General features: G+C 40.8%; 1 protein-coding gene across 1 annotated transcript; it reads left to right on the top strand.

The window, feature by feature from the left end:
• The first annotated feature begins 37,500 nt into the window (after nucleotides 1-37,500).
• Nucleotides 37,501-63,736, top strand: dap (death-associated protein). The gene is made up of 4 exons (XM_061921996.1): nucleotides 37,501-37,693; nucleotides 44,657-44,759; nucleotides 53,966-54,008; nucleotides 62,437-63,736. Exons 1-4 carry the CDS (start codon nucleotides 37,639-37,641, stop codon nucleotides 62,554-62,556), a joined length of 321 nt encoding a protein of 106 aa, XP_061777980.1. The 5' UTR covers nucleotides 37,501-37,638; the 3' UTR covers nucleotides 62,557-63,736.
• The last annotated feature ends 8,353 nt before the right edge of the window (nucleotides 63,737-72,089 follow it).

The raw sequence follows: 72,089 nt of genomic DNA, 5'->3' as shown, positions 1-72,089 counted from the left end.
ACCAGGTGTGTGTAGAAAACGAGGAGCAGGTGAAATCAATGTGTAACCATGGTAACAGACTAAACAGAAAGTAAGTGGGTCAGAAAGAGAACGAAACAAAGATGGAAAAATAAACATGTGAAGATCCGTGTCACGGATCGCAACAGTATGGCTCTCTCAGCCAAAAAGGTTCCCGACCCCTGGTTTACAGTGACAAGCAGTGATGGGCCAAATGCTACTGAAGCCGCACAATGAGTGATACTGTGTGTGTGTGTGTGTGTGTGTGTGTGGGTGTGTGTGTGTGTGTGTGTGTGTGTGTGTGTGTGTGTGTGTGTGTGTGTGTGTGTGTGTGTGTGCGTGCGTGCGTGCGTGCGTGCGTGCGTGCGTGCGTGCGTCACTTTAAGAAAGCACCACGTGACTGATACAGCTGCTATGTCGTTTAACTGTGAAGCACCTAACTCAGTTGATCGGAATGCGCTTTTCCCTTTGATTTTAGTCTCCATCCTCGATCCAAATGGAACGAGGAAAAGGGAAAAATTACAAAGTGTGGGATCATTGTAATTTTATTGCGCCAAATGAGATGAAAGTTATTTTCCTATTGAGGTTTTGGGTCATTGACCAGAAATGCACACTTCTTATTCCTTTCTGCACCGATATTCAATTCCATCCATCCATCCGTCAGGCAGAAGGCGGCGTACACCCTGGACAAGTCGCCACCTTATCACAGGGCCAACACAGATAGACAGACAACATTCACACTCACATTCACACACTAGGGACCATTTAGTGTTGCCAATCAACCTATACCCAGGTGCATGTCTTTAGATCAGTGGTTCTTAACCTGGGTTCGGTGAGTCGGCCTCCGGGGTTCGGCGGAGCCTCCGCCGTGGAGGTGAAGACACACCCGACTCATCGTGTAAATAAAAACTTCTCCCTATCGGTTATTACGGATACCCCCAAACAATGTCTTTTCCCTGAGATTATTTTCAATATAACTTGTTATATTATTATAATCAAATGGCAGTAGTCATTTCCCTGAGATTATTTTCTAATATAAGTATTTTGACCCACTTACTATGACAATAATGAAAAAATATTTTTTTTCATAATTTGTACCCCTTTCAGATATGTCTTTTCGTTCCCACTAAAACATTCACATGTTGCACAATGAGATGTAAACATGGGATCATGTGTACATTCCTGTAACTTTCTGTTTGTGAAATATAACTTTATTAGTATTGATTTAATATAATAACATAATGTCATGATTAATATTTATATACATTTTTTTTTCCATTAAAGAAGGGGTTCGGTGAATGTCACTAAAGAATGGTTCAGTGAATGCGCATATGAAACTGGTAGGGTTCGGTACCTCCAACAAGGTTAAGAACCACTACTTTAGATATTCAATTATTTGCTCACTATTTTGTTGAAACAGTAATACAGGGTCAATACAGCTGGCGAGTGTGCCAAACACTCACTGTGATGTCACTTACCAATCACTACTAACAGGTAACAGATGAATTACTAATTCAAATAGGCCCCAGCGCCCCCCGCGACCCCGAAAGGGAATAAGCACTAGAAAATGGATGGATGGATGGATGTTACGCCTTGACCGACAGTGAAATGCGACAAGTTATTATTCTAGTCAGAGCCGCCCCTCCCTATCACACAATGGCCCCACCATCCGTACGGGCCCCTGTTTTGCGTGAATAAGCGCATTTATAGGGCTCGTATAAGAAATTACATTGCAAAAGTATGTGTAGTCCCTCCTGCTCAGTCACTGATATGAATATTATGGCAAAATTTCCCAGGATATTCTCATCCTCGCCCGTGGCAGGTTGTGGAAAACCGTCGGAATGGGTTTGAATCCCGCTTGGAGATGTATCGAGAATATTTGCAATTTCATGTTTCAGTTATGTTAAATTTGTTATTTTACACACATAAAATAATAATCGTTGAACAGTGCATTTCACAGGAATTAGTTTCAGTAGAAAACATGCATCTATATAAATCCAAGTTTAATTAAAAAAGTACAAAAGTAATTATATAAAGAATGAAATGAAAGGGGGGTTAATAAAAATCTGTGTAGGGCCTGATGCCCCGTTTATACTAAGTCGGATAAGGTTATCAGAGTAAATCCCACCTAACCTTATCCGTGTCCACACACAACAATGCCACCGTTTAAGCCCCCCAGCCCCTCCGTCCGCCAGCGCAACGCGACCTAGTACACGTGCGCGGAAAATGCGCACGTCATAGTCACCTCCAATGTTGCTTTTTGTGCAAGTTCTTAAATTTTACTTATGTGAACAATATCCAGTGTTGTGGAATTTCAACGAACTGGAATCCAGTGTGCTGTGGGGCCCTATTGTAGTGAATCACACCTGAGCCATCATAAATTAATCAAATCTTTAATAAACACGTGAAAGTACACAAACAACATTTTACAACAATCAATCTCGGGATCTAGATATCTGGTCAGGACACTCCTCACTCTTTTGCCTTCACCTTCATTGTCCATTCCTTTTTGGTGACTTTATATAATCTGGACCTAGACGTTGAGTCCACGACATACATGGCGGACAATAACTGATACAGTCTCCTTTGCCAGTCCAAAAGCATTCGCTGTTTTCCCTCGAAGGCCCTGGTAATACAAAGTATGCGCTACCTTTTTTATTACATCCACAGGAGCCCACATTCTCGTTGTCTCTCCTTCGACAAATGGACAAAGTTTTTCCGCTAAGTAGAATCACAGCTGACCAGGACATTGGAAAGTTCTCTTGCCGTCTGAGAAGTGTTGTATCCAAAATAGCTGCAATCGCTTTCTCGTAAGGTATTCATGTGTGATTTCCACAAGCGTCTGTACATGTAGAAGAAGGAGAAACACGGGCATGTCTGGATGACTCGCCTCCATATTTCCAGTGGTTAGCTCCGAGTTATAAAACAGCTTTATTATGAAGCTGGCTGTGGCGCATTTTTTCTGACGTCACTTCCTGTGTGGGGCGCAGTCTTTCTGGCGTCACGTCCTCTCCGAACTCAGTTTGTAAACGATGAATGAGTCCATACAAAGCTAAGTGCCGGAGATTCAAGAAATACACGGCGCACTTACCCGCGTAAAAAATTATCCAAGGAGGGGAACCTTAAAGGATGGTTTAGTGTGGCTGAAACGGGGCTTAGGCTATATAATTATTCGTTTAAGGCATGGATGTCAAACTCTGGCCCGCGGGCCAAATTTGGCCCGCCCTGTATTTAAATGTGGCCCTTGAGGCAATATCAAATTAACATTACCCACCGGTATTATACAGCGGCATTCACCGCTAAAACTCATACTTGCCAACCCTCCCGATTTTCCCGGGAGACTCCTGAAGTTCAGTGCCCCTCCCGAAAATCTCCCGGGGCAACCATTAGCCCGAATTTCTCCCGATTTCCATCCGGACAACAACATTGGGGGCGTGCCTTAAAGGCACTGCCTTTAGCGTCCTCTACAACCTGTCGTCACGTCCGCTTTTCCTCCTTATTAACAGCGTGCCGGCCAAGTCACATAATATATGCGGCTTTAACACACACACACACACACACACACACACACACACACACACACACACACACAAGTGAATGCAAGGCATACTTGGTCAACAGCCATACAGGTCACACTGAGGGTGGCCGTATAAACAACTTTAACACCGTTACAAATATGTGCCACACTGTGAACCCACACCAAACAAGAATGACAAACACATTTCGGGAGAACATCCGCACCGTGACCACAACAAACAGAATAAATACCCAGAATCCCTTGCAGCACTAACTCTTCCGGGATGCTACAATATACACCCCTGCTACCACCGAACCAGCCTACCTCATTATTTTATTTTCAAATTTATCAGCCTGTGGAAAAAGTTAATGCTGATATTCACCTCAGAAGGCTGCAAATAGAAAAGAGGCATTACATGTTTTTATTAACATTTTATTTCATATACCATTGATGTTTTTTCGTTTGTTTTTTAAAAGTTGATTTTGCACTATTAAGTTATATAAGCGTTGTTTGTTCCATATTCAGTGTTAAAGCAAATCATTGTAGCAAACTGAGCAATAATTAAAGTTTAATTAATGCACTTTCTCAAGGCTTGAATGTTTGATTCATTCATTGTTATTTATTTTCAATATTATTATCCCTGGAAAAAGTTAATTTTGATATTTACCTCAGAAGGCTCCAAAAAGAAAAGAGGCATTCAAGTTTTATTTGATATGCCATTGATTTGTATTTCTTATTAGAAACTCAATTTTGCATGTCACTATAGTTATATAAGCCTTGCTTGTTCAATTTTCAATGCAAAACTTGTTTGGGTCCCAATAAAAAAGGTTAATTTGTTCAACCTTGGCCCGCGGCTTTGTTCAGTTTTAAATTTTGGCCCACTCTCTATTTGAGTTTGACACCCCTGGTTTAAGGGGTTATCTGGCTTAGTGTAGACATGGCCCGAGTTTAGCAATCCAACCCTCTTCTTTGTCCCTTAACGGTGCTCCAACTCTGTATTGCACACATTTCCCACCAATCCCATTCACGGACATGGGATGATAGAAAAATACAAACGCCCCAACGAGGGGAGATGACCCGTGCTGTCTTGTAGGTGGGTTAGGGCGAGCATATCAAGCGCTCCTTTTCTCCTGCTCGTGCTGTCGACACGGTGTCCATCGTGTGGGACTACTTCACTGTTTAAGAGGAAGACATGTTGTGTGCTATTTGCAACAAATGTTCTGCAACATTAAATGAGGAAGGGGTAGTAAAAAAATTGCGCTTCAACACATGAAACCTTATCAACAACCTAAAAATGTCAGCATCTCTACGACAGCGTTTCAAATACGCCTGTGCTGTCATAAAGTACAGTTAAATCTAAATTTTTAATACATTTTGGATATAAATAAATGACTGTTTATGGTCTTGAGAAGATAGTTATTTGTATTGGTCTTGGATTAAAGAAAACTAATATTGTGCATCCTTATGAAAAAGTATTAATAATTACTTTCCCTGGTTTGCATTATCCATCCATCCATTTTTTACCGCTCGTGCCTTTTGGGGTTGCGGGGGGCGCTGGAGCCTATCTCAGCTGCATTCAGGTGGAAGGTGGGGTACACCCTGGACAAGTCACCACCACAAGTAGACAGACAGCATTCACTCTCACATTCACAAACTACGGCCTTAAAGAAACAGTAATTTCATTACTTTTTAGCATCACTTTTTTTAAAGTAAAAATGTGCCTAATGCTGCATACTGTATGGGTGATGAAGCCAGCTGGCAATGACCAAACAATAAGAGACAAGAGATAAGATAAGAGATAGAAAAATAAAAACGCCCCAGTGAGGGGAGATGACCCGTGCTGTCTTGAACGCACCATAATGACTCTTGAACGCATCATAATTATCCCCTCAATTCCCCCCAAAAACGGATTAACTGGCTGGAATATGAAGACAATATAACATACATCCATAAACGTGGATGCATTGGCAAAAGTGCAATATGTTTATCTGTACAGTAATCTATTTATCTATATCTGCACCTTATTGCTCTTTTATCCTGCTCTACCATGAGCTAATGCAACGAGATTTAGTTCTTATCTGTACTGTAAAGTTCACATTTGAATGACAGTAAAAAGGAAGTCTGGTCGAAGTCTATTGGCATGTTGCTAATGCTGCAGTCTTATACTTCAGTCTTCTCTGGAATAAAATCAATCTCCATACTTTCCTTATTCAACACAGCAGATCCTCCATTGTTATCGCTTCGTAGCTTATTGTGTGCCAACTGGTGCAATTTTTCTGCATTGTCCACTTGGCTGCAATGATCAAATTTTCTTGCTCCATTGTTGTTTGTAGCACTTTCACTTTTCTGATATCTAATTTGGTGAGGTTTTTCCGCACTTTCTCGTGCTAGTGCACCCTCAAAATGAAGCCAACCAAAATTGTGCAGCGAAGAAGCATGAATTAACTTTTGAATGCAAGCCAATTTAATGCTCAGTTTAGCAATAGTCTTTCCTGAACAGTTGCGCTAACATAACAACAAGCATCAAACTTGTGTCACTATAGATGTGGCGTGTAAGCAATAAATCCGCAATGCACAACACAAAAGCACGCAGGCATGACAAAAGTACACAATGTCAATTTACATTGCCTTAGCGCAGGTTCCTGATGGCTGCCGTCTTCCTTCCCCGGCTGATAAGCAGCAGTGTTAACAGCTTGATACCATCATGTGTTCTGTTCAACCAGGGCTTGACTGACAGGCTTTGTGGGAACATGTAGTATGACCGTGCTTTGAATATCAGCTGTGTTCGCGCTTCATCTGATAATAACCTCACTTCTGATGCCGCACATTTAATGGATTTGCACAGCATGGCAGTTAGGCCTGTCTAAACACGATGGGGGGGCTTAATATTTCACTGTGACTGCGGACGGAGCAACGTTGCTAATAACTAGGAGATTTGTAGCAATGAAAGATGTGAGTCTATTGTTATGGAAACAGACATGCGGCACAATATAATACAATACATAGTGCACAGTATTGCCCTCAAGCGAAGTCAATGGAAGTACACTATATGGACAAATTCAATGGGATACTAACCCATCACAAGCAGGGGCTTTAAAAAAAATATATCAATAATTATATTTTCGTATAAACTTAGGACAGTGCTTCTTAACCTGGCTTCGATCAAACCCTAGGGGTTCGGTGAGTCGACCTCAGGGGTTCAGCGGAGATCAAAACACACCCGACTCATCTTGTAAACACAAACTTCTCCCTATCGGCGTATTATGATTACGGCAACAGCTGACTGATTTGCAGGTGTGTAACTTGTTGTTAGTTCATGCACTGTTGGTTTTGTTGTTTGAACAAGGTGATGTTCATGCACGGTTAATTTTGTGTAAAAAACATGGTAACACTTTAGTATAGGGAACATATTCACCATTAATTTGTTGCTTATTAACATGCAAATTAATAACATATTGGCTCTTAACTAGTCATTATTAAGTACTTTTTAATGCCTTATTCAGCATGGCCTTTTTTATAACCGTAACCCTCTAACCCTGACCCTAACCCTAACCAAATAACTCTAAATTAAGTCTTTATTAGTTAGAATATGTTCCCCTAGTGTCCCCTAGTGACTCACAGTCAACATTCCCGGTCCAAATTACAGCTTCAGGCGGCTTTACACTTTCCATGACTTTAAGTAGTTCACTCATGGTAACATCTTATGTGTGACTCTCAAACCGTCTTTAATGCCATCAGGTAGGACATCAGCTAATGACCGACACCTGGTGGTTTGTGTTTTGAAATTTATGTACTAAACCTGCTCAGTGGCCTAGTGGTTAGAGTGTCCACCCTGAGACTGGAAGGTTGTGAGTTCTAAACCCCTGTCAAGTCATACCAAAGACTATAAGATGGGACCCATTACCTCCCTGCTTGTCACTCAGCATCAAGGGTTGGAATTGGGGGTTAAATCACCAAAAATGATTCCTGAACGTGGCCACCGCTGCTGCTTACTGCTCTCCTCACCTCCAAGGGGGTGAACATGGGGATGGGTCAAATGCGGATGGTAATTTCACCACACCTAATGTGTGTGTGTGTGTGTGTGTGTGTGTGTGTGTGTGTGTGTGTGTGTGTGTGTGTGTGTGTGTGTGTGTGTGTGTGTGTGTGTGTTTGTGTGTGTGTTTTATTATAACACTGCCAAAATTCTAAGTCGTTCTTGTGAAATTGTGACCTTTTTCTTGTGAAATTCCAACTCATTTTTCATGACAAGCTTTTTTACCTTTGCGTGGTTTTTATATATTATTATTGTTGTAAATACAAACCTTCTTATATCTCGAAAGGGTGGTCCTAAAGAGGGAGGCATTATTCGGAGGTCTCAAGAAGGTAACAAATACAAGAGAGAGAGAGTGCGTGTGTGTGTGTGTGTGTGTGTGTGTGTGTGTGTGTGTGTGTGTGTGTGTGTGTGTGTGTGTGTGTTTGTGTGTGTGTGTGTGTGTGTGTGTGTGTGTGTGTGTGTGTGTGTGTGTGTGTGTGTGACTATCTTTGGAACTTTAACTTTAACTAATTTAACCAAAAAAGGATTTGCAACCAAAAAAAATAACTTTGTAACCAAAAAAAATGTGTTACCAAATTAATTTAAATTTATTACCCCCCAATTTGTTTGCAACCAAATAAAGGAAAAACAAGATTTGCAACCCAAAAATATTTGCAGCCAAAAATATGAAAGAAAAAAAAAAACATTTGCGACCAAAAATATAATTTGTAAACCAAAAAAATAATTCTAACAAAAAACATTTTTAAAAACCTTTTAAACATTTTAAACAAAATTTAAAACTGTGTGGATCCGTTGTGGTGAAGAAGGAGCAGAGCCAGAAGGCAAAGCTCTCAAGTTACCGGTCGATCTACATTCCCATCCTCACTGGTCATGAGCTTTGGGTTATGACCGAAAGGACAAGATCACGGGTACAAGCGCCCGAAATGAGTTTCCTCCGCCTGGTGGCGGGGCTCTCCCTTAGAGAAAGGGTGAGAAGCTCTGCCATCCGGGAGGAGCTCCAAGTAAGGCCACTGCTCCTCCACATCAAGAGGAGCCAGATGAGGTGGTCGGGATGCCACCCGAACGCCTACCTAGGGAGGTGTTTAGGGCACGCCCAACCGGTAGGAGGCCACGGGTAAGACCCAGGACACGTTGGGAAGACTATGTCTCCCGGCTGGCCTGGGAACGCCTCGGGATCCCCCGGGAAGAGCTGGTCGAAGTGGCTGGGGAGAGGAAAGTCTGGGCTTCCCTGCTTAGGCTGCTGCCCCCGCGACCCGACCTCGGACAAGCGGAAGAAGATGGATGGATGGAAAATTTTTAAACAAAGTAATAATTTGGAACCAAAAAATTTTTCAATTGAAAATATACTTGTTTTGTTTTTATTTAAAATCTATTATTTTATTTTCAAATGTTTTTGCAATGTATTTATTTTTGTTTGCAAATATCTCCCCATAAATACGATGCATGAGAGAACTATGGTGTCTTGTCTGACCCCCGGTTGATGAAATAACTGACAAATATGTACTTGTAGCTTCATGCCTCAACTCCTTCTTTGAATGTCATGAAGCGTCAACTTGCTGTCTGTGATGCAACTTAATTTAGCTGACGCTATCTTTTTCACCCGGACATCTCCTGCTCTTAATTCCCACAGTAGCCGGAAGATGTGAAGGAAGAGGAGGAGACAAACTGTGAATAAAACTTTGAGGATCCGAGCATGAAATTAATTTGCATTTAGGAAGAAGATACACCTTGAGGAATTATGAATGCTCTCACCTATAAAGGGAATAAACACGGACAGGCGGGGGCAGACGGAGACGCAATAGGGAGTGAATGAGGTCATTCGACAGTAGGAAAGTTAATGAACAGCAGCACTCTTGAGACAACATTCATGGAAAGAGACCTTTAAATATGTTTGGGATGTTCCTGCAACATCTGGCAGCAAAGATCACCCTTCAAGCATGCATGAGCTAAAGGCAAAACTTATCCAAGAACTCTCCGCAAGGTTCTGCTTCAAACAGCTTCAGGTTCTCAGAGATGCCTCTTTTGGACACTTGCCTTTGATCACCCCTTTAAGGTGGAATTGGGAGTACTTTAGTCGACACATTCTTATTTATGCATTCAGCATGTGGTTGGCATTAAAATGACGCCACTTGCAGACTTTAAGTCCAACATATTAGCTTTGCTATTAATGCCTGACACCTCCTCGAGGAAAATACTCATTTCAGACGAGTCTGGCTCTTCATTTGCTTCTTTACAGAGGGTTAAAAATTACTATTACGTGAGGTCACCTTCACTAGTCCTCATTTAGGACGTTAGCCAGATCACCTGGGCTGGACAAAAAAACAACTCTGTTGGTTCATCGCTATAAAATAAATAAATAATTACTTAAATGTGTATTTAATTACAATTGGAAATAAATGTGCCATATGTAAAAATTTCATATCAAGTCATCATTAAATGGCCCTAATATGTCAAAGGGCCTTAATAAATCATGTGCTTTTCGAATAACTGATAACAGTAGTTCAGCCGGGATATGCTCATTTCTAAAATTAGATTTACAGCCCCAAAATCCATCCATCCATTTATTTCTACCGCTTTTTCCCTTTGGGGTTGCGGGGGGCGCCCGGTGCCTTTCTCAGCTACAATCGGGCGGAAGGCGGTGTACACCCTGGACAAGTTGCCATCTCATCGCAGGGCCAACACAGAGAGACAGACAACATTCACACTCACATTCACACCCTAGGGACCATTTAGTTTTGCCAATCAGCCTATCCCCAGGTGCATGTCTTTGGAAGTGGGACGAAGCCGGAGTACCCGGAAGGAACCCACGCAATCACGGGGAGGACATGCAAACTCCACACAGAAAGATCCCGAGCCCGGGATTAAACCCCAGACTATTTAGGACCTTCGTATTTTGAGGCAGACGCATTAACCCCTATGCCACCGTAAAGCCCGCCCCGAAATCTTATGTTTTCATTTTGATTCTCCGCCCTCCATCGTTTGACCAATTAGAAAGTCTGCGAGTATGTCACATCTAGGTTGCCAGTTACGCACCGCCACCTTTATCTGGCTACTGCCACTGGTAAAGTTACTAAACAAGTCAGACCTTAGTAAACCTAAAAGGCGTCATTACGATTCTCAAATTATTCATGACAAAGCCAGGAACAAAACAACGATTTGTATCGGGATGCCTTTGAAAGATGGAAATAACTGAAGGCGCAGAAGATTTTTTCATCCAACGCCAAACTTGCTAGAATCCTCCTTGATAGGTAAGTCAGGCATTTATGTTTTCTTATTACTTGTAATAAATGGAAATTTACATTTTGTATGTAAACTATATTGTCTAATACTGTCTATGAATGTGTCTAACAAAGCTAGTATGTTTGTGCAGCAAATGCTTAAGAGCGAAGCACCATCACACCAGTGTAGGTTAGCAATGTCCAATCAACATGTAGGCTCACAGGGTAAATATATGCCCAATAGCCTGTATGTGGATGTGTCATTGAACTGACAGGGAAAAGTATATTTTTGACAAATAAAACCTATGTGGATAAGGGTAGTGTCAGTGCCTATTTCATTCTCAATATGCAGAAATGCTGAGGAAAGATAAACATACTGAGATGAAGAATAACTCATTTTCAATAAGGTTGAAGGTATATCTCATAATTCTTCTTCGTTGTACTTTGTAAGCACTATAAATTTTAACAACCTCTTAAACTGGGTCATATCAGTACATTGTTTAACTTCTTGTCACGGCGCAGGCTCGAACCCGTTTTTTTCTGGCAGCTGGGTCTGCCAGCACCTCTGTTGACAGTGCGCCGAGACACGCCCCTGCTTGCACTGGCCGCGTCACCCCCACATACCGGCCAAGCTGTGGGAGATCAGCAATCTGCACACCTGAGACTGATGTAGGGGAGCTGTATAAAGACCAGTGGACCTAAGGATCCTGGCGGGAACTTAGTCTTCTGTTGGTGCTGTAAGCGATACCCTCGCTCTAATCAACCTCTCTCTCTTTGTGTGTTTTTGCCCTCCAAGTTTCATTGTGCATTGTCCTGTGTCCTGTCGTTCCTGCAGTAAAACCCCGTTCCTGCATGGCGAGCTCTGCGTCTCAGCTTCCTCGTTAGTCCGCTCTGGTTCTCTGGCTGCCCCCTTGGATCTCGACCTCTCGCATGGACACGGACCTTCTTCGCCCCCCTTAGCCCCCAACTATCTGCCTGACCACATACTGCCTTCCTGCTTTGTCCCTCCTCTCGCCCAATACAACACTAGGTCACATACACTACAGCTAATCACCCATATAGCCTCACACACACACTCTTGGATTTTATCACACACCATTCTATAGTTTATTTATTAGTATTGTTTCATAATTATATATATTATACTGTGTGTGTGTGTATATATATATATACATATACATATATATATATATATATATATATATATATATCCATCCATCCATTTTATACCGCTTATTCCCCTTTGGCGTCGCGGGGGGTGCTGGTGCCTATCTCAGCTACAATCGGGCGGAAGCCGGCGTACACCTGGACAAGTCGCCACCTCATCGCAGGGCCAACACAGATAGACAGACAACATTCACACTCACATTAACACACTAGGGCCAATTTAGTGTTGCCAATCAACCTAGGACTACCTCCAAATTCTTCAGGTGCATGTCTTTGGAAGTGGGAGGAAGCTGGAGTACCCGGAGGGAACCCACGCATTCACGGGGAAGCCATGCAAACTCCACACAGAAAGATCCTGAGCCCAGGATTGAACCCAGGACTACTCAGGACCTTCGTATTGTGAGGCAGACGCACTAACCCCTCTACCATCATGAAACCCATGTATCTCTCTCTCTCTCCCTCCCTCTCTCTCTCTCTCTCTCTCTCTCTCTCTCTCTCTCTATATATATATATATATATATATATATATATATATATATCTACTGAGATAGGCTTCAGTGACCCCCGCAACCCCGAAAGGAATAAGCGGTAGAAAATGGATGGATATAAATATATATATATATATATATATATATATATATATATATATATATATATCCATCCATTTTCTACCGCTTATTCCCTTTTGGGGTCGCGGGGGGCGCTGGCGCCTATCTCAGCTGCAATCGGGCGGAAGGCGGGGTACACCCTGGACAAGTCGCCACCTCATCGCAGGGCCAACACAGATAGACAGACAACATTCACACTCACATTCACACACTAGGGCCAATTTAGTGTTGCCAATCAACCTATACCCAGGTGCATGTCTTTGGAAGTGGGAGGAAGCCGGAGGGAACCCACGCATTCACGGGGAGAACATGCAAACTCCACACAGAAAGATCCCGAGCCTGGATTTGAACCCAGGACTGCAGGAACTTCGTATTGTGAGGCAGACGCACTAACCACTCTCCCACCGTGAAGCATATATATATATATATATATATATATATATATATATATATATATATATATATATATATATATATATATATATATATATATATAGATATATAGATATATATATATATATATATATATGTATATGTATATATATAGATATATATATATATATATATGTGTGTATATGTATGTATATATATGTATGTATGTATATATATATATATATATATATATGAAATCAATCATAAAGCAACGATGCCCTCTTGTGGAACTAAGTCATCACAACTCCTTCTCCAACCATAACACTTCTTTCCATAGTTTAATTCCACATACTGATATGGTAAAGGTCTTAAATATTGAACGTGCATAGTTTTTCCTCTAAGGTTCTACTTCTCATCTTTAGTTGAGAAAAATTGTTATACATTCTTGGGTAGCAGGTTATAGTTTGCTTTGTAGATAATTTTAGCTGTTTGTAATTTTACCAAAGTGTTGAATCTCAATTATTTTGGTTCAATAAATAAAGTGTTTTAATGTTCTCTATATTCAACATAATGTATCAGTCTAACTGATCTTTTTTGTAACACAGTTAGTGAATAAAGTGCACATTTGCAGTTATTTGCCATTATTTCTGCACATTTTTGATTCATCTGACATCATATGAACAAAGATAAGACATTCTGGGGGAAATGTTTGTGGTCAGATGAAACAAAAATTGAGCTGTTTGGCCACAATACCCAACAAGATGTTTGGAGGAGAAAAAGTGAGGCTTTTAATCCCAGGAACACGATTCCTTCTGTCAAGCATGGTGTTGGTAGTATTATACTCTGGGACAGTTTTGCTGCCAATGGAACTGGTGCTGTACGGAGAGTAAATGGTACAATGAAAAAGGAGGACTGCCTCCAAATTCTTCAGGACAACCTAAAATCATCAGCCCGCAGGTTGGGTCTTGGGCGCAGTTAGATGTTAAAAAAAGGACAAGGACACCAAACACACGTCAAAAGTGGTAAAGGAATGGCTAAATCAGGCTAGAATTAAGGTCTGTGTTCCCAAAGTCCTGACTGAAACGTGTGGACAATGCTTAAGAAACAAGTCCGTGACCGAAAACCAAAAAATGTTGCTCTACTGCACCCATTTTGTCAAGAAGAGTGGTCAAAAATTCAACCAGAAGCTTGTGGATGGCTACCAAAAGTGCCTTATTGCAGTGAAATTTGCCAAGGGACATGTAAGCAAATATTAACATTGCTGTATGTATACTTTTGACCCAGCAGATTTGCTCACATTTTCAGTAGACCCATAATAAATTCATAAAAGAACCAAACTGCATGAATGTTTTTAGTGACCAACAAGTATGTGCTCCAATCACTACATCACAAAAAATAAGAGTTGTAGAAATTATTGGAAACTCAAGACAGCAATGACATGATGTTCTTTACAAGTGTATGTACATTTTTGACCACAAATGTATGTTAATACATGTGTCGTTAATTCATTTAATTTTGAAGAATAATTATTAAATTAATCATTTCAATATTCATTTATTTAATGATTAAAATAATTATTGATGTATTTTTATGAGGTAATTAATCCATTAATTGATTATTTCCTTCTTTAATTGATTAGTTCATGATGAATATTTGATTAAAGAATGAAGAAAATGTTGAGATAATTCAATATCTAATAATTAAATGTGTATTTTACATGTAATATATTAATAACACATTTATGTATTTAACTGCAACTCTAATTACATGTAACACACTTGACACATTTCAGTCATCAGTGTGTGAATGTGTGAATGTGACGTACAGTGTTTAGCACTTTGGGTATTGTGCAGGTATAGTACAATACCCAAAGTGACCATTTACCATTTAAAAAGTATTTAAAGATTGATTAATTGATTGATTTGATTTAGTCCCATTAGACCCTCCATACATCACTGTCGACAAAATTGTCATTGAGTGCAACATTAGAAAATGCTTTTTGGATAAAATCTCACAAGGTAATTAGTTCCAAGCAAATTTCCATTTATCCATCCCTCTATCCATTTTCTACCGCTTGACCCTCAAGGGGTCACGAGGGGTGCTGGAGCCTATCTCAGCTCTCCCGTCCAAAGGCAAAACCCAGTAACTCAATGTTGGTCAAAACTGAGCTGATAATAATTTTGGAGTTCCTAGGCGATATACTTTACATTAGTGTATGCGATATTGTAATTTGTTCCGTAAGTAAGCTGTTACGCGCATGGCAGGACCTAGCAACTACCACATAACCGCGTAGATACAACAGAAAAACCGAGTATCTCAAGGGACCAATCGGAGCTTCTTTGTCAGTCGCCTTATTGTCTTTAATGAGACATTTGCACGAATGGGGGCCGACGGTAAACCTGATTATGTGATATTATGGCACGAGGGGATATTTGGAAGATTGGCCCAGGACGTTGCAAGCACCTTCATTAAATGTATTGTTCTTGATTCAGCTAGAAGTGAGTTACTAGGTTTTGCCTTTGGACGGGAGAGCTGCATTCGGGCGGTTTATTACTTTATTAACATTTTAAGTGAGATAGATATTCTTTGATCACACACCGTCTGTGATGATAACGCAAAGGTGTGTAAAGCAACAAGAAAGTCACATGTCCTGTCATAGCGCCTACTTTAATGTCCAAAAAAAGAATCCTGCAAATTTGTGACTCAGTCTGTGAAGAATGGACAGTTGGACTTGGAATATTATCTTTGTATCTTTTGTATTATGTGTGTGTTTTTTATTTGTTCATTGAACACACTCAGAACAATACACAACTCTGTGTCTGAAGCGTTTAAGTGCACAGCGTAACTCTGAGCAATAGACGAACGGGCTTTCGAACATTCTCTGAGTACAGCAAATAAGCCACTATGAAGCCAAATAAAGTTGTGAGTGCCAAGACTTTGATAAAGAAAGTGAGAAACACTATTAAAAAATAGCTTGTAGCATGTTCAAACGTCTATATTTTTAAAATATGTACACATTTCATTCGTCATATATATATGTATTTTACATACAACGCACATGAAAATGTGTTTAGTGTTCATATTGTGGGATTTCTGGGGAATTATCTTGTACCAATGTGCTTGCAAACTAACCTAGCCTTAATGTGTGGTATCATTAATAAAAAAAAGTCAACATTGCTAATGGAATGTTAGGGTAATGCCTGTTTGAACCCAACATGCTCTGAGCTGTTGATTATTTTCCTTTAACAATCGGCCCCCTGCTGTACATGTTGGGGTTGTTTGACTGAATTAGTTGGAATGTGCTTTCACAACACTGATCACTGCTGTTCCATACAAAGGTTCCATAAATACAACTTATCATCACAACAAAAATGAATAGGACATTTTTCTCTGCAGGTCCTTTTGCCTCCCGTTTAAACTGCTGTGAGTACCTTCCGGTGTGTGACCGTCAATGGCGTGCTGTGTCAGCATTCGGCCATGACAGAAATGTTAAGAATTTCTAAACTTCATTTTCATGTATATTGATTATATTCCTGCTTGGAAACTCCAATTTTAGTGGATTGCAGAAAAATTACATGCAGAGGAATTTTTTTTTAATGTGTTTTTGTTATTATTTGCATTCATCTCACAGTGAACAACCATTTATACCATCATAGACATGTCTAATATACTTGCTTCTGTTGAGATCCGCTTTTCAGATCTCCACATATTAATTATTTATTGTTCCATTTTTGTTTTTACTCTCTGTCTGATCCTCTTATTTCCTGCTTAGTCGGTCACCATGCTAGCTTATGAGTTTCACCTGCTACTCACGGTCCTGCACACCTGTCCTCACTAATCACCTGCCTTATATATTCCTGCCTCTTTTGTTGTTCGGCTTGGGACCCTAGTTTGCTTTTATGCAACGTTACGACTGCTATCCGAATTTGCTTTCACGCAACAAGTTACGCCTGCCATCTTCGTACGTATATTCTCGCTAGCTTTTCACGCTAAGCCCTTGTATTATTCCAGCTCTCACGCTGAAGAATTGTTTTTCCTTTTTGTGTGCCTTCGTGCCAGTTTAGTTTCCATCCATCCATCCATTTTCTACCGCTTATTCCCTTTCGGGGTCGCGGGGGGCGCTGGCGCCTATCTCAGCTACAATCGGGCGGAAGGCGGGGTACACCCTGGACAAGTCGCCACCTCATCGCAGGGCCAACACAGATAGACAGACAACACTCACACTCACATTCACACACTAGGGCCAATTTAGTGTTGCCAATCAACCTATCCCCAGGCGCATGTTTTTGGAAGTGGGAGGAAGCCGGAGTACCCGGAGGGAACCCACGCATTCACGGGGAGAACATCCAAACTCCACACAGAAAGATCCCGAGCCTGGATTTGAACCCAGGACTGCAGGACCTTCGTTGTCTATATATATTCCTAGCTTTCATGCTAGCGTCCTTTGTTTGGTTTCTCTATTAGCTCTAGTGTTTTTGTTATATAGCTCTTTTTGTTATTTAAATAAATCAGTAAACCTTACCTTTGTTGTGGTCATCGTTCGACGCATCCACGAGTGGACAATTTTGGCATTACTATGCTGAACAAGCGTAACAGTTTCTGTAACATTACTGCAATGCAGAGGTGTGGACTCGAGTCACATGACTTGGACTCGAGTCAGACTCGAGACATGAATTTGATGACTTCAGACTCGACTTGACAAAATGTAAAGAGACTTGCAACTGACTTGGACTTTAACATCAATGACTTGTGACTTCACTTGGACTTGGGCCTTGACTTGACAAGACTTGCTTCTTTCCCCAAAACCCAAAAATTCAGGAGCGCTCTGTATCTTCCATTGTGTTCGTTGTGTGTGTCCGTCAGCGTGTGTGCTGCCTGTCAGTACAACAGCCAATAAAATTACATCCATGTTGTTTTCATCTCACAGCATTCATCCAATCAAATTGCAGGACAACCAACAAAGAAGAGCTGTCAAATAATGGGACAGTGAGAAAAATGTATGCCAAATATAGTTGCGTTCGGGTATTAAAACTATGACTTGGTCAACAAAAAACGAATTGTAGTATGCAAAACGTGCGGTTCGAAGATTACAGACGGAGACGCAACAACTTCCAACTTTGTTCGACATTTTATTTGCTGTGTAGTTAAATCAGTGAGGCTGTAAACTCACTGCTAAAATTAGAACCATAGACATCTTATAAGGCAGTGGTTCTTAACCTTGTTGGAGGTACCGAACCACACCAGTTTCATATTCACATCTACAGAACCCTGCTTTAGTGGAAAATAAAATGTGTTTTGTTTTTTTTCGAATTCAAGACAAATGTATGTTTTTTTGCTGGTGCACAAAATGAACCGTGCATGAACATCACCTTGTTCAAATAACAAAACCAACACAGTACATAAAATCACAACAAATTAGACACCTGCAAATCAGATGGAAAATTAGAGGGAACATTGTTTTGGGGTGGGGCTTCACGGTGGCAGAGGGGTTAGTGCGTCTGCCTCACAATACGAAGGTCCTGCAGTCCTGGGTTCAAATCCAGGCTCGGGATCTTTCTGTGCGGAGTTTGCATGTTCTCCCCGTGAATGCGTGGGTTCCCTCCGGGTACTCCGGCTTCCTCCCACTTCCAAAGACATGCACCTGGGGATAGGTTGATTGGCAACACTAAATTGGCCCTAGTGTGTGAATGTGAGTGTGAATTTTGTCTGTCTATCTGTGTTGGCCCTGCGATGAGGTGGCGACTTGTCCAGGGTGTACCCCGCCTTCCGCCCGATTGTAGCTGAGATAGGCGCCAGCGCCCCCCGCGACCCCGAAAGGGAATAAGCGGTAGAAAATGGATGGATGGATGGATTGTTTTGGGGTATCCATAAGATGCCGATAGGGAGACATTTTTATTCACACGATGAGTCGGATGTGTCTTTACATCCGTGGCATAGGTTCCGCCGAACCCTTCAGGTTGACTCACCAAACCCCTAGGGTTCGATCGAACCCGGGTTAAGATTCACTGTTATAAGGGTACGCAGCATCGAGTGCTAATGCCTACTGGCGCTGACGAGACGCAGGGCCGCCATCGCGGAGTGGTGATCCGCTCCACTCAGTGCAATTCATTTGGCAGGAGCAATGAACTGTCAGCGCATTTAATTTATCTTACCTCACTGAATACCACTCATTTTTACGCGCTTTTTTGTCATACGTGTAGCTATGATAAAGGACATATGTTTTGGCGTGTTTTATTATTCATAGTTATTAGTGATTCCCAAAGCCCAAAAAAAGTCTGCGGGCTATAGAGCTTTTTCATTTCGGGCTCCAGTACTCTGGAATGCCCTCCCGGTAACAGTTCGAGATGCCACCTCAGTAGAAGCATTTAAGTCTCACCTTAAAACTCATTTGTATACTCTAGCCTTTAAATAGACTCCCTTTTTAGACCAGTTGATCTGCCGTTTCTTTTCTTTTTCTTCTATGTCCCACTCTCCCTTGTGGAAGGGGTCCGGTCCGATCCGGTGGCCATGTACTGCTTGCCTGTGTATCGGCTGGGGACATCTCTGCGCTGCTGATCCGCCTCCGCTTGGGATGGTTTCCTGCTGGCTCCGCTGTGAACGGGACTCTCGCTGCTGTGTTGGATCCGCTTTGGACTGGACTCTCGCGACTGTGTTGGATCCATTATAGATTGAACTTTCACAGTATCATGTTAGACCCGCTCGACATCCATTGCTTTCCTCCTCTCCAAGGTTCTCATAGTCATCATTGTCACCGACGTCCCACTGGGTCATTATTGTCACCGATGTCCCACTGGGTGTGAGTTTTCCTTGCCCTTATGTGGGCCTACCGAGGATGTCGTAGTGGTTTGTGCAGCCCTTTGAGACACTAGTGATTTAGGCCTATATAAGTAAACATTGATTGACATTGATTGATTGATAGTTTGCCTAAGAGTAATAGAATATTCTTAAATGCTATAAGTGACCAGACGTCCGAGTTTAAAACAGGGAATATAATCCTAGAGAAGAGGGGGAAAAAAGTCAGCTATTTATAAGTAAAGTAATGATATAATTGGGTTATATATACATGTGTATATCCTACATAAACAATGTATGAATAAATTAGATATCTATACATCTTAAAGACTGTATCCCTGTTGCTGCAGCAGCAGAGAGTTTATTCCGTCTTGACACTTTGTTTTGATGTTTTGTATTACATTCTTCCCTTAAATGATCAAGTGATTGTTTTGTATGTATTTTTTATGTATGTCACTATGGATAAAAGCGTCTGCCAAATACTTAAACATAAACATGTATAAACACCTGAAAGTCTTTATTTGAGCTAAAACCACAAATCTGTTTGACTGGATTCAGAATAAAACCAACTTCTGTCTTACCCAACAATGTTAGTATTTGAATATTGTTACTTGAAGACTTATTCCTGGTTACAATTATACTGTTAAGAAAGTATTGTCTTATACTTTGCCTAAAATGAGAATGCATCATAATCAGTGGCGGCTGGTGAATTTGGTTTTTTTGTGGGGCTGAAAGTTTGTAAACCAAAACCTTGTAGCGGGGTCATTCTCCCCCAAAATATTTATTTGTGATTTTTACATACAAATATTGAAGATATTTGCTCCTTCTCAACTCTGTGGTAATATTCTTTTTACAAAATACAACCAACAGTACGTTAATGTTAAATCTTACTTGTGAAAAGTAATCCCCCGATTCCTATTTTTAACAGTCCGCTCATTTGAGCAGGAAAACGCTGAACACCAGCCCGGCATCTTTGTTTACTGCCTGTCAACTGTCACTTTAGCATCTTTGTTTTTTACCTGTCGACTGTCAATTTAGGCTGCTCGCCAGCTCCTCATCACCACTTCAAGATGGCGGCTGAATTTCTCGCATCACAGCAGCCAATCCTGGGTCTACTTATAAGATGACTATAGCTATAACGTCATTGCAAACACTGCAATCTGTTGTGTCCACTGCAGTTCGCTACATTATTCATACTTTTTGTAAAGTGATTTTTTTTAAGCAGGGTTGTATGAGGTACCTACACATAACATTACGTTAGTCAATGAATCACACACAGTAACGTAACGTTAGACAGCGGTCAGCAGCACCGCTTATTTTAGCCACCTACAAAAAGACAAACGTAGTCAAATAAAGGTCTGTTAAAATGTATTTTATATTAAGAATATGTGTCATATTGCAGAGGGCTCTGACATCTAAAAAGTACAACTCTGTTTATTGTTCTGTTCATGTATTTGTCATGATTTTCATGTGTACGCACACATCAACACACATACAGTATGAGATGTAATCAATGAGATAAGGTAAGAACAGGATAGAAACTACTGTGGAACTCGTTACAATGCAACATACCATGGAATACAATGTTAACACGTTTGTGCAAATAAGTACAGTTGCACTTGTTTTTTCAAATGTGTTTATTCTGTAAAAGAATGAGTTAAATGTTTAAAATGACTTGTTTAATAGTGCTATTATGAAGTGCAATGTCAGCACAATTTTTTTCCTGCAATTTCAAATGCACTTGTTTTAATAAATAAATACAGCATTTTAAAAGCATACACAATCTGTGTAGATATATTAGTCTGTGGTTAAAAGGACTTGAAAGGACTCAAAACTCAAAATGCAGGACTTGGGACTTGACTTGACTTGAGACTTTCCAGTCTTGACTTTGGACTTGACTCGGGACTTGAGGCAATGACTTGAGACTTACTTATGACTTGCAAAACAATCACTTGGTCCAACCTCTGCTGCAATGTGTTGCAATAGGCAAATTTATGGACTATTGCTAACATTTCTGTCACACACACCTCATGATGTACTGTCAGATATTGAACGGTCAGTGCTCCTGGAGATGGGCCTTGGCTATTCATGCAAATTAATGCAGGAGAGCCAGCTGTGTCCCGCTGAGATATCTGTGTGTGTGTGTGTGTGTGTGTGTGTTTTGACCCTTCTTGAGACATCAGCAAGGAAATATATGAGGACTGCTGAACAAGTTAGGACCAAAATCATGGTACCAATACGGAAAACCATTGCATCTATCCATCCATGGGGGGTATCCATAATACGCCGATAGGGAGAAAGGTTTTTTTTACACGATGAGTCGGGTGTGTCTTAACCTCCGCGGCGGAGGCTCCGCCGAACCCCTGAGGCCGACTCACCGAACCCTTAGGGTTTGATCGAACCCAGGTTAAGAACCACTGTACTAGAGTCTATGAACATTGCTCCAAAGTCAGGATTTTTTTGTTGATTTAATGTGCATACAAAAGTAAACATTGACAGGTGCAAAGGCAGCTATATTAGATAAAACAACATGGTATCTAAAGAAGGACTTCCCTGTTCATCCCCGAAAAAACCCGCCAGGTGAACAGTTGATTCTACGACTTCTGGTGCTGACGTAAGACAACCCGCATCCCATATGTGACCATAGGATGAACAAATACACTACGGTATAGTGGCCATTAACAGTTAGCTTTTACAGCTGTTTTGCCGAAAGTGCGACACGTTTGTCATTAGTCTTAAGCACATTACAAAAAACAAAAAATAGAGATCTAATTTGCACACCTGGTGGTGAAATATATAAAAGTTAGGGTGGTTCTAAAAAGGAAGGATTTTTAAAATTGACTTTGTGTCAGTTTTAAAAGTGCTCCTCTTTTGGTCAACATATGAAATAAAAAGTGTGTGTAAAAATTGTTTTGAAGTGCTCCCCCTCTGGCCAACATATTTAATAAAAAGTGTGTGTAAGAAATTGAATTTCGCTCCCGTTGGCCAAAATTAATTTTAAAATATAAATTAAAAAGAGACATACTGTAAAGATTAAAAACCAAATACAAACAAAAAAAATACAAAAATAAATGAACTTAAAGCAGTCTTTTTCTCAATGTGTGTTGACTTTTTTCTTATAAAATTGGGAACCAATTCTCATAATAATTCTGTTTCTGTAACATTACAATATTGTCTCCTGAAATTATTACTTTTTAATGCAAAATGGTGACATTTGTCGTATAAAGTTCTGACTTTTATCACAATATTGCCAATTTTTCTGTTGTTCTTGTAAAATAGTGTATATTTTGAGTAGAAAGATAAGATTTGTGCCCTGCGATGAGATGGTGACTTGTCCAGGGTGTACTCCCCGACCCCAAAGGAAATAAGTGGTAGAAAATGGATGAATGGATAGAAGACATTTGTCCTAATTTTGCCAAGTGAAATTCCGATTATTATTATAATATTGCCTACATTTTACAGTTTTCTCATGAAATTGTGACTTTTGGCGACTAAAATTACAACTCTTTTCATAAAATTGCCAAAATCTTAAACTTTTTTGGTAAAATTGCGACTGTTATTGAGTGAAATTCCAACTTTTATCATAATAATTGCACACATGTTCTGTTTTTCTTGTAAAATTTTGACTTGCGTTGAGTAAAACCACAACTTTTATTATAACACTGCCAAAATTCTAAGTCGTTCTTGTGAAATTGTGACCTTTTTCCTGTGAAATTCCAACTCATTTTTCATGACAAGCTTTTTTACCTTTGCGTGGTTTTTATATATTATTATTGTTGTAAATACAAACCTTCTTATATCTCGAAAGGGTGGTCCTAAAGAGGGAGGCATTATTCGGAGGTCTCAAGAAGGTAACAAATACAAGAGAGAGAGAGTGCGTGAGTGTGTGTGTGTGTGTGTGTGTGTGTGTGTGTGTGTGCACAATACATACTTTCATGCATATGAGGGAGCAAATGCATGCATATGTGTGTGTGTGTGTGTGTGTGTGTGTGTGTCTGTGTGCACAAGACATCATTTAATGCATATGAGGGAGCACATGCATGCATAAATGTGTGTGTGTGTGCGTGTGCGTGTGTGTGCATGTGTGTGTGTGTGCATCAACTTGTCAGCTTGAACAAAAGCATTCACCTGTGACGTCCTCATTCTGTCTCTCTTCGAGAAGTGCTCGGCATATGCGCGCGCACACGCACACACATATCAGCCACAGGCAGGTGCTGAGCTCCCTGATGTTAAGATTCCAGTTGGAATGTGCACCATGTATTTACACTATTAGTAATTGAAGGCTCTCCTTGCGAAGTCACACCTGGCTGGTGGTTACATCAGAGAGAAGGTCAAACAGCAAGAAGATCGTAAAAATAAACACAAAATGGATGTCGGTGGGGAGGGGTGGGGGTGATGTCTATGTTTGTCTTGTAATTTGGGGTCGCACAATGACTACTAGGTCAGGCCTGCAGGACACTAACTGACACACATCTGGCAGAAGCGTCACTCTTCCTCCTAGTGGCCACTGGTGGACATGCGTGTGTTATAATTTGACTAATGGACTTTAAATATGGCGACTCTAAAACAGACTACTTTCAAATATTGGTCCAACTGTATCCACCCAACTACTGAAACAATGTTGTATATTTTTAAAATGACTGCAGCAGAAAAAAATAACAAATCTAGATTTTGCACAATATTTGGAGTGTGTCATTCGGGGACATGTTTACGCCATTAATTCCAAGGTGTCACAGCGATGTGTCAGTCAGTGCTGATTTATGACAGGAAGTCATTAAAACCACACAAATGATTGGGGAAAAAATCATCTCTGCTGGAAACGTATCCCCTGCTGATGTGCTGTCTGTAACAATCACATCTCCATCAACTTGTCTTGTTGAATCAGTTGGAAAAACAAAACAACCAAAAAAAGGCTACAAAATAACTGTAGGACAACACTATTTGGAATGACCTGAAAGTGAACTCCTGGCCTTTTGAATGGTTGTCAACACCCTCCTAGGTGGGAGTGATCCGGACCAGTATTATGGTAGGTCCATGGGGCACCACACCTTTGCAGCTCTAACATAGGGTCACAGAGAGGATTAGAATCACACACAATTGTACGCCATGTTAATGGTATACTAAAATCAGAAGCTTCCTCAGTACGGCGCATATTAATTGGTAAATGATTACTTTTTCAAAATGTAAAAGTTATTCACACTTAGATAGCTACTTTGAAAGCATTTACAAAGATACTGGCAGTGATAGGTAATAATTTCAGGTATATTGTTATTTGTGTTGTATTTTATCTGTATTGTGTAAGTGGTCATTGTAAATAATCAAACATCTTTTTTTAAGTAATTTTATTTATTATGTTTTAATTTATTAAAAAAATATGTGACGTGTGTGTGTGTGTGTGTGTGTGTGTGTGTGTGTGTGTGTGTGTGTGTGTGTGTGTGTGTGTGTGTGTGTGTGTGTGTGTGTGTGTGTGTGTGTGTGTGTGTGTGCGTGTGTGTGTTTCGACCCTTCTTGAGACATAAACAAGAAAATATATGAGGACCGGTGAAGAAGTTAGGACAGGGGTAGGGAACCTGTGGCTCTTTTGATGACTGCATCTGGCTCTCAAGGTAAATCTTAGCTGACATTACTTAACACGGTAAGTAATGAGTAATTCATCGAACGCCCTTGACCCGAATCCCTTAGGGGTGATGGACGGCTGGGCAGTGCCTGAAGAGCTGCAGCCCGCCATCGTAGCTCCCACTCCCTCCCCTCTGTTGCAAGTCTGGAGTTGTATGTTGTGATAGGTATATATGTAACCGATAGAAAAAGGAAACAGCATATTTTGGTATTTTTTATTTATTTCACATTGTTGTTATTAATTTCACCAAAATCCATCACATGACATGTTTTAGTTTATTTTTACTTTAGATATAGATTATCAGTAATATAATCCAAGGTTCTGTGGATTTATGTTTGTATTTCTTTCATTTTTACAAATCTGAGCTTTTATTTTGAAAGTTTGAGGATATGATGGTGCGTAGCTTCATTTCCCGCCAGTCTGCGCCGTCCTCACTGCGAGAGGTATGTTGTTTTGCTATGGGATTAAGAAATCATATTTCTTGAGTTTAAATGCAAAATTAACGGAAGAATGTTGGTCTGCAAATGTTCGAGATGTGTTCAAGGAGGTCTTTGTTTAGTGGCGTGTTTTAAAGAGCCATTTTGAGCGAGAGAAGGAAAGTTTGTTTTGCCGAGACTTTTACCTGTATGTGCGTGAATGAATGAGCGAGCGCGTGCGTGCGTGCGTGTGTGTGTGTGTGGGTCCTCCATTTTGTAGCCTACATGCTCAATGTGTTTTATATTTTTTTGGTGTGTGTTAGGAGTTATGTGGAGAGGAGATGAACATTGCACTCATATTGTGTCTCATGTCACTGTCATACAGGTATGTGTGTTTTTGGCCGCCATGTTATAAATGTTTGTTTTTACTTTATGATAAATTTAGTAGTGAGTAGCGAGTCTGCGCCGTCCTCACTGCGAGAGGAATAATGTGGAGAGGAGATGACCATTGCACTCATATTGTGTCTCATGTCACTGTCATACGGGAATAAAGTGAATGTGAGAAGTTGAACCAGCCCCGTGTCCCATGTCATTGAATGAACGCAGAGTACAACACACGAACAGCGTTTTTTTTTTGTTGTTTTTTTCCAAGATGGCGCTGCTGTAGTGGCTGCTGTTGGCAGGAGCTCTGTGCTCTTGTGTCATCCTTTTGTGTTTCCCTCTTGTTTTCATGTCTTATTATATTTTTTTGCCTTTTGGTCCGGGACCCTTTGGGACTGTGTGACAAGGGGTGCCACTTTTGTGACCTCTGTGGTGCTTTTTTTGTGGACTTCTGGATCTGCCTCCTGGGGGCCTTTTGGCCATGGAGACCAGCTGCTGGGTGTCTGCCACACCGGAGTCGGTTTGGAGGGACTGGCGGAGATGCGGATGAGGGGACAGGACTGCAGAGTTTGGAGGGACTGGAGAAGATGCGGATGAGGGGACAGGTCTGCGGAGCTAGCACTGAGCGCTGGGACGGAGAGGCTTCGTGGTGTCTTGGCTGGGTGAGCAGGTGTCGGACACCTCAGTCACCTTGGACGTATCCTCGCTCATCCATGCGGACTGGACACTGGCCGAGAGTGGAGTCTGCTGTCTCGGTTGCTTTGTTGGGTCTGCTCCTGTCTCTGGCCATGCTCCCGCCACCCCAGCGGACGATGGCGTGGAACACCGCAGAGGCCACCACAGTGCATATGTTTCTTTTAGTTTTTATTCATAGCTGTATGTAGAAGTGTCTGCTTGTATCTGCTGCTTTAATGTCTTTAATGTCCTCTGTGTTCTTTGATGTTTGATGTTTCCCTCTTACACACATGGAAGAGGGCTGTGTACCATGGCTATGAGTTGTTGTTTTTTTCCCTTGGCCTCAGTCTGCACCCCCTCTCCAGGGCCCAGGCTAAGACCGATTTTTATTTTATTTTATTTTAATCTTCTATTTTTTTCTCCCCCCCCCCCCCTGTTTACCTGTATCTCATCTTTTTTGTAAGGGGCGCTGGAAGCCGGCAGACCCGTCAGCGATCCTGTTCTGTCTCCCTGTAATGTTTGTCTAAACTAATTGCACAAAGAAATTCTGTCCATAAGAGTTATTAACAGAATTGGTGACAAACGGCAGCCCTGGCAAAGTCCAACCCTCACTGGAAACGTGTTCGACTTACTGCCGGCAATGCGGAGCAAGTTCTGACACTGATCGTGCAGGGAGCGGACCGCGACAATCAGACAATCCGATACCCCATGCTCTCTGAGCACTCCTCACAGGACTTCCCGAGTGACACGGTCGAATGCCTTCTTCAAGTCCACAAAACAGATGTAGACTGGTTGGGCAAACTCCCATGCACCTTCAAGGACCCTGCCAAGAGTATACTGTAGAGTGGTCCACAGTTCCGCGACCGGGACGAAAACCACACTGCTCCTCCTGAATCCAAGGGTGGACAATCTGGCGTAGCCTCTTCTCCAGTACACCTGAATAATTTTTACCTTGAAGACTGAGGAGTGTGATCCCATGATAGTCGGAATTAACCTTTCGGTTCCCCTTCTTAAAGAGTGGAACCATCACCTTGTTCTGCCAATCCAGAGGTACAACCCCAGATGTCCATGAAATGTTGCAAAGTCTTATCAACCAAGACAGTCCTACAGCATCCAGAGCCTTAAGAAAGTCTAGGCGGATCTCGTGGAGCCTTGCCACCGAGAAGCTTTTTAATACCTCGTCTACCTCAGCCCCAGAAATAGGAGAGCCCACCACAGATTCTCCCGATTCCTCATCTGAAGACGTAGGATTAACGAGGTCTTCGAAGTATTTCCTCCACCAATCTACAACATCACCAGCACACCATCCTCACCATATACGGTGTTGACATTGCACTGCTTCCCCCTTCTGAGGTGGCGGTTGGTGGTCCAGAATCGTTCTGAAGCTGTCCAGAAGTCGTTTTCCATAGCTTCCCCAAACTCGTCCAATGTCCGAGTTTTTCCCTCTTCCACCGCCGAAGCAATACACGTCTTGGCCTGTCGTTACCTATCCGCTGCTTCCGGAGTCCCACGAGCCAAAATAACCTGATAGGACTCTTTCTTCAGCTTGATGGCATACATCACCGCTGCTGTCTACCAGCAGGTTCTAGGATTACTGCCACGACAGCCACAACTCCGATCGGCCGCCTCCACAATAGAGTTACGGAACATGGTCCCCTCGGACTCACTATCCAGCGCCTCCCTCGTGGCATGATCAAAGTTCTTCTGAAGGTGGAAATTTAAACTCTCTCTGACAGGAGACTCTGCTTGACGTTCCCAGCAGACCCTCACAATGCAGTCTGTCCGGCATCCTCCCCGACCATCGGAGCTAACTCACCAATAGGTGGTGATGGATAGAAAGCTTCGCCCCTCTCTTCACCCGAGTTTCCAAAACATAAGACCGCAAATCTGATGATAACATCACAAAGTCGATCATGGAACTGCGGCTTCGGGTGTCCTGGTGCCAAGTGCACATATGGGCACCCTTATGTGTGAACATGGTGTTTGTTATGGACAATCTGTGAAGTCCAATAGAAAACACCACTCGAGTTGAGATGCAGGCGGTTGTCCCTCCCAATCACGCCTATACAGGTTTCACTGTTGTTGGCAATGTGAGCGTTGAAGTCCCCCAGCTGCTGTTTGGTGCGTAAGTACAAACGAAAGTCAGCCCCCATCCCCCCCACTTGAAGCCCGAGGGAAGCTACCCTCTCGTCTACAGGGTTAAACTCCAACGTGCAGACTTTGAGCCGGGGGGAAACAAGAATTTCCCCTCCAGCCCTTTGCCTCTCACTGCGTGCAATGCCAAAAAGAGTCCAGCCTCTCTCTTGGGAGAGAACTGATTCCAGTACACTTGCTGTGGGTCGAAGTGAGTCCGACTATATCTGGCCGGAACTCACCCACCTCGTGTACCAGCTCAGGCTCCTTCACCCTAGCGAGGTGATGTTCCACTGTTTAGCTGTTTGGCCACAATACCCAGCAATATGTTTGGAGGAGAGAAGGTGAGGCCTTTAATCTTAGGAACATAATACCTACCGTCAAGCATGGTGGTGGTAGTATTATGCTCCTGGCCTGTTTTGGTGCTTTACAGAAAGTAAATTGGACAATGAAAAAGGAGGATTACCTCCAAATTCTTTAGGACAACCTAAAATCTTCAGCCCGGAGATTGGGTCTTGGGCGCAGTTGGGTGTTCCAACAGGACAATGACCCCAAACACACGTCAAAGGTGGTAAAGGAATGGCTAAATCAGGCTAGAATTGAGGTTTTGGAATGACCTTCCCAAACTCCTGACTTAAACGTGTGGACGGTGCTGAAGAAACAAGTCCATATAAGAAAACCAACAGATTTAGCTGAACTGCACCATTTTTGTTGGAAGGAATGGTCAAAAATACAACCGGAAGCTTGTGGATGTCTCCCAAAAGCGCCTTATTACAGTGAAACTTGCCAAAGGACATGTAAGCAAATATTAACATTGCTGTATGTGTACTTTTGACCCAGCAGATTTGGTCACATTTTCAGTAGACCCACAATAAATTCATAGAAGAACCAAACTTCACAAATTTTTTTGTGACCAACAAGTATGTGCTCCAATCACTCTATCACAAAAAATAAGAGTTGGAGAAATTATTGGAAACTCAAAAGAGCCATTGCTTTACAATCTTTTGATCGCGACTGTATTATATATATATTTATATATTTATATATATATATATATATATATATATATATATATATATATATACATACATACATATATACATATATATACATATATATACACATACATATATGTATAAATTTTACACATATATGTATATTATATATATATATGTATATGATGCACATATATGTATATATATATATATATATATATATATATATATATATATACATATATGTGCATCATATACATATATGTGTATATTGATTTGCTCAAAATTTGTATATATATATATATATATATATATATATATATATATATATATATATAACGTATTTTCTTGAATTGCTGCTGGGGCGCTAATTAATTTAAAACCTCTTCTTACTCCTGCGTTTACCAAAGGCATGCGGTAAAAGTAAGCATGCGCAAATTATTTTAAAACCTCTTCTCACTCCGGCACTTACCAAAGGCATGCAGTAAAAATTTGAGTGTGATGTAAGCTTGGACCTTAAATCCTACTGAATAGTTCTTAATCTTCTTCACTTTATGCGATTTCAAATTACCAGTATTGAAATCAGCCTCCTCCATTTTGAAAATGATGACGGGGAAGAGTCACTCGTGACGTCACGAGTTTGACCAGACGGTAATACTAAGCATGCGCTAATTAATATATATATATATATATATATATATATATATATATATAAAGAGCTTTCAACCTTAATGTGTTAACACATGATTAATAAGAATAAGTTATTGCGTTATCAAATATGAATGATGATTAATCACATCCGCATTAAGGCTTAACCCAGAAGTTGCACAAATTTGTTATACGGTGTGTGATTGCGAGGAGGGGCGGCCAATTTTGCTTCAAAAATAACTTTGGATTAAACTAAGATTATTGGTCGATATTGCAGCGACAAACGGTTTTATCATTGGTGCACATTATTTTTAAGATACCATTTTAAAGCGAAATACGTACTCGAGGATGGCGCTAACAGTGTTGCCAATCCTCTTGGCGGTGACTTCTTTTGTAAACAGCTACTAGCGACAAATTATTTTTACCGGGGATATTGGAGACATTGTTGTCTTTGAGACTTTTTTTGCACGGACTTGAGCGAGCAGTGATGGCTGCTGCTGGGCAGCTGGTGCTGCTGGGCCAATAGCTACATGCTCGAATGAATGCTAGCTATATCCACAACAAGCATAGGAGAATGATATTCCGACAAAGTTTACCGATTCAATGTTGTCAAACAAAGTAGAAAAGTTAAGTCAAACAATATGCCTTTGCTAAACAGACAGCAACCACATACAGGACACCTAACATCTGCGAAGACCAAGTCCTGCAAGAAGATGTCATTCATAATACCAGAGATGATCTGTTGTACAACCTTGGAGAGGAACAACTTCAGCTAGGACGAACCAACTGTACTTTAAAATTAAGAGCGTCAACTTGCAGCTACAGACTAAATGTGAATTTATTGTACTTCCTGGAGAACGTTGGACATCGTTAAGTAATCACAATGAGCTGGGGATGCATTGTACCAAGAAAAGAGATCAGCTTTGTCATCTGAAAAAGGTAAACCAATTTGTTTGTTTCAACAACTGTTTAAAAAAGAATAATTGGTACGCTATGTTAAGTGGTTTATGAGTGTGTTTACTGCATTACCTATGAGTAACTGTACTTTGTTTGCAAGATGATGGCAAACTGAAAAGACTTTCAAAATGTTCACTTAATTTTTACTATACTCATTTTCACCAAATTTTGAGCAAATCAATGACTTGCAGTTAAGTAAACGTTTTCAGAAAATGTTCCTCTATGACATTTTGACTACTAAATTGGGAACAGGTGGGTGCCATGATTGGGTATAAAAACAGCTTACCAAAAAATGCTCAGTCTTTCACAAAAAAGGATGGGTGAGGTACCCCTTTGTCCACAACTACGTGAGCAAATATTCAAACAGTTTAAGAACAACGTTTCTCATAGTGCAATTGCAAGAAATTTAGGAATTTCAACATCTACGGTCCATAATATCATCAAAAGATTCAGAGAATCTGGAGAAATCACTCCACGTAAGCGGCATGGTCGGAAACCAACATTGAATGACCGTGACCTTCGATCCCTCAGACGGCACTGTATCAAAAACCGACATCAATCTCTAATGGATATCACCATATGGGCTCAGGAAAACTTGAGAAAACCACTGTCACTAAATACAGTTTGTCGCTATATCTGTAAGTGCAAATAAAAGCTCTACTATGCAAAGCGAAAGCCATTTAAAAACATCAACCAGAAACGCCGCCGGCTTCTCTGGGCCAAGATGGACTGATGCAAAGTGGAAAAGTGTTCTGTAGTCTGACGAGTCCACGTTACAAAATTGTTTTTGGAAATATTCGACATCGTGTCATCCGGACCAAAGGGGAAGCGAACCATCCAGACTGTTATCGACGCAAAGTTCAAAAACCAGCATCTGTGATGGTATGGGGGTGCATTAGTGCCCAAGGCATGGGTAACTTACACATCTGTGAAGGCACCATTAATGCTGAAAGGTACATATAGGTTTTGGAACAACATATGCTGCCATTTAAGCACCGTCTTTTTCATGGACGCTCTCGCTTATTTCAGCAAGACAATGTCAAGCCACATTCAGCACGTGTTACAACCGCCACCGCCTAAACCAAAGTCTTAACAAGCTGCTCCGCTTAGTTCTGCCTCCGTCAGTATGTCTCTGCAGCACTAGCATTGTTCCACCCACAGAACTATCTGATTGGTTACAAGCAGAGCGGTAACAGCCAATCAGCAGTGCGTATTCAGAGCGGTAACAGCCAATCAGCAGTGCATATTCAAGAGCACATCCATCCATCTTCTTCCGCTTATCCGAGGTTGGGTCGTAGGGGTAGCAGCCGAAGTAGGGAAGCCCAGACTTTCCTCTCCCCAGCCACTTCGTCCAGCTCTTCCCTGGGGATCCCGAAGTGTTCCATGGCCAGCCGGGAGACATAGTCTTCCCAACGTGTCCTGGGTTTTACCCGTGGCCTCCTACCGGTCGTACGTGCCTTAAACACCTCCCTAGGGAGGCGTTCGGGTGGCATCCTGACCAGATGCCCTAACCACCTCATCTGGCTCCTCTCGATGTGGAGGAGCAGCGACTTTACTTCGAGCTCCCCCCGGATGGCAGAGCTTCTCACCCTATCTCTAAGGGAGAGCCCCGCCACCCAGGGGAGGAATCTCATTTTGGTCGCTTGTACCCGTGATCTCGTCCTTTCGGTCATAACCCAAAGCTCATGACCATAGGTGAGGATGGGAACGTAGATCGACCAGTAAACTGAGAGCTTTGCCTTTCGGCTCAGCTCCTTCTTCACCATAATGGATCGATACAGCGTCCACAGTACTAAAGATGCCACACCAATCCGCCTGTTGATCTCACGATCCACTCTTCCCTCACTCGTGAACAAGACTACTTGGTATATACATATATACCCAGATGTGCCACTCCATTCTTTTACGGGCGAGAACCATGGACTCTGACATCTATATATATATATATATATATATATATATATATATATATATATATATATAAAGGCCTTCCGTTGCATATTTGATGTGTATAAAAAACATTTAATAAATATATACATATATGTATGTATATATATATATATATATTCATATATAAATATATATATATATATATATCCATCCATCCATCCATCATCTTCCGCTTATCCGAGGTCGGGTCGCGGGGGCAACAGCCTAAGCAGGGAAACCCAGACTTCCCTCTCCCCAGCCACTTCGTCTAGCTCTTCCCGGGGGATCCCGAGGCGTTCCCAGGCCAGCCGGGAGACATAGTCTTCCCAACGTGTCCTGGGTCTTCCCCGTGGCCTCCTACCGGTTGGACGTGCCCTAAACACCTCCCTAGGGAGGCGTTCGGGTGGCATCCTGACCAGATGCCCGAACCACCTCATCTGGCTCCTCTCGATGTGGAGGAGCAACGGCTTTACTTTGAGTTCCTCCCGGATGGCAGAGCTTCTCACCCTATCTCTAAGGGAGAGCCCCGCCACACGGCGGAGGAAACTCATTTCGGCCGCTTGTACCCGTGATCTTATCCTTTCGGTCATGACCCAAAGCTCATGACCATAGGTGAGGATGGGAACGTAGATCGACCGGTAAATTGAGAGCTTTGCCTTCCGGCTCATCTCCTTCTTCACCACAACGGATCGGTACAACGTCCGCATTACTGAGGACGCCGCACCGATCCGCCTGTCGATCTCACGATCCACTCTTCCCTCACTCGTGAACAAGACTCCTAGGTACTTGAACTCCTCCACTTGGGGCAGGGTCTCCTCCCCAACCCGGAGATGGCACTCCACCCTTTTCCGGGCGAGAACCATGGACTCGGACTTGGAGGTGCTGATTCTCATTCCGGTCGCTTCACACTCGGCTGCGAACCGATCCAGCGAGAGCTGAAGATCCCGGTCAGATGAAGCCATCAGGACCACATCATCTGCAAAAAGCAGAGACCTAATCCTGCGGTTACCAAACCGGAACCCCTCAACGCCTTGACTGCGCCTAGAAATTCTGTCCATAAAAGTTATGAACAGAATCGGTGACAAAGGACAGCCTTGGCGGAGTCCAACCCTCACTGGAAATGTGTTCGACTTACTGCCGGCAATGCGAACCAAGCTCTGGCACTGATCGTACAGGGAACGGACCGCCACAATAAGACAGTCCGATACCCCATACTCTCTGAGCACTCCCCACAGGACTTCCCGAGGGACACGGTCGAATGCCTTCTCCAAGTCCACAAAGCACATGTAGACTGGTTGGGCAAACTCCCATGCACCCTCAAGAACCCTGCCGAGAGTATAGAGCTGGTCCACAGTTCCACGACCAGGACGAAAACCACACTGTTCCTCCTGAATCCGAGGTTCGACTATCCGACGTAGCCTCCTCTCCAGTACACCTGAATAAACCTTACCGGGAAGGCTGAGGAGTGTGATCCCACGATAGTTGGAACACACCCTCCGGTCCCCCTTCTTAAAGAGAGGAACCACCACCCCGGTCTGCCAATCCAGAGGTACCGCCCCCGATGTCCACGCGATGCTGCAAAGTCTTGTCAACCAAGACAGCCCCACAGCATCCAGAGCCTTAAGGAACTCCGGGCGGATCTCGTCCACCCCTGGGGCCTTGCCACCGAGGAGCTTTTTAACTACCTCAGCGACCTCAGCCCCAGAAATAGGAGAGTCCACCACAGATTCCCCAGGCACTGCTTCCTCATAGGAAGACGTGTTGGTGGGATTGAGGAGGTCTTCGAAGTATTCCTTCCACCTATCCACAACATCCGCAGTCGAGGTCAGCAGAACACCATCCGCACCATACACGGTGTTGATAGTGCACTGCTTCCCCTTCCTGAGGCGGCGGACGGTGGTCCAGAATCGCTTCGAAGCCGTCCGGAAGTCGTTTTCCATGGCTTCCCCGAACTCTTCCCATGTCCGAGTTTTTGCCTCCGCGACCGCTGAAGCTGCACACCGCTTGGCCTGTCGGTACCTGTCCACTGCCTCCGGAGTCCTATGAGCCAAAAGGACCCGATAGGACTCCTTCTTCAGCTTGACGGCATCCCTCACCGCTGGTGTCCACCAAGGGGTTTTAGGATTGCCGCCCCGACAGGCACCAACTACCTTGCGGCCACAGCTCCGATCTGCCGCCTCGACAATAGAGGTGCGGAACATGGTCCACTCGGACTCAATGTCCAGCACCTCCCTCGTGACATGTTCAAAGTTCTTCCGGAGGTGGGAATTGAAACTTTGTCTGACAGGAGACTCTGCCAGACGTTCCCAGCAGACCCTCACAATGCGTTTGGGCCTCCCAGGTCTGTCCGGCATCCTCCCCCACCATCGCAGCCAACTCACCACCAGGTGGTGATCGGTAGAAAGCTCCGCCCCTCTCTTCACCCGAGTGTCCAAAACATGAGGCCGCAAATCCGATGACACAACTACAAAGTCGATCATGGAACTGCGGCCTAGGGTATCCTGGTGCCAAGTGCACATATGGACACCCTTATGTTTGAACATGGTGTTTGTTATCGACAAACTGTGACGAGCACAAAAGTCCAATAACAAAACACCACTCGGGTTCAGATCCGGGCGGCCATTCTTCCCAATCACGCCTCTCCAGGTTTCACTGTCGTTGCCAACGTGAGCGTTGAAGTCTCCCAGTAGGACAAGGGAATCACCCAGGGGAGCACTTTCCAGTACTCCCTCGAGCGTTCCCAAAAAGGGTGGGTACTCTGAACTGCTGTTTGGTGCATAAGCACAAACAACAGTCAGGACCCGTCCCCCCACCCGAAGGCGGAGGGAGGCTACCCTTTCGTCCACCGGGTTGAACTCCAACGTACAGGCTTTGAGCCGGGGGGAAACAAGAATTGCCACCCCAGCCCGTCGCCTCTCACTGCCGGCAACGCCAGAGTGGAAGAGGGTCCAATCCCTCTCGAGAGAAGTGGTTCCAGAGCCCTTGCTGTGCGTCGAAGTGAGTCCAACTATATCCAGCCGGAATTTCTCGACTTCGCGCACTAGCTCAGGCTCTTTCCCCCCCAGTGACGTGACGTTCCACGTCCCAAGAGCTAGCTTCTGTAGCCGAGGATCGGACCGCCAAGTGCCCTGCCTTCGGCTGTCGCCCAGCTCACAATGCACCCGACCTCTATGGCCCCTGCTATGGGTGGTGAGCCCATTGGAGGGGTGACCCACGTTGCCTCTTCGGGCTGTGCCCGGCCGGGCCCCATGGGGACAGGCCCGGCCACCAGGCGCTCGCCATCGTGCCCCACCTCCGGGCCTGGCTCCAGAGGGGGGCCCCGGTGACCCGCGTCCGGGCGAGGGAAATCTGGGTCCATGGTTTTTCATCTACATAAAGGTCTTCGAGCTGCTCTTTGTCTGATCCCTCACCTAGAACCTGTTTGCCTTGGGAGACCCTACCAGGGGGCTTTATGCCCCCGGACAACATAGCTCCTAGGATCATTGGGACACGCAAACTCCTCTACCACGATAAGGTTGCAGCTCAGAGAGGAGTATATATATATTCATATATAAATAAATATATATATATATATATATATATACATATACATATATACACACACACACACATATATGTATATATTTATTAAATGTTTTTTTATACATATTTGATGGAACTGAACGCCTTTTTTTCTTTCTTTTTTTTCTTTTTTTACATATATTTGTTCGCTGTACAGTTTGTTCATCTTTAAACACTTTGTTTCGATCCTTTCCAACCACAGGGACAGAACATGTTGTTGATCTAGTAGCTGCTGTGCGGTGTTAGTTTTTTTTAAAAGGCTTTTGTATCTTTTTAATTCCAATATTTTTTCACTACCTATATGTTATGTTTTATAAATCATATAAATAGATTCCGTTTTTTCTTGTTTTTTTTCGGTGTTTTTTTTAAATTATATTTTAATATTTAGTTCTTATGATCTGTTAACACCCTATTATCATTTACCAAATTCCGTATCAATAAAGTTTAGCCCACGTTAGCGTCGTGACGTCATGACACGCGCTGGACCGGCGACGTCATGACGCATCGTTCCCCAAGCAAACAATCATCAGGAAAAAAGCCACGTTGACGACTCCGGACCGGAGAACCTTCACAAATCCTAGCCAGAATAACGCAAGAAGCGACGCACTTTGAAGCCTTAAACATGTCGTCCCCACCGAAAGAGAAGATGGAAACAAAAGGAGGACACCTCCCTGCAGGTACAGCCACTAACCTTGTTGTTTCTGTTTCCTGCTTATCTGAAGGCCTTTTGTTGTTGCTCAGTTTAAACCAAAGATCGTGTATTGTGCCTTAATGTTCACCCACTCTAGATATTATCAATAAAATACGACTGGAAACCTTTTGTTTTCTTTTATTGTTCAAAAATTCATGCTTGGTAATTATTTCCTTACATGTTCTTACTTCCGGTAATCACTACGGAAGCCCATTAGGCATCTTGCATCAAAGCGCACTCATTTTTTACATGTTACAATTTGACTATTTGGAGACATGACCGCGCTAATGTTAGTCGGATGGTGACGTGGAGGTCAGTGAGGGGAGGTGCTTGGGCAGATACGGTGTACGTGGGCAGATACGGTGTACGTGGACAGGCTATGGCGGCCTCAGCAGCTGCACTGATAGCTCTCAAAGATAACATCATGTCAACCCAGCTTGACATAGCAGGAAAGGTGCCCCTTTTGAACACCTTCAGGTCAAAGGTTACCTCAGTTACATAGCAGCTGCATCATTTCAGGTTGCGTTTACACTTGTGGTACGGTACTCTAGTCGCGATGAAAAAAAGATATCTAGTGTTAGGGTTAAATAAACCTAATTGCGATTTTTCTCTCAAATTGCGATCGCGATCCGATTTGCGATTTTTATATTTTATTCATACAAATGCATAGATATGTTGCTCTTCGAATGTCTACCAACATATTCTTGTTTCAAGGTGCCACACAGAACAATATGCAATAAGTTACTTTAAAAAATAAATGATAAATGGGTTGTACTTGTATAGCGCTTTTCTACCTTCAAGGTACTCAAAGCGCTTTGACACTACTTCCACATTTACCCATTCACACACACATTCACACCATGCAAGGCGCTAGCCAGCACCCATTAAGAGCAAGGGTGAAGTGTCTTGCACAGGACACAACGGACGTGACGAGGTTGGTACTAGGTGGGGATTGAACCAGGGTTCCTTGGGTTGCACACGGCCACCGCACCACGCTGTCCCTATACAGTGGGGCAAAAAAGTATTTAGTCAGCCACCGATTTTGCAAGTTCTCCCACTTAAAATAATGACAGAGGTCTGTGATTTTCATCATAGGTAGATTTTCATCATAGGTACACTTCAACTGTGCGAGACAGAATGTGAAAAAAAATCCAGGAATTCGCATTGTAAAAATTTTAAAAATATATTTGTAAATTATGGTGGAAAAAAGTATTTGGTCAACCATTCAAAGGTCTCACTGATGGAAGGAGGTTTTGGCTCAAAATCTCACGATACATGGCTCCATTCATTCTTTCCTTAACACGGATCAATCGTCCTGTCCCCTTAGCAGAAAAACAACCCCAAAGCATGATGTTTCCACCTCCATGGTTCACAGTAGGTGTGGTGTTCTTGGGATGCAACTCAGTATTCTTCTTCTTTCAAACATGACAAGTTGAGTTTATACCAAAAAGTTCTATTTAGGTTTCATCTGACCACATGATATTCTCCCAATCCTCTGCTGTATCATCCATGTATCCATTTTGGTATAAACTCAACTCGTCGTGTTTGGAGGAAGAAGAATACTGAGTTGCATCCCAAGAACACCACACCTACTGTGAAGCATGGGGGTGGAAACATGCCTTGGGGCTGTTTTTCTGCTAAGGGGACATGACGATTGATCCGTGTCAAGGAAAGAATGAATGGGGCCATGTATCGTGAGATTTTGAGCCAAAACCTCCTTCCATCAGTGAGGGCTTTGAATGGTTGACCAAATACTTATTTTCCACCATAATTTACAAAACAATTCTTTAAAATTCCTACAATGTGAATTCCTGGATTTTTTTTTCACATTCTGTCTCTCACAGTTGAAGTGTACCTATGATGAAAATTACAGACCTCTGTCATCATTTTAAGTGGGAGAACTTGCACAATCGGTGGCTCTCTAAATAATTTTTTGCCCCACTGTATTTGGCTTTATGCAGACAAACAGAGATTTGGTTACATCCTGCTCTTAAACGGAATAAATAATAGATCAAAAGTGTACATTGTTCATAATAATATATCCATCCATCCATTTTCTACCGCTTGTCCCGTTCAGAGTCGCAGGGGTGCTGGAGTCTATCTCAGCTGCATTTGGGCGGAAGGCGGTGTACGCCCTGGACAAGTCACCATCTCATTACAGGGCCAACACAGATAGACAACATTCACACTCACATTCACATACCAGGGACCATTTAGTGTTGCCAATCAACCTATCTCCACGTGTATGTTATTGGAGGTGGAAGGAAGCCATTTAATAATAGTGCAAGTAACTATGCAAAAGGATATAAACTATTGTTTTTCATTTCTGCAGAATTGTTTATCATTGTACTGTAATTAGAGGGTAAATAACTGTCCTCCTAAAAAAAATTACCAAAAATAATGTACTAACTTCTGTAAACGGAAATTAAATTTAAATAGATATTGAACCTCTTAATGTGTATTTTTTGTTAATTAAAGTAAGGTCGGATGTCTTTTTGCTCAACGCCATCACGTGATCACGGCATTCTCGCCTGATCGTCCATGTTGATTGGCTCTAATTCAATCAATAAATCAAAGTTTATTTATATATCCCTAAATCACGAGTGTTTCAAAGGGCTGCACAAGCCACAACGACATCCTCTGCTCAGATCCCACATGGGGGCAAGGGAAAAACTCAACCCAAAGGTCTGCACGTGCTTAAAGTGGTTGTGCGCCAGGTCTCAAATTTTATGACCACGGGGACTCTGCTCTGTGCACTTGTGTCACACAAAACACTGCTCCTCTTTTATTTTTCACTCTGACCCAAGTGACACGTGACACCATTATGCATTTTTCTACCTATGCATTCAAAAAGTTAAATAATAGTTAATATTAGTGAAATAAATATGTAAACAACATGCAATGTAGTTTTCCGTGTACATTTCCCAGGAAACTACATTGCGGCTGTATGCTCGAGTCTTTAAACACCTTAGGCCAGGGGTATCCAAACTTTTTCCACAGAGGGCCGCACACAGAAAGATTTAAACTTGTGGGGGTCATTTTGATATTTTTCATTTTCAAACCATAACAAAATATATGGATTTTTTTTTTTTATTCCTTAGGGCTCATGGGGCGCATAAAGGATCTCAGTCACTAAAATGTTAAAAATAAGTCCAATTATTATTATTATTATTTATTTAATGCTTACAGTAAATCTCTATATCAACTTGAGGTTGATATAAAGTAAAACAAATAGGGTTTTATGCATTTTCTGTCAAAGCCAACTTTGTTTTTTATAGTAAAAACTGAAATATGCAGTATTTAGTTACAAAACCAGTTTCCATATGAGTTGGGAAATTGTGTTAGATGTAAATATAAACAATACAATGATTTGCAAATCCTTTTCAACCTTTATTCAGTTTAATGCACTACAAAGACAAGATATTAGATGTTCAAACTCATTAACTTTATTTTTTTTTGCAAATAATAATTAACTTAGAATTTCATGGCTGCAACACGTGCCAAAGTAGTTGGACAAGGGCATGTTCGCCACTGTGTTACATCACCTTTTCTTTTAACAACACTCAAACGTTTGGCAACTGATGAAACTAATTGTTGACTCTTTGAAAGTGTAATTCTTTCCCATTCTTGTTTTATGTAGAGCTTTAGTCGTTCAACAGTCCGGGGTCTCCGCTGTCGTATTTTAGGCTTAATAATGCGCCACACATTTTCGATGGGAGACAGGTATGCACTGCAGACGGGCCAGGAAAGTACCCGCACTCTTTTACTACGAAACCACGCTGTTGTAACACGTGGCTTGGCATTGTCTTGCTGAAATAAGCAGAGGCGTCCATGATAACGTTGCTTGGATGACAACATATGTTGCTCCAAAACCTGTATGGCCCATTCAGCATTAATAGTGCCTTCACAGATGTGTAAGTTACCCATGCCTAGGGCACTAATGCACACCCATACCTTAACAGACGCTGGCTTTGGATCTTAGTGCCTATAACAATCCGGAAGGTTATTTTCCTCTTTGTTCCAGAGGACACCACGTCAACTGTTTCCAAATATAATTTGAAATGTGGACTCGTCAGAACACTTTTCCACTTTGTATCAGTCCGTCTTAGATGAGCTTGGGCCCAGCGAAGCCAGCGGCGTTCCTTGGTGTTGTTGATAAATGGGTTTTGCTTTGCATAGCAGAGTTTTCACTTGCACTTACAGATGAAGCAACAAACTCTACTTACTGACAGTGGTTTTATGAAGTGTTCCTGAGCCCATGTGGTGATATCCTTTACACACTGATGTCTGTTTTTGATACAGTACCGCCTGAAGGATCAACGGTCTGTAATATCATCGCTTACGTGCAGTGATTTGTCCAGATTCTCTGAACCTTTTGATGATTTTATGGACCGTAGATGGTAAAATACCTAAATTCCTTACAATAGCTCGTTGAGAAATGTTGTTCTAAAACTGTTTGACAATTTGCTTACAAATTGGTGACCCTCGCCCCATCCTTGTTTGTGAATCACTTAGCATTTCATGGAAGCTGCTTTTATACCCAATCATGGCACCCACCTGTTCCCAATTAGCCTGCACACCTGTGGGATGTTCCAAAATAAATGTTTGATGAGCTTTCCTTGACTTTATCAGTATTTATTGCCACCTTTACCAACTTCTTTGTCACGTGTTGCTGGCATCAAATTTCAAAGTTAATGATTATTTGCAAAAAAAAAATGTTTATCAGTTTGAACATCAAGTATGTTGCCTTTGTAACATATTCAACTGAATATGGGTTATCATAAAGTGATACATTTTTATTTGTTTTTTTAACTTTTAACACTTAAATTTCAAGATCAACTTCCGATATATCTGTTGATTCTAAGTTTAAACTATTATTTTGTTTGTTTTATGCTATTTTGTCAGAACTTTGAAGTTTTATATGGCAACCACACAACATATGCAATATTTTTTCCACATAAAACATTTTAAAGTGATAATTTTAAAGTAATAATTCATTACAACATAGATTTTTTTTCGTCCTCTTTTATTTTTTGAGCAATGGAAAAAAAAAAGAAAATAATGACAAAAGTTTAAAAAAAAACTGCCTGCATGGCAGCTTTGTGTCAATATTGCCACTTTTTCTCATTAGATTTCACCTCATTTCACTTTTTTTTAAATGTTTTTTTGTAATTTTCGCAATACTATCAATTTTGCAATTTTTGCAGAATGTGTGGTGGGCCGGTAAACGATTACTGCAGTTCGCACTTTGGACACCCCTGCCTTAGGCTGCTTACTTTCATGTAAAGCAGAGAGTACATAATTGTTATGCACCTCATTTCTGATTCCTGCCTCACCAATAATACATCTCAACATTGGTGAGCCATTGACGTGAGTGATGTCAAAAGGTAATGGTGAGACCAACATAGCAGGACTCCATGGGACTTCAGCGCACCACTTAATGCTAACGAGGCGCAATGCTAAGTCTGTTGATGCATTTCGTCTTCGACATTCACAACACAGCTCCACATGATATTGGTGAGCCTTTAACGTGAGCAAGCTGCAATGACAATAACAAGGAAGTAGTGCTGACGACACGGTTAATGTCATGTTGACCAAGTTTTTGCAGAAAAAAACACAAACCTGTGGTTTTAGCACATTGAAACCTGGTTCTAACTAAAAGGATTTACCCAGGATGCTTGGAGGATCATCCCGATACCCACAAGTTGAACACACTGAAGGCTATAGTATCATAAACCAGTGTAAGGGTGACTAAAGGAGTTATTTCATGTTTAGATGGTAATGTTAAAAACATATTTAGAAGGTCGTTAACTGATTTTTTTTTTTAGGTTTAACTATGAAAATATTTAATTTATCAATGATAATAATCCCAAATTATTTTACCACAGACAGGCCTGGAACCAATTTGGTGCGATAAACAAAAGACGACTGTTATCAGGAATCAGAATTGCTACTTTTGACATAACCCAAATATTCCCAATTAAATTAACAGTTCATCCACTTTAACAGTTTAAAAACTATACATTTTTAATTGCAATTTTGTTGGAAAAAAGTCAATCATAAATGGTAGGCAGGGATCTGCACAAATGAGCAGGGTTACATTTTTGCACAGCAAATGTACAAAGTATGCTATAATCTGTTACCCAATAATGTACAATTCTCAACAAAAGAGAATTTTAACCGTAGAGTAAAATTTAATTTAAAACAATCTGAATGCACGTACAACACGTAAATTATTTAACACATCGGTATGTGGAATTAAATTATGAAAATAATTAAGGAAGGTGATCAAACAAATTACTAATATAATTCAGTTCAAGAAACTCTTTAAACTATTACGTGTTCACAAAGTATAAAGAAGAAGAATTATGATAAATATCTTGAACCTTTTAAAAAAAATATCTCATTCATCTCCTAGGTGAACCATAATTTTAACTATTTAACTATGATAACTTTAATTATTGTATATTAGTTTGTCTATGCATTTATTATTTGTTTAGTTACTTATTGTATATTAATTTCTTTACTCATTTATTTATTCACTGTTCTGTTCCAAATATGAACAAACAAATGGGATAAAACTGCTGTGATATTAAAAGGGGTAGGATTAAATAATATTTGCTTCTTTCTACTCCTTTCCGGACATGTTGTAATGAAACAACTAGAAAAATGGGATGTATTACATTGTAATTGTATTGTTCGCATGTTCAAAATAAACTGAAACTGACAATGTTTGGATTGGGTTATTTTTAATTACCATACAATAACAAGCAGTTTTGAAAATGTCCATGTTATGTTTACAATTTTTTTTCAAAAGTTTCATATCCAAAAAAAGAGTGGGAGGTCTGGCAAGCATTTTTTTGGAAACCACCAACGACATTCTAGATTATTATATGAGGTTTTTTTATTGGAACTGAAATCGAAATGTGTGCACACGTTTGTGTTGCAGTGAAGGCAGGCGGTATGAGAATAGTGCAGAAGCACCAAGCGGCCGCTATCCCTGAGCCGCCACCCCAGAAAGATGAAGATGAGGAGGAGTATGTGAGCACCAGGTGAGGGTCTTTATTTACATTGTACACTATAACTTAAAAAAAAAATAGATGGTGTCCATTGGCGACTTTACTTTATTTTAATACAAATCCTGTTTCCATATGAGTTGGGAAATTGTGTTAGGTGTAATATAAATGGAAAACAATGATTGTAGCTGAGATAGGCGCCAGCGCCCCCCGCGACCCCAAAAGGGAATAAGCGGTAGAAAATGGATGGATGGATGGATTTGCAAATCCTTTTCAACCCATATTCAATTGAATGCACTACAAAGACAAGATATTTGATGTTCAAACTCATAAACTTTATTTTTTTTTGCAAAAAGTAATTAACTTAAAATTTCATGGCTGCAACACGTGCCAAAGTAATTGGGAAAGGGCATGTTCACCACTGTGTTACATCACATTTTCTTTTAACAACACTCAATAAACTTTTGGGAACTGAGGAAACTAATTGTTGAAGCTTTGAAAGTGGAATTCTTTCCCATTCTTGTTTTATGTAGAGCTTTAGTCGTTCAACAGTCCGGGATCTCCGCTGTCGTATTTTACGCTTAATAATGCGCCATACTTTTTCGATGGGAGATATGTCTGAACTGCAGGTGGGCCAGGAAAGTTCCCGCACTATTTTACTACGAAGCCACGCTGTTGTAACACGTGGCTTGGCATTGTTTTGCTGAAATAAGCAGGGGCGTCCATGATAACGTTGCTTGGATGACAACATATGTTGCTCCAAAACCTGTATGGACCATTCAGCATTAATGGTGCCTTTGCAGATGTGTAAGTTACCCATGACTTGGGCACTAATACACCTCCATACCATCACAGATACTGGCTTTTGAACTTTGCGCCTATAACAATCCGGATGATTATTTTCCTCTTTGTTCCGGAGGACACCACATCCACAGTTTCCAAATATAATTTGAAATGTGGACTCGTTAGACCACAGAATACTTTTCCACTTTTCATCAGTGCATCTTAGATGAGCTCGGGCCCAGCGTAGCTGGCGGCGTTCCTGGGTGTTGTAGATAAATGGCTTTTGCTTTGCATAGTAAAGTTTTAATTTGCTTTTACAGATGTAGCGACCAACTGTAGTTACTGAGAGTGGAACTTTTATGAAGTGTTCCTGAGCCCATGTAGTGATATACTTTACACACTGATGGCGGTTTTTGATGCAGTACCGCCTGAGGGATCAAAGGTCTGTAATATCATCGCTTACGTGCAGTGATTTCTCCAGATTCTTTTGATGATTTTACGGATCGTAGATGGTAAAATCCCTAAATTCCTTGCAATAGCTCATTGAGTAATGTTGTTCTAAAACTATTCGACAATTTGCTTACAAATTGGTGACCCTCGCCCCATCCTTGTTTGTGAATTACTTAGCATTTCATGGAAGCTGCTTTTATACCCAATCATGGCACCCACCTGTTCCCAATTAGCCTGCACACCTGTGAGATGTTCCAAATAAATGTTTGATGAGCATTCCTCAACTTTACCAGTATTTATTGCCACCTTTCCCAACTTATTTGTCACGTGTTGCTGGCATCAAATTCTAAAGTTAATGATTATTTGCAAAAAAATAAAATGTTTTAACATCAAATATGTTGTCTTTGTAACATATTCAATTGAATATGGGTTGAAAATGATTTGCAAATCATTGTATTCCGTTTATATTTACATCTAACACAATTTCCCAACTCATATGGAAACGGGGTTGTAGTTTAACAACACCCATGTTTCCATTCATACCATAACTTGTTTTTGTTATGGTTTCCTTACTAATAAGGTAACTTTGTAGGCATGCTCCCGCTCCAACATTTACAAAAGTAAAGTTGCATCCAATATGCAGTTGGGGCAGGTGGCATATTCACATGCTGCATTATCAGTTTGTGTGTTGATGAGAGCTAACACGTGGTGCACAGCAGTGAGCTTTAAATCAGTCAAGGAATTTTCTGCACACCCACAATTCTATTTACTCACCAAGGACATTAGGTGCAACTAGTTAATTGAACATTGTTTGCATGCACTGCTCATACTGAGGCATGCAAATTATAATTATCAGTTAAGCATGAACTGATAATGTGGTGATGTGTGACTGTCATCCCTGCCTGACCAATATCCACTTCCTCATTGTGGTACTTCACCGGATATGGATTCACAGCAAAAACTTCTAACACTTTGTTTTCATTTTCACTTTTTCACGGATACCCACATCTTGCAGACATTTAGAAGTGATTTTAAGTGGAAAATGTTGATCTCTCAGACTACCCTTGCCAGTGATTTCCAGTCATGCTGGCAAACTGGAAACTGCACTTATGTAACGAGCCACAATATACCGCCCCTCTTTCCGTACATTATACTGGAGGCTAGCGTAGGCTGCTAAGCTCTGGAGAGAGTGACTAAGGCCCTGTGAGGAATACTAATGTGGAGAAAGGTAATTATGAATTCTGCACAGTTACCCTATTACCAGCCTCTGGTACTTTGCTCATCGAATATTTTATTTTTATTTTATTTTTTTATTGTTTTACAAATGTCAGAAGGAAGAAAAAGTTAAAAAAAAAATCCAAACCAAAAATTATTCACATATTATTCAGATATATCTATTTATACTTTAATAGGATAGTTGCATTTGACGTCACATCCGTTTTTTCTTTTTTGCGGCTTAATTGACACAATGGTCAAGCAGATTGAGCGTAGCATTAAAATAAGTTAGAGTGAGTTTGAGCATAAAATGCTGTATTGCTGTTCTGTTCTTGGCTGTCCTGTAGTTCAAAGAGAGAGAGGGAATAGCTTTCACTGAGTCCTGAAAGTAGTGGAGATAAAACTAAAGTGTGTCAAAGAAAATGGCTCCTTCATCATCTTGTGGTAAATTGTGGAGTACTATCGGACAATGCTCGTGTCTGCAGCTATCACTTTGTAAAATGTTTGTTTGAGAAACATACTGTTATGCAATAGAGTTTATTCTCTACTATATTGGTGTTTAATAGCAGAACTAAACATAAAGAAAGGACAAGAGATAGCAGCAGTTTGTGGTTGGTGTGCCTGGAGCGTGCATTGATCAATAAATTTGTAGTGTCAATGCCATGCATAGTATCAGTATATGAGCGAGAGTGATTATTAGATCAATACTTACATTTCTCAAATTCTTTTTTTATGTTTGTTTCTTTATTTTTATAAATGTAAAGAATAATTCCCTGGACACATGAGGACTTTGTGCTCAAAAAACACATCAGGTAAATGAGTAATAGATAGTTGAGTTGCGCAATATAAACAAGTTCAGTATAAATTGGTGATGTCCGACGATAAAGCTTTTAATATTATCGCTATATAATGATAATGCATGTTTATTACACATTATTGATAAGTGCCAAAAATTTTGCTGCGACAAGTCTTCAATGCAATCTGGCTTCCTTGCTATCAGCTAATGCAAAGTTGCTTTTTGGTCAGTCATTATGTAACAGTAAACAATGTATCTTTCTCTTCAGTTTTGAGAGGGTATTATTACTACTATTTTTTTGGTTGGTGATTTAATGTTATTCAAAGAAAAGTTCAAGATGTGCTTTATATGCACAGCAGGGGGCAGTAATGTGCACAATTGAAGGTTTTAATGCTCGGTGTTGTGTTTTAAAGAGCAATAGATGCTAGCAGGGTAATTGACTCTACGAATTAAATTTATAAGTATGTGTTATGTCTCTTGATCCAAAAATAACCTTTCAGAACGCATAAAAAGAATGTATATACCCGTAGTTGTACTGCATCAGTAAAACTCCCACTCACGGTGTCCCCTCCATGAGTCACGCTGATGGACATCTAGCAGGTGGCTGGTGGGTAAATTTCACATCAGTTGCAGCAAGCGAAGCGTTGTAGTCAGGGGAGCACCTGCCGAAACTAATCTAATCCAGATGGACAGATGGGGCAAAGAGAGGAGAGATGTTTATGCTTAGCAGGGTATATATTAAGGAAGAGGAGAGTTGGATGTTTGGTATGGAATCTAAATAAGGTTTTTACAAGTTTGACTATTAAACATTTTTTAGGTTTTTTAATGTTATTCATGTCATGATGCATTTTGAAGACATTACCAGCCTGCAAACACGTCATTTAGACCCCGTTACTATGCCGCTTAAACATCCTGTTTGATGCAGGATCGTCTACAGTAATTGGGGAAATTGGCCCATCGATACAGCTAAAAATCTGTTCTGATTTAATTATCCCTCAACCTGAAAGAACCGACTATTGATACCTAATTTTTATACTATTCAATGTGCATTTGGATGTGAAGATGTTTAGTTACTATGGATGTAACGGTATTGTGGTTTCAAAATCCCTACAGTTACAGTATCCTGTGACGTCTGAGGGTATCATTCGAAAACTTTGTGGTATAACTTGGTATTTTTTTCCTGGCACATTTGCGTTGGCCGGTCTCAAAAATAAACTGCATCTCCCAAATTCCTCTGCGCAGTACGGTACCGGTAAGGTGGGAGCGTGGATAGTCGTAATGGGGAGAACAAGAGCAAGCATAAGTCCGTCCATAACTTTTTGAGTTATGTTACTAACAATCAGACAAACAAACTGGCGAAAACATAAGCTCTTTGTCGAATTTAATCAAGTTTGCTCATTGCAAACCAGATCGCACCAACTTTGTCTCAAACGTTTCCAAGACTGTCACCATTTACCACCGTTGAGGGGAATGCCTGGTGGGAGTGCGGACACTGCACACAAGGAAATACAAGTAAAATGAGAAGTTACTTTACAAACCAACACCTACAAAATATATTTCAAGCCAACGTCATTTTCTGAAGTATTTACATTATTCAATAATCACAATCAATTTTCCAAAATAATATAAAAAAAATTCCACTGTAGAGGACACTGTTTTTCAGAAAGTAAAAGTTGAAAGACACTAAACTACATTATTGTTTTACACATATTACGCTCGATGTTTACATTTTCAATTTAAAGACACTGAATTGTAAGGTTGTTTTTTTTTATGTTTGCTTAGAATAGTGGAAGTTCCAGCACTATGCTTTGTACTTAAAAAACGTGTTAGTATAGTAAAAAAGTTTTAACTTTGATTCAATATTTGTGGTTGTGGATACGATTTGGGAACGATCCTTTTTTTTTTTGTTTTGAACGATTTGATCCAAAACAATTCAGTGAGATGAAATCAATTCAGTAACTTTTTAGCAAGAAAAAACTAGTGTCAGTGTAAAGTAGATACTGGATACTGCAGGTGAAGTTTCCTATATTCTTGTCATTTCTTGTAAGATAATTATGTATAAATGTTGGCCCGAGGGTGTAAATATGAGTGTGAATGTTGTCTATCTGTGTTAGCCCTGAGATGAGGTGGCGACTTGTCCAGGGTGTACCCCGCCTTACGCCTAAGCATAGCAGGGAGAGGCTCCTGCACCTACACAACTTAGAGAGGGGCAAGCAGTAGAAAATGGATGGATGGAAATATGGATACAAACAAGAGAGTTAACAATTAATGTCCAATAATTTCACATCTTATTTGAATTAAGTGCAACCAACACTTTAGGTTGGATTAACTTTTGAGCATTATGTTTGTTTTTAATTACAGTAAGTCTGTTTATTCTAAACATCTCTGCCACTTAATTTTACCCTCTATGGCATTTTTACCAACCCTTTTTATCTAATACAATAATATTGTACCGTGGCCTTAATACCGTGACAATATTGTAACATTGAAAGTTCAATATTGTTACATCCTTATTATTTGCATTTTAAAAATTATGTTTAAACCCATTTCAGTTAAATTTTAGTTTGTTGTTTTTACATTTTGCAACTTGCCCACAACTGTGTATGATCAAGGTGGAAAAAACAAAGTTAAATTGAGAGAGAGGAAGAGATGAGGTGGCAGGCATTCGTTTCTATAGCAACTACCACCTCGCCCACAGCAACACATTTCCTGCACTGCTTAAACGCGGGGAGATGGAAGGTGTGGTATTGCGGCTTTACAAAGAATGCCTATATTACGACACATTCCCCGCCTTGGTGTGTACAATTAGTATCCTCCCTTCACCCTCCTTTGTCTCTCTTAAAGCAGGACCCTCCATACAGCGATGTGCTGCCCCCTGCAGGCTCTCACCCTCTCCTTCAGCCAAGCCACGGCCACTTTTCAGGGTTTAGAAATATATTTTAGCTTTAGTTTCAGAATACTAGTCAAAAATGGGATAAACTAGTTATGATGGTCTCAGGGTGTGCTTCTACTCACTCCTTATAACCATCCATCCATTCTATTTCTAACGCTTATTCCCTTTGGGGTCGCAGCGGGCGCTGGAGCCTATTTCAGCTACTAACCTATAAAATTGTTAGTCTGGTGCTCAAGGCTTTGGGGTGACTTTTAAAGGCGTTCACTATAACTATAGGGTGACCACGCTGTAAAAAAAAAAAAAATCGGACCACGTCGCTCGTTTGTCACACAAGGTCGATTCCGAGCGCGCTCTCCCTCTTTTTGTGTTCCTCCATCCCTTTCTTTTTGTTCATGCTCGCCCTCCTCCATCTTTGTTTCCCTCGCTGCAGGATCTATTATTATTAGTCTAAAGGTGTTTGGCTCCTTTATGTCCTTCCCTGCCTTCTTGCCTCCCTTTATCCCATCCCGTTTCTCCTTCATGTGCAATGAAACTTATTTTTTGTTTTGTTTTTAGCCCACGTTTTTTCTTCCCTTGTCATTTTTTTCACTTTCATAGCCCAGGAGTATTCCCCAACTCTTCTACCTCCTTCTGACATTCAGGATCTGAGAGCCCTGGAGTTTGGCCAGAATGAATAGATACTATTTAAGGCCCTTGGACCTTGTGTGTGCGCTTGTGCGTGTGCATAAGGTTTGTGCAAAATTCCCACTTTAGAAATAAAACCAATTAATTTCAAGAATTGACTCCACCGCACTGGATGTTGAATTGAAATTACAGGAAGTGAAATTAAATTTATCGTAGATTATCGAAATACAATTTAGTAAGGTAACAAAAACAGCAAAGATGGTCTCTGTATTAAGTCACAAACACTAAAATTCACTCAATTTCACAGCGTACTTTAAAGTTTACCTAATCACGTTAAATTATCTGGTTTACAGAAGATGCTTGTACTCTTAATTGTAAATACAATTGCTGTAATTAAAATGTAATATATACATGAGATTCATAGTACAGTAATACCTGTGCTTACCAGTTTAATTGGTTTTGCGACGGCGCTATTAACTCAAAAGTTTTGGATCACAAATCAACATTGCTCATTCAAATGAAATGAAATTGGTGCTTGCCCCCCCCCCAAAAATCTCACAACGTTAACATGTCAGATGCCTTTTAGAGAGAAAAACTAATAAATAAATAAAAATAATTATTTTATGAAAAAAATTCAACAGAATGTTGTACAAAATAACTACAGTAGTTTACTCCGGCTTCCTCCCACTTCCAAAGACATGCACCTGGGGATAGGTTGATTGGCAACACTAAATTGGCCCTAGTGTGTGAATGTGAGTGTGAATGTTGTCTGTCTATCTGTGTTGGCCCTGCGATGAGGTGGCGACTTGTCCAGGGTGTACCCCGCCTTCCGCCCGATTGTAGCTGAGATAGGCGCCAGCGCCCCCCGCGACCCCGAACGGGAATAAGCGGCAGAAAATGGATGGATGGATGGATGGAGTTTTATAAAATAATGTAACAATAATGTTTACCTTGGAGATTGGTGCAGACTAACAGTGAAACGCTGAAATTTCTTCACCAAGTTGGCTATACTCCCTGTCATGTTGTGGATTATTTATTTCTTTAATTCAATCAATATAACCCACTTTATTCTCATCACTGTCTTTTTCGCTCACTCATGTCCTTCCTATGGTATAAAAACTAAATAATGTCAATCTCTATATCTGATCTCTATAAGCTAATACTAGCGAGTAAGTCCAGATATTTTTGTTGAATCTATCGGGGTTCACACGGAGATTTTCCAACTAATTACAGGGATGCTTGTAACTAAAATTGTTGTCTGTACCATACAGCATAAAATTGACATTGTATAACACGCAGCTCCTTAATTCAAAACACTCTTAAGGTTGGGTACCACTATAATATTATGTAATACGTTAAACAATCAATTTATTTTCTCCTTTATTTAATTTGAGTTTGAATTACAATATTACTTCCTGTTTACAAATGCAATTCAAATTCATGTAATTATTTTAGAATTCAGGAGACAATTAATCTCAGAATTTTGTACAAGCCTTGTGTGTGTGTGTGTGTGTGTGTGTGTGTGTGTGTGTGTGTGTGTGTGTGTGTGTGTGTGTGTGTGTGTGTGTGTGTGTGTGTGTGTGTGTGTGTGTGTGTGTGCGTGCGTGTGTGCGCTAAAGCAGTGTGGTTCTCAACCTTTTTTCAGCGATGTACCCCCTGTGATTTTTTTTTTAAATTCAAGTACCCCCTAATCAGAGCAAAGCATTTTTGGTTGAAAAAAAGAAATAAAAAAGTAAAATACAGCACTATGTCATCAGTTTCTGATTTATTAAATTGTATAACAGTGCAAAATATTGCTCATTTGAAGTGGTCTTTCTTGAACTATTTGGGAAACAAAGATATAAAAAATAACTAAAAACTTGTTGAAAAATAAACAAGTGATTCAATTATAAATAAAGATTTCTACACATAGAAGTAATCATCAACCTAAAATGCCCTCTTTGGGGATTGTAATGGAGATCCATCTGGATTCATGAACTTAATTCTAATAATTTCTTCACAAAAAATGAGATCTTTAACATCAATATTTATGGAACATGTCCACAAAATATCAAGCCCGTCAACACTGAATATTGCATTGTTGTATTTTTTTTCACAGTTTATGAACTTACATTCATATTTTGTTGAAGTATTATTCAATAAACATATTTATAAAGGATTTTTTAATTGTTGCTATTTTTTAGAATATTTTTTAAAAATCTCACGTAGCCCTTGGCATACCTTCAAGTACCCCTAGGTGTACGCGTACCCCCATTTGGGAACCACTGGGCTGAAGAGTACAATTGTCGGTGGTGTGTTGTCAGACAACTTTGGTTTTGATTATCTGTTTAAATGTAGCCAAGGTGTATGTTTTAACAGCAACCCTCTTTCCGATGATTCGACTATACAGGCACATACAAATTTAAAGCTCTGGTTCTCAAGTCTACCTAATGTTTTGTGCTTATTAACTCATTCATATGTTCTCCTATTTTTCTTTTTCAGCCCACCTAAAGTTCCTGTGATTGTGTCTGGAGTAGTTACAAAGGTAACGCACACACTCACTCACAGCCTTTTGTACCACCAGTTGTGAATAGATAAGTGTTTTAAAGGAGAACTGCATTTTTGGGGGGATTTTTTCCTATTGCTCACAATCATTGAAAGACAAGAACACTCATGTCTTTTTTTTTAATTTTTATTTTAAAGATTATAAAAAGGCTTGAAAGATGCAGCTAAATGGGCTCACCATCGTAGCCTTCAAAGCCCTCTAAAACAACTTCAAAACCCCTCCATTGTTTTATATACACACTGCATGTATTTCTAATATAGTAACGAATACGTTCATAGCAATGTTTTATATGTACACTATTTACAGTATTTTTGGACATTTAATGCATTACCGGAACTTATTTCCTCAGCACATTTATTTCCTTTTCCATAGCAACACCCGCAACAAATGTGTTTTCCTACTTCCAAAAACAAACACAAGTGTGTTGTAATCGTGGCAGACGTGGTAACAGACTACAAAGACGACTATTTTTGGACAAATGAGGACTCACAACCTTATATTTTTGAACCTGAATACACGGAGGATTAACTCCGTATATTCAGCATGAAGCGAGTGAGAAACTTTTGAGCAGACGCAAGCCGAGAGAGTTTGTTTGGCGTGACTTGACGCTGTAAATGTTGAACTTGGAGCCAAGCTATGCTGAAATAAATGTCGTGCTTAACCAAACTAAACCAAAAACAAATGTCCTCGGCCAGTTAGAACGAACTCACAACAGTCCATCGAGTGAGTCACTATAAAATTGATTATGCAGCGCATCATGTTATTGTTAGTACACCTACATTGCTGCGTTAAGCATGTGACCAAGGGGCACATCCACGTTTTAGGCAATGGTTTAGAGTCCAATGAGACTACTGCTTATTTACCTGCATCAGTGCAAATTTGAGCATATTTTGAAAGGTTTACATACAAATATAAAAGCGATCATCCCTCTATCCATTTTTGAAAAAATTATTAAAATGGGATGGATTGGATTTATATACTCTTAAAAAATTTTTTGGGGGAAGAATTAAACCATTCATCATCTCCAAGATGTTACTGCTCAACCACACATCCTTTGACACTTCCGGTATTTAGAAAACAAAAAAAGATTGTCTTACACATCATGTTTTTACACTGAGGCGTCCACAAATTAAGCATTAATCTGTAAAAGACTAAATTGTACTTATTTGTGCATTGGTAAGTAACCTATTTGACATGAGTGCCGTACTGCTGTGATAGTGACGCTAACGTTTTGTTGCAGTTAATGTTTTACTAAAAATATAAGTCTCATCTACGAATCATGTCTGTATTTTTTTTAATGATGCGATGTTAATTTTTTGTCTCATTATTTAGCTATAGATGTCCATGTTCAGAAATGTTTGCTAGCGATATCAAGATTCAGTATATGCTGTTGAGCCTTCAAGAGATTTGTGTACTAGATTAATACTATTAAGGATGTTTTCTTGATGTTAACAAATAGCACCAAAGACAATATAATGTGGTCAAATGTTTAATAAAGCACTTGTCTTTCCTGCACAACAACAACTAAGCTTTTTGTTTTTGTTATAAAAATGGACAATGAAAATACGGTGGATTGGACCAACATTTCCAAAATGTTATACTAGGACTTAACCTGGCGTTAGTTTATTTGCCAACCAGATCTTTGCAGTTATATTTAGGCATAGCAACCACAAAAGAACAGAGTTTAATGCAATGTATTGTCCTTTCCTTACATTTAGTTCTGCTTTGTAACACTACTAATATAGTTTTATAGAGAATAAACTTGATTGCATCACAGAAAGTTTCTGAAACAAATGAAATGTTCAAACAAACACATTTTACAAAGTGATTGCTGCTGACACGAGCGTGGTCATATTCCACAAGATGATAATAGTGATATTTTTAAAAGCTATTTACTTCGACACATTTTTGTTTTTTTCCCTGACTTTATTACCTTCTATGAACGACCTTTTTCGGGACTCTATGAAAGCTTTTTCCTGTCTCTATTGGAAGGATTGGAACACCCAAGAACAGAACAGCTATACAGCATTTTCTGATCAAACTCTACACTCACTCTCACTTGTTTTAATGCTGCGCTCAAGTTGCTTGACCATCGTGTGAATTAAGCTGCGAAGAAGAAAAACATACGTGATGTCATATGCAACCCAGCAATACACTATCGAGCTAGCTCTGTACAAACTAACATGAAATGCGTTCTAATACTTTACTGCAATATGATTGTTCATGTTTTTCAGTCTGTACAGATTGATGTCCTATCGCATTGTGTTGTGCATTGAAAAATCAAAAGCAATTCAGCTGTTGACGCAGAAGCAAGCTTATGGCCGTCGCAAGATGTGTTACTACGCTAGAAAAAAGTTCCTCAGTGTCGCTTTTACAGGAACAAAGTCGCCACAGCTTGGGTTTTATACATGTTATGGAACGTAAATTAAATATTATTGGCGGTTTTTGGATGCATTTTTAAATTGACTTTGAGACAGAATGGAATGCTCCCATTATCCGAGACCGAGCCGATTATTACAAATTACAATGCTGAAAAACCCACGACCTTTTGTCTTCTTGTCTCTCTTAAGGATTGTGTACGACAACAATTTCTTTTTAAGATAGATTTAGTAGTGATGCTCATTAAACCGTAAGTAAATAACAAAGGAATTAAAGCACTATAATAACATGTGCCTTTTCAAAGCACATAGGATGTTTTTGATTGACATTGACAGAGATGTATTAGTTGAACAATATTTTTAATATAGTGCTGTCAAACGAATAAAATGTAATCGGGAATAATAGTATTTTGTCTGTAGTTAACTCATAATTAATCACGGAAGTTACCCTTGAATAAATGTACTTTAAATGGTTGGTTTTCAAGTTTTTAATACTATTAACATGGGACTACACAGATTGTTTTCTTTATGTAAATGTTGGTTCATTTAAGCTTTTTAAACTGTTGTACACACACTCTTATAGACACACTCGCGCTCAGACAAACAAATATAGGGTCTCACACATGCTCGTGACACAAGCTCAGTTTAAAAACGAGCCTATTTTTAATTACAATAAGTTACCTGCTCTGTAACAGCACACGTGTGTAACTGCCTTTAGTGAAGTGGCATCTTTCTCTTCATAACAGTAAAAATATGTGATTGTTTCAAGCAGTCCTTCTCTTTCACAATATTAATCAGTCGCAAAATTAAAGCTGTTGCCACCAATATTTAATATTTGCTGTTGAAAGTAAGTTGGTTGTGTAGTTGTGCGTTACCTTTGCTTTCTGCATCAGTTTAATGTGGTTCCACTTACTCCGGTGATAACTCAACTCACAGCAACAGTAAGTAGATGGAAATAACTGGTCTTGTGGAGAGAGCGACCTGCCAATGCATTGAAGCTAATTTATTTTCTTTGTGTATTTCCGCTCGCTCAACATGAGCTGTAACACTGCTGCTTTTCCAATGGTAGAGTATGGACTGAGGCTCAGAAAGGAAATTAGAAATTTGTGCGATTGAAGTATATATTTATTTAACTTATTAGTGCGTCAATGTTGGCAGACCTAGTTTATTGTTGTGGTTGTACTTTGCATCAAGCTGTTACAAAATGTTAAAATTAGTGTCACCAAAATAAACACAATAACGCGTAACTTTAAACTCCTTTAACGGCACAATTTTTTTTAAAAGCATAATTTAACACGCATGTGCCTTGACCCCTTTTTTACCCTCTCTTCATTCCCCAGTGTGTGAAAATGTAATGGCGCTCAGTTATCGTTAAGCGGGGAAATAGTAAGTAGAAATAAATGCACAAAGAAAAAGTTATATTATGGAATTACCAGGTCCAAAGCCATGGCGAGTCATTTTCCTGACAAGACTATTTGACTTTGATCGCCGTGAGACGACATCATTGGAGTGAAAACATGCTGGCACGCTTTGCTGCTTGCAGAGAGATGGAGCTTCACTTTCGTGTTTACATTACAATTGAGTGCATTAAATAACATAAAATGTAGATTGTTACACCAACTGCATTAGTAAGATGAGGTGAAAGCTCTGCAGAAAGGACAAACTGAGGTAGAAAGTATTTAATCTTGTTTATACTCGTCACAATGTCAAAACATGTCAAAACACTTCTTCTTAAATCGATCACACACTTCGGGCTCCACAGTAATAGTCCTACACATCATAGCCGGTCTAAGTACCGTAAAAAAATGAAACATGTCTTACATTACGACCATGCTTTGATTGTCAAATAATGTAGTCCGTGATATTTCTACCGAAATAAATGTTTTCTGGCAGGCTGAAAAGGAGTGTGTATATTTTTTTAAGCCGTTCTGAGTGATAGTGCGCACTTACTGAATGTTTAGCCAGCTGAATTATTATACTCGAGAAGATTAAAACATTTTCTGTATAACATTTTCATACAGAGCTATGAATAATATTACCTTGTACAACATGTAATGTACAGAATATCAAAAGCATTTATTGAGGTAGAAATATCAGATTACATTACCATACAACACGGGTTTGTGCGTGTACCTCACAATAAGAAGGTCCTGTGTTCGATCTCCGTGTGTGGAGTTTGCATGTTCTCCCCGTGACTGCGTGGGTTCCCTCCGGGTACTCCGGCTTCCTCCCACCGCCAAAGACATGCACCTGGGGATAGGTTGATTGGCAACACTAAATGGTCCCTAGTGTGTGAATGTGAGTGAGATGTTACCTGTATATCTGTGTGGGCCCTACAACTTGGGTAACAAGTTGGGCAATGAGTGTGTACCTCGCCTTATGCCTGAATGCAGCTGCAATAGGCTCCAACCACCCCCTGACCGGGACAAGCAGTAGAAGATGGATGGATTACCAAACATCTTTGAAAATTAAAGCATGATAATAACAATCCACATTTTGTGTTATAAATGCTTGAAACAGGTTGGTTGCATTTTGTTTCAAACATTTAGTACAGTACCAATATGATACATCACATATTTTATTTACAACTTTTCCAAAAAGAGTAGGAAAAAGCAAAGCTTATCCAATCCTCCCCCTTTTTCACTTCATAGCAATTACTAACACATACTTCCTGTTCTCGATTTGTACTCCATTTACATCAACGGGTTCAAAATACATCAGTTCTTCTCATAATTAATTATTATTCTGACTGATCTTTTTTCTAACACAGTGAATGAAGTGTAATTTGTAGTATTCCTTGTAGTTTTGGTATGTAAACATGGTGTAGCTCTTTCCATTGAATGCAACTGCTTGTACAGCAGCAATACACATTCTGTATTAATACAAAGTACAAAATCTGACAAGACACCAATGCACCAGGTATTTTTTTGTCTCATTAAAACCGTGTTTGTCCTTTTTTTGTTTAGCTGTTTAAAATAGCATAATGTTTCAAGAATATTTCATCAAAGCAAACTAATTGTCCAGTCATGGTAATAAAAACTTGAAAATGATCTGTCTTGTGTTCGCTTATTAACGCTAAAAATATATGTCTGCAATTGGTCAGGATTAATTTTGAGTTAACTACGAACTAACTGAATATCGCGTTTACATATTTTTGTCGCTTGACAGTTAAAATACCTAAACTTTAGGTCAATTTTATTGTCTATTGTTGTGCAACATATGTTCAGTGTGAATAATTAAACTAAAAAGTAAGAAAAAGCAAACACGTTAATCTCTTGCAGCCGTGTGAAGGTGAGAGGGATTTATTTCCGTCTCACATTTTCCACAAAAATATTTTACATTATTTAAAACCAATTCAGTTTTTTTTTTTTTTTTTTAAAGTATCCTCTTTTTTGCATTTACTGTCTGAGCTTTGCCAAACACTCCTATATCCCCTGTATTGCAGAGATAGTGTTTGTTTCTCTCTCTTACACACACACACACACGCAAACACACACACACATCAGTTGGAATGAGTTGGAATGAGATGGAGGCTTTAAGCCTCAGAAAAGAGGAGAAGGGTAATTTAAGGTCAAAGGCATCATTCCTTGCAGTTAGCTGTGGAATTGGCTGTAAATAAAAGAAACACACTGTAGATGTTTGGAGCCGCCTACGCACTCAGTGGCATGCTGCGTTCACAGACACTCCAACATGAAGCAAACATGCCAGGGTTTATTATCAGAACAAAGGTGTGTTTTATTATCTTTTCAACACCATCAAAACAATTCAATTCTAGAATAACGCATATTTTAGAGTTACTGTACATCCTCGTAATGTTTGTGAGAAAAGAAAAGTGGAGCAAAGAAGATTAGAGAGTGGAAGGTAAAGAATAAAGGAGAAGAGAAAAAGAAGAAAGGAGTTCACTACTGGCAACTAACTGTGAATAAAAAAAAAAAAAAAATTTAATAAAAATTCTGCCGCTAAAGTGAGCTTTAGCGGCAAGGCTGTTTTGGGCATTTTGTTTTTTATCACTAAAAGATTGAGGCTGCACAGCAGTAGACATATTTGAGATTGTACACACTTTAAATGTTGTCAATAAATAATAATAATCAAAATATCCCTAGTTATTATTTGTTGAAATGCCTTTTTTTCCCCCACAAACTACCGTAAATTTTAGACCATAAGCCGCTACTTAATTCCCATGCTTTGAACCTTGTGGATTATAAAACAGTGCTGGTTATTTCATACATTTTTCTTTGCTAACGGCCATAATGTTTTGTTTTGAACAAATAGTGATCATTAAGCAGAAGCAGAGACACTGAAAAGGTCTGTTATTGTTTGTGCTATGGCGCCATCTTTTGGACGAGTTCACTCAGTGCAGGTGCTCTGGGCTGAAAGTCTGCAGTCCAGTATTTTCTTCCGTTTCGTACAGGAAGTAAAAGTGTCGTTTTGTTGCCTTGTCGTCCACAGTGTTTCTGCTCATCTGAATTCCTCACTCATCACTCCAAGCAATATGTGATGTCTGTAGGAGTTTTTTTAATGCATTCTTGTAGATGCTATCATAATGTAATAAAGTTAGCATCGTTAGTACAGTGGGGCAAAAAAGTATTTAGTCAGCCACCGATTGTGCAAGTTCTCCCACTTAAAATGATGACAGAGGTCTTTAATTTTCACCATAGGTACACTTCAACTGTGAGAGACAGAATGTGAAAAAAAATCCAGGAATTCACATTGTAGGAATTTAAAAAAAAAATGTTTTGTAAATAATGGTGTAAAATAAGTATTTGGTCAACCAGTCAAAAATATTCTCTGATGGAATGAGGTTTTGGCTCAAAATCTCAGGATACATGGCCCCATTCATTCTTTCCTTAACACGGCTCAATCGTCCTGTCCCCTTAGCAGAAAAACAGCCCCAAAGCAAGATGTTTCCACCCCCATGCTTCACAGTAGGTTTGGTGTTCTTGGGATGCAATTCAGTATTCTTCTTCATCCAAACACGACAAGTTGATTTTATACCAAAATGGATACATGGATGATACAGCAAAGGATTGGGAGAATGTCATGTGGTCAGATGAAACGAAAATAGAACTTTTTGGTATAAACTCAACTCGTCGTGTTTGGAGGAAGAAGAATACTGAGTCGCATCCCAAGAACACCATACCTACTGTGAAGCATGGGGGTGGAAACATCATGCTTTGGGGTTGTTTTTCTGCTAAGGGGACAGGACGATTGATCCGTGTTAAGGAAAGAATGAATGGGGCCATGTGTCGTGAGATTTTGAGCCAAAACCTCCTTCCATCAGTGAGACCTTTGAATGGTTGACCAAATACTTATTTTCCACCATAATTTACAAATATTTTTTTTTAATTCCAACAATGTGAATTCCTGGATTTTTTTTTCACATTCTGTCTCTCACATTTGAAGTGTACCTATGATGAAAATTACAGACCTCTGTCATCATTTTAAGTGGGAGAACTTGCACCATCGGTGGCTGACTAAATACTTTTTTGCCCCACTGTATTAGGTAACATGCTAACGCATTTACGAGTGTCTGTGTTTTATTAATTTATAACCGCATTATTTTTGTAATGTTACAGTTTCACCAAAACGTCACCGTGCAGTTATTGAGTCTGTTTAGTTGATTGGAGTGCTAGCTTTTGCAGCTAGTGGGTCCATGCCAATGACTTCTGTTTTGTTTGAGCATACGTTTTACTGCCATGTTATTGACAATGTTTGGAAGCAATTAAGGTGTGTAAACATAAATAACACATTTCTCAATGTATGTATCTATGGCTTGTATACCGGTCCGCTCTATCGTCAGAAAATACAGTAATATTAATTATTTCCTGATAACTTATTGTTGCAACCACAACACTCCTATATAGCCACTCCCCGAACGGAAACTTTTCAATGCAATGAGTCTTTGCACTTTGAGCTTGCCCTCAAAGTTCCCCCACTCCAACATTTCAACCCCTCCTCCACATGCCCGCGTGTTTTCAACCCAGACGATGCGTCAATTGATGTTTTGTTGGCTGCCTGTTTCTGTCCAGGGCGATAAGGACTTCACCCCGGCTGCTGCCCAGGTGGCGCACCAGAAGCCCCAGCCTTGCATCCCCAAGTTGCCCCCCTCTCAGCACATCAACCAGCACATCCATCAGCCCCGCAAGTGAGCCAAAAAGCTCACACCGCTGCGGCTATGAAGCCAGCCTTCCCAATCGAACACAATCTATATATATATTTATATATATATATATATATGTAATATATATATAGATATATATACATATATATCTATATATATATGTGTGTATATGTATATGTATTCATATTCCGCCAGGCACAGATGTCCTTTTTTTCTGTTGTACTGTTGTATAATGTGCGATTTGTCGGCAACAGAAGCCTATTAATAGCAGAATGGCCATTTTATAAACCCCTCATTACACCTGCCCTGCATCGGTGCTGCACTAATAATCGTGCACTTTTGTCTCCTATTTTTTTGTGAGTCTTGAGTGCTATTGTTGGCTGTCGTTCATTGCTAATATGTAAGATTGTTTCATAATTGATCACATAAAAGAGGCCACTAATTTACAATCATCTTCTTTAAGACTATCAACAAACATTCCAGCCAAGTAGCCCACACAACGTCAAAGTACTTAATGGTGTAAATATTTGCACATTTACTCAAACGTAGTATCCAGCATGATATGAGGTGTTAAAGGTTATAAATATACTGTAAGACAAAATGTCCTAATGCAGGAAATAACTATGTTTGCCTTCTGCATTCTACTTATAACAATATGATATGCACACTCACTCACCCTGCTTTTAACAACAACAACAACAACACAAATCTTAATAATCCAGCAGTGCCTCTTAACAACTACCACCATCACATATTTTTCCACAGTTCATATTTTCAGCAGCTAATAAGCCAAATCCCTCTGGAGAATATATTTGAAAAAGCAACAGACCGCGTGTTTTTTCCTTCATACAAGTTTAACATAGCAGGGTGTATGTACGTTTTAATAACAAGCCAAAAGAAAGCCCTATAGCCAAAAAACAGCAGAAAGGAGATATCAGCAAGAGACATTTTACATTCCATCATTATTAAAATTTTAATCCTACACATATCAATACACACGCCTTGCACTCATTAGTTGCAACACTAATATTCAGGAAAAAACATTCACTTTGCCAAGAATTAACAATTATGTTTATTAAAAAGAGTTTTATCTTTACTCTCTCTTCTTTTTTTTTTTCTTGAGTTAAAAGTTCAATCGTTTCAACTGGAGTTTGCTATTGGGTGTGGTTGTCATAGTAAATAAAGATATAGGTTATCTGCAAATGTCACTTTGCTCTTTTCAATCATTTCAAGTGCTGCATGTTCTCATTTCAAAACAAATGTTCACTAGCAGAAATATTTAAAGTTACATTTGATTACATTTAACACAAATTGAAGTACTGCAACAAATTATGGGGGGCAAAATGGGACAAAATGACAAATATTTCTATAATTACTTACATTTAAATTACTAAAATACAATAAAATTATAATTAATTATTTAGTTGCATTAACAATTGATTTACGTCTGAATTGAATTATTTCACTATTTAGTTAATTCATTTCATGATACAATTAATGACACAAAGTAATTACTTAAAGATGTATTTATATTTATTTTACTTTGTCCCATTTGGCCTTTGTCACCGGTTCATTAGTTGATTTTGTCCGTTAAACTCACCTCTCAAAGAAACAGATACAATTAAATGGGAGATGATAAAGCAAATATTAAATGTCATTAAATAAATCACAAACTTTTTTTTTTTTTATTAAATCCGGAAAAAATAAATTAAATCGGCAAATAATGTGGTGATTACGCATTCCTAGAATCAATAATTAATGCAATACATTAAACAAATTGATGATGATTTTAATAGCACATTTATGTATTCTATTCCAATTCTAATTAATTGACACATTTATGTAAGATTAATTAATGTATTTAATTTTGCCTCTCTATATCAAATAGGTCCACAAGGAATAAAATGTATAAGTGCATGATTAAAATAACTGTAAAATATTTTTAATGAAGCAAAAAACCCAGGATATTGATCATATTCCATAGTTTAAAAAAATATTTAGATTCTGTAGAACAACTAGCCTTTGTTTCCTGTCTGTTTCCTAAAATGAAACGTTATCATGAAATACAATCATTACAATCCTTCTGACGTTACTTATTATATACTTTATTTGTTACTCCTTATCCTTAATATACTTAAAATGTATTTTCTGCGGGAAAAGAGTAAAAAAAAATCACACTTTAGTTGTGACCCTGGGTTTACAATCAGTGCTGTTACCCTACATTAGTGGTATCCAAAAGGCGGCCTGGGGTCAATTCTGGCCAGCAGCTAATTTTTTGACCGGCCGTTGGCACATTCTAAAAATATTACCAAAAAAAAGTAAAACGGGTGTAAAGTAACAAGAAAAAGTTTAAAGCTTCACACTAAAAACACAATGCTGAAATGAAGGCTGTTGTTTTTAAATGTATTTATATATTGTTTCTTTAAATGAAGACAATTAAGATGGCCCCCACTTACTTTGATTTGTCAGTATATTGCTCTCAGTGGAAAAAATTTGGACAACCCTGCCCCAGGCAAAAGTTGAGTATTCCACAAGTTCCATGGTCTACAGGAAGTTGCCTCATTCAGATCATCTGCAGGCCACTTACAGTAAGTTCACTCTTATTTTTCTGTATTTTCAATGATATTTCACATCAGCAAAGTCCTCTTTGTTTAGTTTTAAAATACACATTTTATTAGCATGAAGGTCTTGTTACTCCTAACAACTTTGAAGGTTCCTCTGTGCTTAATAATTACCGGTTGAAAGTAAACAAGCGTGCTAGTTTTAGCATCCCGCAGTGAATGAAATCCTGGCACAGAGGGATGCTGCTCAACTGCTGTTTTGGAAATGAAACAAGAACATCTTTCCAAGCGCTGTCCACTTCCCCCTCAAGACACACACGTGCGTCTCCAAGTGTGTGCACCAGGTGTTACTGCATGTAATCCATCTTTACACAAGCAGGTGTCCTGTCAGGTCGCGTTAGCCCAATAAAGCGGGCAGTGCAATCTAAAGTTGGTATGAAGCAGTTTTAAGTCTGCTCAAACATCCAATTCCAGCTGTGTACACGCTGCCTTCTATTGCTCCTTTCCACGGGGGGGGTTTCTATATGTGTATCAAAGTAAATGCTATACATATATGACAAGAATTTTTTTAAAGATTCAAAAATAAATACTAATAAATGGGTTATTTAAAAAGTGGATTTTGCAGCGTTGCTGAATTGTATTTTATAAAAGTTAGTATTTCCAAAACAAAAAGGTACTATAGATACCTAGATATATAGGTAGTTAAAAGAATGAACAAAACCAAAAATACATTAGCCAGTTCACTGATATGTAGATTATTTAGTTTTGTTGGTTACTTAGTAGGGCAGCACGGTGGCAGAGGGGTTAGTGCATGTGCCACACAATACGAAGGTCCTGAGTGGTCCTGGGTTCAATCCCATGTTCTCCCCGTGACTGCGTGGGTTCCCTCCAGGTAGTCCGGCTTCCTCCCACCTCCAAAGACATGCACCTGGGGATAGGTTGATTGGCAACACTAGATGGTCCCTAGTGTGTGAATGTGAGTGTGAATGTTGTCTGTCTATCTGTGTTGGCCCTGTGATGAGCTGGCCACTTGTCCAGGGTGTACACCGCCTTCTGCCCGATTGTAGCTGAGATAGGCTCCAGCACACCCTGCGACTCCGAAGGGAATAAGCGGTAGAAAATGGATGGATGGATGGGTTACTTAGTGTAAGATTAAAGATAGCTAATGCTCGATAGATGCTGTACGTTTATCTTTGTTTTGAAGGATAGCTTGGTAGTTAACAATTGAATAAATCCAGAAATACATTGGCTGTTTAGCTTGCTAATTAGTAGACATACAGTACAATATATACTTTTATCTTTGTTCTGAAAGTTATGTTAGTATTAATCAAACCTATCACCTTCTTATGTAGTTAGCAAGTTAATATGCAGATTGTTTTATTTGTTGGTTCGTTACATAGCATCAAATAAAAGCCTTTTTTTTTTTTTCTTCCCTTTGTCATGAAAAAAGGGACGTTTTTGTCATGAAAAAGGGAGGTTTTTGTGGTTGGTGCACTAATTGTAAGTGTATATTGTGTTTTTTATGTTGATTGAATAATTTTTTTTTTTTTTTTTTTTTTTTTTTTAAATAAAAATGAATAAAAAATTATTCTGCGGGCTGCAGCCCGGTGGTTGGGGACCACTGTTCTAGAGGATAGATAGATGGTTAAAGGTTTCACAAAGACTAAAAATTGTTTGGTTGGTAGCTAACTATCCATCCATTTCCTACCGCTTATTCCCTTTGGGGTCGCGGGGGGCGCTGGTGCCTATATCAGCTACAATCGGGCGGAAGGCTGTGTACACCCCAGACATGTCGCTATCTCATCGCAGGGCCAACACAGATAGACAGACAATATCCATCCATTTTACCACCGCTTATTCCCTTTGGGGTCGCGGGGGGCGCAGGCGCCTATCTCAGCTACAATCGGGCGGAAGGCGGTGTACACCCTGGACAAGTCGCCACCTCATCGCAGGGCCAACACAGATAGACAGACAACATTCACACTCACATTCACACACTAGGGACCATTTAGTGTTGCCAATCAACCTATCCCCAGGTGCATGTTTTTGAAGTGGGAGGAAGCTGGAGTACCCGGAGGGAACACACGCGTTTACGGGGAGAACATGCAAACTCCGCACAGACTGATCCCGAGCCCGGGATTGAATCCAGGACTATTCAGGACCTTCTTATTGTGAGGCAGACGCACTAACCCCTCTGCCATCGTGAAGCCCGATAGCTAACTAATATGTACATTATTTAATTGATTGGTTAGTTATTTAATACCAAATAAGAGCTAGCTAATCTGTATAACGAAGACACAGTAACTACATATGTATAGTTCGATCATTGTTGTGTGGCTTATATTTGTTATTTGGTTTCAAATAAAGCAAACGTTACATTAGCTACTTAGCTAGCTAATATCTAGATTATTGGGAAGTTTGTTGGTTAGTTACTTAGTATCAAATAAAGCTAGCTAATGCTAAATAAATTTTATATGTTTATCTTTCGTTTTGAAGGATAGATAGGTAGTTAAAGATTGAACAAAACCAAAAATCCATTGGCTAATTAGCTAGCTATTTATATTTACAATTTATAATGTTATCTTCATTCCTGAGGTTCTGTTACTTATATAGTATTAAACAAAGCAAACAATACCTTAGATCAGGGGTGTCAAACTCATTTTAGATAGGGGGTCACATGGAGAAAAATTTACTCCCGAGTGGGCCGGACTGGTAAAATCACGACACGATAACTTTAAAATAAATACAACTTCAGATTGTTTTCTGTGTTTAAAAATAGAAGAAGCACATTCTGAAAATGTACAAATCATAATGTTGTTTTTTTTTACACCTACATGTTGCGGTTAATAGTATTCTATCTTTATTTGTCGTTATTTACAGTTGTGATCAAAATTATTCAACCCCCAAACAATTTTGGTGTTTTAGCAAGTTGGACATTTATTCCGTGTTTTGTTTATATCCATCATCTTCCGCTTATCCGAGGTCGGGTCGCGGGGGCAACAGCCTAAGCAGGGAAACCCAGACTTCCCTCTCCCCAGCCACTTTGTCTAGCTCTTCCCGGGGGATCCGAGGCGTTCCCAGGCCAGCCGGAGACATAGTCTTCCCAACGTGTCCTGGGTCTTCCCCGTGGCCTCCTACCGGCTGGACGTGCCCTAAACACCTCCCTAGGGAGGCGTTCGGGTGGCATCCTGACCAGATGCCCGAACCACCTCATCTGGCTCCTCTCGATGTGAAGGAGCAGCGGCTTTACTTTGAGTTCCTCCCGGATGGCAGAGCTTCTCACCCTATCTCTAAGGGAGAGACCCGCCACACGGCGGAGGAAACTCATTTCGGCCGCTTGTACCCGTGATCTTATCCTTTCGGTCATGACCCAAAGCTCATGACCATAGGTGAGGATGGAAACGTAGATCGACCGGTAAATTGAGAGCTTTGCCTTCCGGCTCAGCTCCTTCTTCACCACAACGGATCGGTACAACGTCCGCATTACTGAAGACGCTGCACCGATCCGCCTGTCGATCTCACGATCCACTCTTCCCTCACTCGTGAACAAGACTCCTAGGTACTTGAACTCCTCCACTTGGGGCAGGGTCTCCTCCCCAACCCGGAGATGGCATTCCACCCTTTTCCGGGCGAGAACCATTGACTCGGACTTGGAGGTGCTGATTCTCATTCCGGTCGCTTCACACTCGGCTGCGAACCGATCCAGCGAGAGCTGAAGATCCCGGTCAGATGAAGCCATCAGGACCACATCATCTGCAAAAAGCAGAGACCTAATCCTGCGGTTACCAAACCGGAACCCCTCAACACCTTGACTGCGCCGAGAAATTCTGTCCATAAAAGTTATGAACAGAATCGGTGACAAAGGACAGCCTTGGCGGAGTCCAACCCTCACTGGAAATGTGTTCGACTTACTGCCGGCAATGCGGACCAAGCTCTGGCACTGATCGTACAGGGAACGGACCGCCACAATAAGACAGTCCGATACCCCATACTCTCTGAGCACTCTCCACAGGACTTCCCGAGGGACACGGTCGAATGCCTTCTCCAAGTCCACAAAGCACATGTAGACTGGTTGGGCAAACTCCCATGCACCCTCAAGAACCCTGCCGAGAGTATAGAGCTGGTCCACAGTTCCACGACCAGGACGAAAACCACACTGTTCCTCCTGAATCCGAGGTTCGACTATCCGGCGTAGCCTCCTCTCCAGTACACCTGAATAAACCTTACCGGGAAGGCTGAGGAGTGTGATCCCACGATAGTTGGAACACACCCTTCGGTCCCCCTTCTTAAAGAGAGGAACCACCACCCCGGTCTGCCAATCCAGAGGTACCGCCCCCGATGTCCACGCGATGCTGCAAAGTCTTGTCAACCAAGACAGCCCCACAGCATCCAGAGCCTTAAGGAACTCCGGGCGGATCTCGTCCACCCCTGGGGCCTTGCCACCGAGGAGCTTTTTAACTACCTCAGCGACCTCAGCCCCAGAAATAGGAGAGTCCACCACAAACTCCCCAGGCACTGATTCTTCATAGGAAGACGTGTTGGTGGGATTGAGGAGGTCTTCGAAGTATTCCTTCCACCTATACACAACATCCACAGTTGAGGTCAGCAGAACACCATCCGCACCATACACGGTGTTGATAGTGCACTGCTTCCCCTTCCTGAGGCGGCGGACGGTCCAGAATCGCTTCGAAGCAGTCCGGAAGTCGTTTTCCATGGCTTCCCCGAACTCCTCCCATGTTCGAGTTTTTGCCTCCGCGACCGCTGAAGCTGCACACCGCTTGGCCTGTCGGTACCTGTCCACTGCCTCCGGAGTCCTATGAGCCAAAAGGACCCGATAGGACTCCTTCTTCAGCTTGACGGCATCCCTCACCGCTGGTGTCCACCAAGGGGTTTTAGGATTGCCGCCCCGACAGGCACCAACTACCTTGCGGCCACAGCTCCGATCTGCCGCCTCGACAATAGAGGTGCGGAACATGGTCCACTCGGACTCAATGTCCAGCACCTCCCTCGTGACATGTTCAAAGGTCTTCCGAAGACGGGAATTGAAACTTTGTCTGACAGGAGACTCTGCCAGACGTTCCCAGCAGACCCTCACAATGCGTTTGGGCCTGCCAGGTCTGTCCGGCATCCTCCCCCACCATCGCAGCCAACTCACCAACAGGTGGTGATCGGTAGAAAGCTCTGCCCCTCTCTTCACCCGAGTGTCCAAAACATGAGGCCGCAAATCCGATGACACAACTACAAAGTCGATCATGGAACTGTGGCCTAGGGTGTCTTGGTGCCAAGTGCACATATGGACACCCTTATGTTTGAACATGGTGTTTGTTATAGACAAACTGTGACGAGCACAAAAGTCCAATAACAAAACACCACTCGGGTTCAGATCTGGGCGGCCATTCTTCCCAATCACGCCTCTCCAGGTTTCACTGTCGTTGCCAACGTGAGCGTTGAAGTCTCCCAGTAGGACAAGGGAATCACCCGGGGGAGCACTTTCCAGTACTCCCTCGAGTGTTCCCAAAAAGGGTGGGTACTCTGAACTGTTGTTTTGTGCATAAGCACAAACAACAGTCAGGACCCGTCCCCTCACCCGAAGGCGGAGGGAGGCTACCCTTTCGTCCACCGGGTTGAACTCCAACGTACAGGCTTTGAGCCGGGGGGAAACAAGAATTGCCACCCCAGCCCGTCGCCTCTCACTGCCGGCAACACCAGAGTGGAAGAGGGTCCAATCCCTCTCGAGAGAAGTGGTTCCAGAGCCCTTGCTGTGCGTCGAAGTGAGTCCGACTATATCCTGCCGGAATTTCTCGACTTCGCGCACTAGCTCAGGCTCTTTCCTCCCCAGTGACGTGACGTTCCACGTCCCAAGAGCTAGCTTCTGTAGCCGAGGATCGGACCGCCAAGTGCCCTGCCTTCGGCTGACGCCCAGCTCACATTGCACCCGACCTCTATGGCCCCTGCTATGGGTGGTGAGCCCATTGGAGGGGTGACCCACGTTGCCTCTTCGGGCTGTGCCCGGCCGGGCCCCATGGGAACAGTCCCGGCCACCAGGCGCTCGCCATCGTGCCCCACCTCCGGGCCTGGCTCCAGAGGGGGGCCCCGGTGACCCGCGTCCGGGCGAGGGAAATCTGGGTCCATGATTTTTCTTCTTCATAAAGGTCTTCGAGCTGCTCTTTGTCTGATCCCTCACCTAGAACCTGTTTGCCTTGGGAGACCCTAACAGGGAGCTTTATGCCCCCGGGCAACATAGCTCCTAGGATCATTGGGACACGCAAACTCCTCTACCACGATAAGGTTGCAGCTCATATCAAATAAAGATGCATTAAATAGACAAATGCAACTTGAATTACATTATATTTTGTAACATACCAGTGTCATTTCTCTTAATATCTCATTGACAAAATTATTCAACCCCTTGAAGATCCTAACTCTTAAGAACAGAATTTGAATAAGGTCTTTTCAATCAGGTGTTGAAAACACCTGTATATGTGATTAGAACCATAACGAGCAACGATTAGACTGTTTGAAAAAGACTGTGACGCTCAGCTTCTTGTAGATGGTCAATGGTGTATTTGCAACATGGTGAAGTCCAAGAAGTGGTCAAAGAAGCCAAGAGAGGAGGTAATTTATCTTCATAAGAAAGGATATGGATATAAGAAAATAGCAAAGACATTACACATTCCAAGAGACACAGTTGGGAGCATAATTTGCAAGTTTAAAGCTAAAGGCACAGTGGAAACACTACCTGGGCGTGGTAGAAAGAGGATGCTGTGTGCGTACAGTGGTGAAAAACCCCGCAGGTAACAGCTGAGGAACTACAACAGGACATTGCAGAGAGGGGAACGCAGGTTTCGTCCCAGACAATAAGGCGCGCACTACGAGATGAAGGCCTCCATGCTAGAACTCCCAGGCGCACCCCACTTCTGACTACCAGGCACAAGGAAAATAGACACCAGTATGCCAAAAATCATCTGGACAAACCCCAAAGGTTTTGGGGAAACTGTTC

Source organism: Nerophis ophidion, linkage group LG15, assembly GCF_033978795.1.
Source record: "Nerophis ophidion isolate RoL-2023_Sa linkage group LG15, RoL_Noph_v1.0, whole genome shotgun sequence".
NCBI lineage: Eukaryota > Metazoa > Chordata > Actinopteri > Syngnathiformes > Syngnathidae > Nerophis > Nerophis ophidion.
Note: the sequence above shows the minus strand (reverse complement) of the source record. Positions and strands in the feature narration are given on the sequence as shown.

What these genes read in the sequence shown, in the direction of transcription:
- dap (XM_061921996.1), top strand. Translation starts at nt 37,639, where the DNA reads ATGTCGTCCCCACCGAAAGAGAAGATGGAAACAAAAGGAGGACACCTC. An exon ending in AGGAGGACACCTCCCTGCAG is followed by an intron (nt 37,694 to 44,656) that starts GTACAGCCACTA and finishes TTTGTGTTGCAG; the next exon opens with TGAAGGCAGGCGGTATGAGA. An exon ending in GAGGAGTATGTGAGCACCAG is followed by an intron (nt 44,760 to 53,965) that starts GTGAGGGTCTTT and finishes TTTCTTTTTCAG; the next exon opens with CCCACCTAAAGTTCCTGTGA.